This window comes from Xenopus laevis, chromosome 1L, assembly GCF_017654675.1.
Source record: "Xenopus laevis strain J_2021 chromosome 1L, Xenopus_laevis_v10.1, whole genome shotgun sequence".
In the NCBI taxonomy this organism is placed as follows: Eukaryota; Metazoa; Chordata; class Amphibia; order Anura; family Pipidae; genus Xenopus; species Xenopus laevis.
Window position 1 is genome coordinate 2376445 of NC_054371.1, and position 72089 is coordinate 2448533.

Below are 72089 nucleotides of genomic sequence, written 5' to 3' on the forward strand. Positions count from 1 at the left end.
CACATATCTCTGGCGTATTTTTAATGTGGCAAATTGTGAAGGATGAAGTCTCAGAAAAGCTTTCCATGTGCTGTCAAGTGGCATATGCCTTTTCTGGCTACTCCTAGCAGAGGTTGGAAGTGGAGAAAACAGAATGGGATGGGTCAATCATCAGAACAAGTGCTACAATTTCAGCAGCTATGGAAAAGTTTCCATTGCCAATGAGAGGGCAGCAAAGGCTCATTCTTCAAAAATGTAGAACTCTAGCAGGGGTCAAAAAGATGGGTGGTTATGTTGACCACAAAACTGCCTGCACATGTTGGTCTTTTTTTTTTTATAACTTGTTTTTATTAAAGATTTGTACATAATATTTATACGTTCAAGACTAGACAGTAAGATTCTGCATTTTTGCATTTTAGTTAACAATACTGTCAGGTCCCAGCAGGTCAGGTTCGGGTTGAACCGACGTCTCTTCTGGCTGACGTCCCCACGCCAGCGCCTGTTGCTAGCACAGGCGCATGTTCTAATGTGCGCGTCCAGACGCAGGCGCGCGTTCTGACGCAGGCGCGCGTTCTGATGCAGGCGTGTGTTCTGACGCAAACCTGCATCCTGGGGTTAAAAGGTCACTCAGGCCTAGGCTCAATGCGAGGTGATTGTCTCTACTGACACTAAGCGTATTTACTACTGATGATTATTCTGATTACGACTACGGCTTGTTCCTGACTATTCTTCTGATTATCCCTGGATTCCTGTGTTTGTTACTCCTGATCTCGACCTTGGCTTCCCTGACTACTCTACTGGATTTTCCTCAATTGGCACCTGCTTCCTGATCGTTCTCTGTGTATGACCCGGCCTGTCCCTGACTTTGTCTCTTCGACTGCAGATAAGTGCTGAGTCCTTATTATGAACTGTTATTCTGCGGGCTTACCTGGCACTCCTGCTATTCCTTATCTGGGACCGTCCTGTACCAATTTTCAGGGCGCAGCTCAGTGGGAAGCTTGGGGGAGGCTCATACCTTCAGACTCGCCTTGATACCTGACAGTATCACCTCGCCATGGAGTCTGAGGAACCAACCCCTTCCCCTTTGAAAATCGTTGCTCAGCAATTGGCTGGCCTCACTCGGCTGTTCGAGATTTACAGGGAGGCTATCAACAATTGCAGGCTCAGATGCAAGATATGACTGTTGCTGCTACTCTTCCTCCTGGGCCCTCAGTTTCGTCAGCTTTTCCTGTTTCAGCATCTACTTCTACACATCCGATGCCTGAGCCCAAGATGCCACTTCCTGAACGCTTTTCAGGTGATCGAGCAAAATTGAGAGCTTTCGAAAATGACTGTCGGCTTATGTTTTCCCTGAAAAGTCAATCCTATGCTACGGAAAAAATCAGGGTGGGAGTGTATTTCTCATTCCGTTATGCCCAGAACCACTTCTAAAGCATTTGCCTTGTGTTCACCCCAAGATCCTCGTTTTCAGGCTATTCCAACTTTTCTTCATGATTATATGGATGTCTTAGATCAAAAGTGAGCTGACACATTACCTCCTCAAATTAATTTATGATTGTCCCGTAGATTTACTTCCTGGGGCTCCTATTCCTTTCGGATGCATCTACCCTCTGTCTGAGCCTGAACTGTTGGTCCTGAAAGAATATATCAATGAGAATTTGAAGAAGGGGTTTATTCGTCCTTCCACTTCACCTGCAGGGGCGGGTATTTTCTTTGTGGAAAAGAAAGATCACTCCTTACGTCCCTGCATTGATTACAGACACTTAAATCAGATTACTGTGAAAAATCATTATCCTTTACCTCTTATTCCTGAATTATTCCAGAACCTTCGTGGAGCTAAAATTTTTTCTAAATTAGACTTGCGGGGGGCATACAATTTGGTAAGGATTCGTCAAGGAGATGAGTGGAAAACAGCTTTCCGAACACGTTTTGGACATTATGAGTACCTCGTTATGCCATTCGGCTTATGCAACACTCCCGCTACTTTTCAGAATTTTGTTAATGATATTTTCAGAGATTTTTTGGATCAATTTTTGATTGTTTATCTAGACGATATCCTAATTTTTTCTTCTTCAGAACAGGACCATGAGCTTCAATTAAGAAAGGTTTTTAACCATCTGCGTACTCATCGTTTGTATGCTAAGTTGGAGAAATGTGAATTTTGCAAGTCTTCAGTGGAGTTCTTGGGGTTTGTAATTTCATCTGATGGAGTCTGCATGGACAAGAAGAAGGTGTCCACTATTCTTGATTGGCCTGTTCCTTCTTCCCGGAAAGCAGTGCAAAGTTTCGTCGGCTTTGCTAATTTCTATAGAAAATGTATTAAGGACTTTTCTAAAATTATCGCTCCTATCACAGATTTAACTAGTTCCGCTAAACGTTTTCAGTGGACTACGCAAGCACAGGAGGCTTTCGATCAATTGAAACATCTTTTCACATCTGCTGTCGTCTTAAAACATCCTAATCCTGTACTGCTCTACATTTTGGAAGTTGATGCTTCAGAAACTGCGATTGGAGCCATTTTATCTCAGAGGACCGGCAATAACAACGCTCTTCATCCCGTGGCTTTCTTTTCTAAGAAACTCTCCATTTCGGAAAAGAATTATGACGTTTCTGACAGAGAACTCTTGGCCATTAAGTCAGCGTTTGAAGAATAGCGTCATTTGTTGGAAGGAGCTTTGCATCCGATCATTATTTTTTCAGACCATAAAAATTTGGAATATTTACGGACCGCCAAATGTCTTAAGCCAAGACAAGCCAGATGTGCATTATTTTTTTCCCGTTTTAATTTCCATTTAACGTATAGGCCTGGCTCTAAGAACAAGAAAGCTGATGTCCTTTCACGGTTACACGGCCAAGAAGAGGATCCTTTGCCTCCGGATACGATATTACTTCCTCAAAATTTCTTTCTTTTGCAGAGTGAACTTTTGTCAAAGATCAAGGAGGCGTCCTCTTCTTTATCTCCACACGGGGATTTACAAATTTGTGACGGATTATATTTTTTGAAAGATAAAGTCTTCATTCCGGAAGCTCTTTGTTTGGAGACTCTAAAGTTACTTCACGATCACCCGTTGGCGGTCATATGGTATATGTCAAGACTCTGGATCTTCTTCAGAGGTTTTTCTTCTGGCCTCATATGGCTAAGAACTGCAAAGATTACGTATCCTCTTGTGAGATATGTGCTCGGTTTAAGGATTCACTTGTTAAGCCTCTGGGTTTGCTACGTCCTTTCCCTACTCGATTGTGGGAGTTCATCTCTGTTGATTATATTGTAGAGCTTCCTCCCTCACAATGTTACAATACAATTTTTGTAATTGTGGATCAACTCTCCAAGATGGCACATTTTGTTCCCCTCTCCGGAGTGCCTTCTGCATCTTCTACGGCTGAGGTGTTTATTAGAGAAATTGTCAGGCTCCATGGAGTACCAGACGAGATTGTGTCGGTTCGGGGAGTGCAGTTTACTTCCAAATTTTGGAGAGCATTGTGCAAGGCTCTAAAGATCAAGTTGGCCTTTTCCACGGCTTTTCATCCACAATCCAATGGGCAGACAGAGAGGACTAACCAGATGTTGGAACAATACCTCCGTTGTTTCTTGTCCTTCTTTCAGGACAATTGGAGTGAACTTTTACCATTGGCAGAGTTCTCCTACAATAATGCTCTTCATTCCTCTACCAAGCAAACTCCTTTCTTTGCTAACTATGGTTTCCATCCTCACATGCTTCCTAACCTTCCTAAGGGAATAGAGGTGCCAGCAGTACAGGAGAGACTTTCCTTTCTACTCAGAGAATTCAACAAGCGATGTCTCAAGCACAGAATGATTTTAAAGTCTTTGCTGATCGCAAGAGGAGGAAGGGTCCTGAGTTTCAAGTTGGAGACCTGGTGTGGTTGTCTACTCGGCACATCAAACTTCCGTGTCCTCAAATTATCGGCCACTTACAGAATTCATCCTGTTTTCCATGCAGCTTTGCTAAAACTGGTGGTGAAGTACACTTTTTCAGGGCGAAATCACAATCCTCCAGCTCCGGCGTCTATTGAAGGTGTAGAGGAATTTGAAGTGGAGGCTGTTTTGGACTCTAGATTCTGGCGAGGTCGGCTTCAATATTTGATCCAGTGGAAAGTTTTTCCTCCTGAGGAAAATTCCTGGGAACCCATGAATAATTTACATGCTCCTCAACTTATTGAGTTGTTTCATAAGTCTCATCCTGAAAGGCCAGCTCCCACATGCACCCGGAGGTTGCATATTGAGGGGGGGGCAATGTCAGGACCCAGCAGGTCAGGTTCGGGTTGAACCAACATCTTCTCGCACTCTGGCTGACGTCCCCACGCCAGCGCCTGTTGTTAGCGCAGGCGCATGTTCTGATGCGCACGCGCGCGTTCTGACGCAGGCGCGTGTTCTGACGCAAATGGGCGTTCTGGGGTTGCTCAGGCCTAGGCTCAATGCGAGGTGATCGTCTCTACTGACACTAAGCATATTTAACTACTGATGATTATTCTGATTACGGCTTGTTCCTGACTATTCACTGATTATCCCTGGATTCCTGTGTTTGTTACTCCTGATCTCGATCTTGGCTTCCCTGACTACTCTGCTGGATTTTCCTCAATTGGCACCTGCTTCCTGATCGTTCTCTGTGTATGACCCGGCCTGTCCCTGACTTTGTCTCTTCGATTGCAGATAAGTGCTGAATCCTTATTTACAAACTGTTATTCTGCGGGCTCACCTGGCACTCCTGCTATTCCTTATCTGGGACCGTCCTGTACCAACTTTCAGGGAGCAGCTCAGTGGGAAGCATGGGGGAGCTCATACCTTCAGACTCGCCTTGATACCTGACACCGCTGCTATGAAGGAATATATCCAAGAAAATCTCCAGTGGGGGTTTATTCGCCCTTCTACTTCCCCTGCAGGGGCTGTCTTCTTCTTCTTGGAGAAGAAGGATGGAGGCCTACGTCCTTGTATTGACTACCGGGGTCTTAATAAAATCACCGTTAAGAACCGGTATCTTTTGCCTCTGATTGCATAACTTTTTGATCAACTGAAGGGGGCAAAAAATTGGATCTCCGTGGGGCGTATAACCTCATCCGCGTCCGTGAAGGTGACGAATAGAAGACAGCATTCAACACTCGTGATGGGCACTATGAATACCTCGTGATGCCCTTTGGTCTCTGCAATGCCCCCGCTGTCTTCCAAGAATTTGTGAACGACATTTTCCTGGTTCTCTTGGGAAAGTTTGTGGTTGTGTACCTTGATGACATCCTGATTTTCTCCAAGGACCTAGCAAGCCATCGCTCCCAGGTGAAGGAAGTACTCTCTCATTTGAGGAAGAACTCCCTCTTTGGCAAGCTGGATAAATGCGTGTTTGAAGTGTCCAAGATTCCTTTTCTGGGCTATATCATCTCCCCAGAGGGTTTCGAGATGGATCCTGTGAAAGTGTCTGCAATCCAAGAGTGGCCCCTAGCGCTGAGCACCAATTCAATCCAGAGATTCATTGGTTTTGCCACTTACTACCGGCAATTCATTAAGGGGTTCTCTTCTCATATTGCTCTTATCCTGGCCCTCATCCGAAAAGGGGGTAAACCCAACTCATGGCCCCCGCCTGCTATTGAAGCTTTTCAATCCTTGAATGATGCCTTTACTTCTGCTTCTGTTCTCCGCCATCCTGATCCGGAGTTACCTTTCTTCATCGAGGTGGATGCTTCTGAAGTTGGAACTGGAGCTATCCTGTCCCAAAGACATCCCTCTGATGGAAAGTTCCACCCATGTGCGTATTTCTCTAAGAAGTTCTCTCCTGCCGAACAAATTTATGATGTAGGAAATCGAGAACTCCTGGCTGTCAAGCTTGCCTTAGAAGAGTGGTGTCACCTCCTTGAAGGTTCCTCGATCCCAGTCACGATCTATACAGATCATAAGAATCTTGGGTTCATTCAATCTCTCAAGAGGCTGAATCCCAGACAAGCAAGGTGGGCTCTCTTCTTCGCTCGATTTAACTTTGTCTTGACTTATCGCCCTGGCTCCAAGAATCGGAAAGCCAATGCTCTGTCTCGAAGTTTCACTCCGGTGGATCGTACTCCTGAAAGACAAGAGCCAATTATTCCTCCTGTCAAGATCATCGCTTCTTTGTACCCTCAATTTGCTGATCAAATTCTGGCTGGTCAATCTTCTGCCCCTCCTGATACTCCCATTGGAATGGCATTCGTACCTCCTGAACTTCATCTGCCTATCATACAACAGACTCATAGTTCCAAGCAAGCGGGACATACTGGTCCTGCTAAGACTCTAGAACTTTTACAGCGTCTAGTCTGGTGGCCGACTATTTGTAAAGATCTCAAAGGCTTTGTTGCTGCTTCTACTGTTTGTGCAACTTCCAAGCCTAGCCATTCTCACCCTAGCGGGTTACTACAGCCATTGCCTGTCCCCTCTCGTCCTTGGACGCATTTGGCAATGGACTTCATAGTCGAACTTCCTCCCTCCAGTGGGAACACTGTGATCTGGGTCGTCATAGATCGATTTAGCAAGATGACCCACTTCATCCCTTTACGGAAGCTTCCATCTGCAGTGGAGTTGTCGTAGTTGTTTATTCAATTCATTTTCCGCCTGCATGGCTTCCCGGAGGAGATTGTCTCTGACAGAGGTTCCCAGTTCACGACAAAGTTTTGCCATTCCTTATGCAAGGTCTTGGGTATTTCTCTCCAGTTCTCCTCTGCCTATCATCCCCAAACGAATGGGGCAGCGGAGCGAGTGAATCAAGCCTTAGAACAATTTCTGAGAAATCATGTCTACCTCTGCCAAGATGATTGGTCTGATCTTCTCCCGTGGGCGGAATTTGCCCATAACAATGCCTGTCATTCATCCACTGGAAGATCTCCATTCATGTCTGTGTATGGCCAACATCCCCAAGCCTTTCCGCAAGACTTTGTTTTATCTGATGTCCCAGCCGCTCATGACCATGCTGCCCATATGTCCGCTATTTGGGCTGCAACCAAGTCTAATTTGGAGAAGAGTGCTCTTGTGCACAAGACCTTCACTGATCGGAGACGTAGGTCCTCTCCTCTCTTCAAGGTTGGTGATAAAGTTTGGCTTTCTTCCCGAAACATTCGTCTGAAGGTGCCATCTCCCAAGTTGGGTCCGAAGTTTGTGGGTCCATTTCCCATCTTGGAGATTATCAATCCTGTGGCTGTCAGACTTCAGCTTCCCCCTGAGATGCAATTCCCCGTGTTTCATGTCTCCTTGGTGAAACCCACTACCTCCAACAAGAATATGAGGTGGACAAGATCCTTGACTCCAGAATCTCCAGGGGTTCTCTTCAGTACCTAATCAAGTAGAAGGACTTTGGCCCTGAAGAATGCTCCTGGGAAGGACACTCTGATGTTCATGCTCCTCATCTTGTGAGGGATTTCCACGCTAAGTTTCCCCAAAAGCCTTGTCCTGGTGGTCCAGTGGCCCCCCGTGGGTGGAGGGGGTACTGTCAGGACTGCCAGAAGAACCCGACGGCGCTGTTTACATTCTCGGCGGTCAGTGAAGATCCAAGATGGCGGCGCCCATGCTGAACACATGGCTGCAGCGTCGCTGCATGATGATTTCATCACTGGTGCCGGGATCTCGTCATAAAAGGGTGCCCAAAACACTGTGACGGCAACCCAAGAATAGGATTCAAATCACTACTGATCCTGGGTTCCTGTACTGCCTGTTTTCCAGCCTTGATCCCTGCTCCAGCCCTGATTCCTGCTCCCAGCCCTGATTCCTGCTTCCAGCCTTGATTCCTGCTCCCTGTCCGTGATTCCTGTTACCTGCCTGTGTTATTGAACTTTGCCTGGACTTTGGACTTTTGCATCTGTTCTGCCTGCCCTCGTTAACTCCTGCCTGTGACCACTACTACTGATTCTGCTTAACCCTTTGGATACCGTGACCTTGCTCCCACTAGAGGGCTTCCTCCTTGATCCAGACTACCTCCCTGGAGGGAGCTCCCGGCTCCCTGACAGTCATCATGCTTGGTGATAAATTTCAAATATTTAAAGGCACCATGTCCCTATTCACATTGCGCAACATAAGTCCATGTTTAATAGTTCCTGGGTATGCTTTGTGTCTGATCTCCTGTTCCTGACCCTTGCCTGTCTTTTGACCGTTCCTGTTTTTCTGCCTGTACTGACTTCGGCCTGTTTATTGACCATTCTTTTGGATGCTGTTTCTGTACTGCGCTACCGTTGGTTTTGGCCCTGGCTTGTGATCTTGACTACATCTTGACTCCTGAATTAGTACTGCTCTATCCTTACATATCCTAATGACATCTTATGTATGTGTTGTCTGTCTCTATGTGTGTTGTTCTAGCTATGTAACCTTTATCTCTTTAATACACTCTGTTGACCCTTCAAACTCATTAATACCAAATTAATTTCTACTGTACATCACTACTAAGAACAATTTATGACCCCAGGGGGCACTAGTGAAAAAGCATTAAGGGGTTCATGACCAGATCCCTTAGTGCTCTCCAACAACCAATTGTACCCCCCACCTGAACCTGTGCTCTAAAGAGGTCAGTGTCAGGAGATGTAGGGTACGGCACTGCCTCAAAATGATGCATAAGCTTCAGGGCAGGGTCAGGAGAGGGAACCTACCTGCTCCCACCCATCTGCTTCTCTTGAACTAAGTTCAGAAAGCTTAATTTAGGGCACATTCAGCTGGTCTCAGTGCACCATATTTGCACAATGCCTCCCACAGTGAGAAAAGTGCAAAAAAAGGTCAATTGTGGCATATTTTGCACTTTGCACAGTGACCCTCATGACTCCTCATGGTACATTTTACTTCATTTATTAAATAATTAATGTTAATGAAAGAATAAAGGGTTTCTATATATTCCTGGATCTCTTCTCTGTTCATTTAAGAGCCACCATCTTTTTACACCACCAACATCTACTGCTGTCTCAAGTGATAACCAACAACAATTTTTTGGGAAAAGAAATAAAAGCAGATATTTGAGGGTAAGAACATGTATAAATTGCATTGCAAAGGGAATTTTACACCCACTGTATGTTGAGCTACACAAGTTTCCTGATGGGTTTTCCAGTGATACCAGGATTTATGTAACTATTTGTGTATAGCAGAAAACAGGCACTGGTTTCAAATATGTTCCAGGGCCGGAAGTAGGTGCCCGCCTAGGGTAATTTTTTTAAATTTCTTTATATTTTAAACTCCTTGTTCCCCAATGCGGCTGCCCCAGGCCCCCAGCAGAGTTCTGTTCTGCTTTCCACCCTCCCCGAGACCCAGCCAGTCTCTTACTTGCCCTGCTGGCTGGATCCGTCCGTGGCAAGAGAGGTGCGCCGGCGTGTGCGGTGATGTCAGGAGGCAGCTGTGCGCCTGTGTGGTGACCAGGTGACCTGGCCTGGCGCGTCGTGTGGGTGCGGCGTTCTTTGCTCTCTCCTCTGAGGCTCTGACTCCTCCTGACTGAAACTGTGGGGGGCTGCCTGGTGACTGATCTGCTGCTGCTGCTGGTATTGGAGTTGGAGCTGTTTGCCACACAACAGGTACAGACTTGGGGGGGGGGGCAAAGCATTTTTTGGCACAACAGTTACAGACTTCGGGGGGGGGGCAATATTTTGGGTGCTGCTGGCTGGCACAGGTAGAGATTTTGTGTGCTGTTGGCACAGGTAGAGATTTTGGGGCCGATATGGCAGCTGCTTGCATGGGTAGACAGATAATTGATGTCTTTTTAGCAGAGATATAGATTGAGGAAATAATATGATGGATATTTTGGATGCTACTGGCACAGGTACATGGGACTAAAATGATGGCTGCTGGCACTGGTAAATGGGGGAAAATCAAGAAGGGGTTAATTTCATGTGGCTGGCACATTTATTAATTCTATCTGACTATCTGGACCTCATGTGGGGTGACATGTGTGACTGGGGGGTGGGACTGTTTTACTACTGGAGCTGATTAGGATTATGTGGGCTGTTATTTGGGGGTGGGGGCTGCTGTTTAATGTGCCCTGTGATTATTTGGTTGTAAGTTTGGGCTGATGTCCTGCCTGTAACTTTGAGTGATGTATTATAGAAATATAATACTTTAAAATGCAGAAAAATGCTAGATTTGCCTAGATTTAATGATAAGCGTTTTAATGTTTATAATGTATAGAGCTACAATAAGAATTCACTGTGCCTTAACTGTAAGTCATCAGACTGTCCTCCATTTGTCCTCAGACTGGGCCTCAAACGTCACTCCTTGTTGCTTATCAATATAATAAATGTGCCTTATATATATGTTGCTACATTGTGGTCCCTGAATATCAAAATGTTATGCCTGCCCTGCCTTATGTGTTATAATATGTCTACCATTCAGATCTTTTTATTGTGATGCATTAAAGTAGGGTGACCGGATCACTTGAAAATTCAGGGACATGTCTAGAAAATACAAAGAGCAGAACTGCAACCAGTGCTTCCCTACAACTTGTATTTATCAGACGTGTCCCTGAAGTGTTCACTTCACCCGACGTTACAGTGATACTCTACATTAAATGAAGTTAGTATGAAATAGATTTTGTAATATTCTGAGACAATTTGTAGTTGATCGTCATTTTCTTTGTGGTTTTTCCAGTTATTTCAATTTTTGTTTAGCATCTCTCCAAACATTCCAGCAGATATATGGTTGATAGGGATCAATTTTACCTAGCAACCTGGTATTTTTTTGAGTGAGAGACTGAAGATGAATGTAGGAAAAAAAAGTAACAATAACATTTTAGACTCACTGGGTTCCATTGCCTTCTGACCCCTTTATGTGTGTGCGATGATAGGCAGGTTATCTTGTTGTGCATATGTTAAAATGTGGGGTTTTTTTGTTTGCTTTTTTAGAGAAAATTGCCTTTCTCTATGTTCACCAGCAGAGAAAACTTGAATGATATAGGTGGTAGGTGATTGTGTGTTATACATGATCTAAATGGCCTGACCTAAATTTTAACTTTGTTTTCTTCTGGTGCAGAATTCAGAAAAAGAAGAAAGATAAGGGAAGATGAAGAAAGTAAACTATCACAGCAGTTTTACAAATGGATCAAACCAAGCAAAAGTACAGAAGCAGAAACACCTTCAACTCCAGAAGAATGCGCCAGTGGCATTGGTTTAAGTGGTCAGGATACAGGCATCATAGAAACAGCTCCAGAAATCTGTTTTGAATCTGACAGAGATTTAGAACTAATGCCAGAAAAAGCAAAAAGTAAAAGCTGTGCAGAATCAGACAGTGAGGAAAGTGTCTCTGGAATCCATGGCATCTGCTCACATTTTGCCAGAGAAAGTTTGACACAGGATGACACAATATCAGAAGATACTCAGACTGAAGACAGTCCTAACATAGAGATACATCTAAATGATCCAACCTCATGGCCAGAAATAACCGATACATTCAGAAGGTACCTTATACATCAGGGCCCTGATCAAGGGAAAGATGGGGATTTTGGAAAGTCTCAGTCACATGAGGAGCACTCATTTAACCCTAAGTGGTTCACCAAACAAATACCCAGTGGTAGAAAGATTGAAAGGACATGGTTAATATACTCCAAAACATCAAATGCATTGTTGTATTTTTTTTTTGTTTGGCAAACACATTTTTTCACTGATAAACCCAAAAAAGGGTTTTGAACCCTCGCATTCCAGCTCATGAAAATTCTGCAGATCATCGTGAAAACCATTCACAGTGGAAACTCATGGAAAAAAGGATGAAGGGAGGAAAGTTCATTGATAGTGAAGTAGAAAAAATTATTGTGACTGAAAAGCAGAAGTGGCGAAATGTTTTAAAGTGCATTTTAGATGCCATCTTATTCTGTGCAAGCAACAACTTGGCATTAAGAGGCTCAACGGATGTTATTGGTAGCCCACATGCTGCCATATTTCTAGATATTATAGAAGAAATAGGCCACCATAACATAGCACTAAAAGAAAAGATTGAAATTCACCAAAAAGGTTCCACCAATTACTTCTCTCATAAGATTCAAATTGAGTTTATCACCATCCTAGGGAAGAGAGTCTGATCTGAGATTATTGGTAAAATAAAAGAAGCTAAATACTACTCATTGCTCTCTGACTGTACACCAGATGTATCCCATCAAGAGCAAATGAGTGAAGTCCTACGTTATGTCAGTGTGGTTGAGGGGAAGGTGACAATTGAAGAAAGTTTTATAAACTTCATCCACACCAAAGAGAAAATGGGAAGTGGCTGGGCTTCAGAGATTTTAAACAAGTTACTTACAGATGACATTGATATCAAGGATGCAAGAGGCCAAGGCTATGATAATGCAGCAAATATGGCCGGGAAGTATAACGGAGTCTAGGCAAGAATTTTGCAAGAAAATTAGTATGCAAAATATGTTCCTTGTGCAGCACATAGGGGCATTTTCGTTACTTTGCAAATTCACTAACGGACGCTGGCGTAGATTCGCTAGTGTTATTCGCACCCTTACGCCTGACAAATTTTCGCTACGGATGTAACTATGCAAATTCACTAACTTGCGCACTGTACTGAACGCTACCTTTTACGCTAGACTTCCTTCGCCACCTCAGACCAGGCGAAGCGCAATAGAGTAGATAGGGATTGCTTCAAAAAAAGTCAAAATTTTTCCTAAGTCCCAAAAAACGCTGGCGTGTTTTCTACATTATGGGTGATAGGCTGAAAAAGATCGAAATTTTTTTTAGGGCTCCCCTCCTTCCCCCCTACATTTCCTGACTCATGGCAACTTACCTAGACAGTGGGCACATGTGTAGGGCAAAATACATTTTTTTTTTTAAGTTTTGAAGGTTTTCTAGGCATTTGTAGTGCTGATACATATTCCTCCATTGAAATTTGAATTTGGCGCCGTATGCAAATGAACCATCGCTAGCGAAACTTCGCTTTGCTTGGCGAATCAACACTAGTGCAACTTCACAAACTTACGCTACCCCTGAGCGCAACTTCAGATTTTAGTGAATTTGCGGAGCGCTGGCGAAACTACGATTCTTAGTGAATTTGCCCCATAGTCTCAACCTGGCAGGTGTGCATGCAGCCTCTGTAAATGCTGAAATTAAAATCTTTTTTGGAACAGTTCAACGACTATTCACATTTTTTTCCTCATCTACCAGTCGCTGGGAAATACTAAAAAATACACTGAAAACAACTCTCAAAGGGAACACAGACACCCGATGGGCATCAAGGGCAAGTGCTGTGAAAGCACTGTTTGCTGAGATCATTAATATGTGCGAGGCTTTGTCAGATATCAGAGAAAATTCTTCAAACTCTGATTCTGTGTCTACGGCACAATCTCTTCTTTTGCAAGTTGACTATCATTTTCTCTGCACTTTATTTGTATGGAATAAAATTGTAGGCAAATCGTTGCAAGCCAAAGGCATATCCATCCTTGATGCTTCAAAAATGATCGATGGCCTAAGAAGAACATTCCAAGAAATGCGAGGCATCAGTGCTGATGAAATATACCTTTACGCCAGGGATGTCTGTCAAAAACTTGAAATTCCAGCAACATTTCCTCAAAAGAGGAAAAGAAAAGTGAAAGCCAGAGGAGCATCCTATGAATCAGCCGATGAAGGAGTAGCCTTTCTGCTGGAGATAACTTTAGAATCAGCCTTAATCAAATTTTTGATATTCTGATCTCTGATTTAACATGTAAATAAAAAACACTAATGGATACCTTAGTGGATTTTGAATTTCTTTCTTGCGATGCCCTTGTCACATTTGACTTGCCACAGTTACAGAAAGCTGCATCTGACCTTGCTTTAAAATCAGTGCCGGGCCACACTGGGCAGGCGCCCTAGGCAGGCCCGGCAGCCGCGGCACCTGTTTAGTGTGCGCCTGTGCGAATTTGCGCCTGCATGAAAAACGCATAGAGTCGGCAACAGAAGGGAACCAGACTTGGGGTAGATGGCAGAGGAGGTACGTGCCTGGCGCCCTCCTAGCTTTGCGCCCTAGGCACGTGCCTACTCTGCCTACCCCTAGTTCCGGCCCTGTTTAAAATACAACAAGGATTTGGATGCTCCCGAATTATGCTCAGAAATTGAAAGCTTTAAACATCAAGTGGAAGCCATATTGCCAGATGCAAAGTCTGCAACACCTGTAGACCTATGTCAGATGATACAGGACTATTCAAATTGGGGATGTTCATGATGCAGAAGAGGCACTTAAGGGGTAATATGATAACTATGTATAAATATATAAGGGGATCATATAATAATCTCTCTAATGATTTATTTACCAGTAGGTCTTTCCAGCTGACACAAGGTCACCCATTCCGATTAGAAGAAAAGAGGTTCCAGCTAAATATTGGGAAGGGGTTTGTTACAGGGAGAGCTGTGAAGATGTGGAATTGTCTCCCTGAATCAGTTGTACAGGCTGATACATTAGATAGGTACAAGGAAGGGTCGGATGCTTTATTCACCAGTAGCTCCTCCCAGCAGAAAGGAGGGAGCCAATGAGATTAGAGGAGGGAAAGGGGTGTTACAGAGAGAGCTGGGAAGTGAATCAGGGGTACAGGCTGATACATTAGATAGGTACAAGGAAGGGTCGGATGCTTTATTCACCAGTAGCTCCTCCCAGCAGACAGGAGGGAGCCAATGAGATTAGAGGAGGGAAAAGGGTGTTACAGGGAGAGCTGGGAAGTGAATCAGTGGTACAGGCTGATACATTAGATAGGTACAAGGAAGGGTCGGATGCTTTATTCACCAGTAGCTCCTCCCAGCAGACAGGAGGGAGCCAATGAGATTAGAGGAGGGAAAAGGGTGTTACAGGGAGAGCTGGGAAGTGAATCAGGGGTACAGGCTGATACATTAGATAGGTATAAGAAGGGGTTGGATGGCTTTTTAGCAAGTAAGGGAATACAGGGTTATGGGAAATAGCTCATAGTCCAAGTTGATCCAGGGACTGGTCCGATTGCCATTTTGGAGTCAGGAAGGAATTTTTCCCCCTCTGAGGCAAATTGGAGAGACTTCAGATGGGTTTTTTGCCTTCCTCTGGATCAACTGGCAGATAGGTAGTTAATAAAAAAAAAAAAAAAGGTTGAACTCGATGGACATGTGTCTTTTTTCAACCTAACTTACTATGTTACTATGTTACTATGTTACTATGTATTCACTTGCAGACTGCTATCTAAACATCGATATGGCACTTTGCATATTTCTGACTTTACCTGTAACTATAGCATCATGCGAAAGAAGTTTTAGCAAGCTGAAACTTATTAAAAATGATTTACGTTCAACTATGGGACAAGAGAGGCTTTCAAACCTAAGCATCCTTTCAATGGAGCACGAGATTGCAAAGAAAATAGACTTTGATGATGTTGTAGATAATTTTGCTGCCATAAAAGCAAGAAAAATTGCACTTTAATTTACTTCTCAATATTTGACTGTATTTATTATCTTTTTTACTTGTGTGAAGGATGTGTTTACAACTGTATGTTAAATATTTTTGCCACAGCACCATGAGCACTTTTCATGTTTGTACAGTTCAATGTATAAATAGCGGCAGAAGGATTGGATGAAATTTCTGCAGCAACATATAAAGCCACCTCAAAAATGGGCATGTTGGCAGTGGAAGGGTTACTTCATCGCTGAGCAGGTTTCAGCTTAGACCAATATTGCACTTTTCTCTTAGTAGTTGTGTTACAAGTAAAATGTTGTGGATATTCTAGTATTTGCACTTTGTTTTACAGGATAAAATTATCCTACTGTTTTGGTTTTTATGATATTTATTTAGTGTACTTTATTTTTGTTTGTTAACATTACATATTACATATTTATATAAAAGAAAAGCTTAATTCATTAATGTGTTGTAAGGTTTCTTTATTAAAAAAAACTGCAAGTAATTAGGTGGTAAATGGTCCTAAAGAACAGGGGGGCGCTGATTGAAGTCCTTGCCTAGGGTACCAAACTACCTTGGTCCGGCTGGAAAGTCAGTGAAATTGTGCAGTTTGCACAATCCAAATGTGGAATTTACAGAATGAAAGATATGAATGAAATCATAAGTTAACATAAAAGTAAGTGAAAACAACAGGCAACTTAAGCAACCCAGTCAGCCAGCCCACTACCTACTGTGTGAGCAACCGAATGCTTGCAAGACTGCGCACATGAGCAGTAACAGATCAGCGGGGAGGGAGGGGAGGGAAGGGGAAGGAGGAGGAGTGAAGGAGGGGGGAGGAGTGTGGGGAGGAGTGAGGGGAGGAGGCAAAGAGGGGAGTAAAGGAGAGGGGAGTGGTGGGGAGAGGGGAGTGGTGGAGGGAGGGGAGAGAGGAGGAGGGAGGGGAGTGAAGTGAAGGACAGGGGGAGGGGGAAGGGGGAGGAGGGAGGGGAGTGAAGTGAAGGACAGCGGGAGGGGGAGGGGGAAGGGGGAGGAGGGAGGGAGGGGAGAGGTAGAGAGGGCAGTGAATACAGACTAGGGGTAGGCAGAAGACACTAAATAGGTACCTGTCAAGCAACCCCTTATTGTTGTGCCCTAGGCAGGTGGGTCTTCTGCCTACCCCGATTTCTGGCCCTGACAACAGTATTAGAGCTAACCACTTAAATACAAGGACCCTCACACAGTATTAACGATGGGCAGATCGAGCGAGAGGAACATAGTTCATTCATATCTTTACATATACTGTATTAAGTTTTTGTATTTTACATTATTTAAACTACTCAGGCCTGTTAGTTCCAATATACTATCAGAAGGGACATTACACTACTCAACCCCCCTAGACTTCCACCACCCTCCCTCCACACTCCCCAGTCTCTCCTGTGCTCCTTCACCCCTGTCACTGATGAGGAATCTCAAAGCTTTTGGCCTCTTCTCACCTTACCACCTGCCCGCTTGATCCAATTCCCTCAAAACTTCTCCGCAATACCAATCCTTGTCTAATCAAAGCCTAAACTCAACTAAAACATGCTCTTGTCACCCCCATTCTGAAAAAACCCTCTCTTGATCCCTCCAATCTTTTTTTTTTTTTTAACTTTCTCTTTATTGATTTTTCAAATTATCATGTACAATAAAGCTTTGAAGTTACAAATTTTCTGTTACAGAAAGCATTGGTTTTTCACATTGCCGTTTACCATATAATCAACAGTATACAACCAATAAACCTGTGTCATTTCACACAATTGGTACAATCGTAAGGCACATAGCTTAACCAGGATCACGCCCCAGAATAGGAAGCGACCTCAGAGCATCAGAGCATAAGTAGGAAAAACGTAAACCAACAGATGATAACACAAATAAACAAAAAAAAGGAAAAAAAAGGAAAATCTCCTCCTTGGGCAAGTCCTTAGCAAGGGTATGACTGTGGAATTTGGACTGAAAGATTGGTGGCTATGGTGGCTGTGGCTCCCCCCTTCATCGACCCTTCCCATCCAGGATCCTGTCCCATTTGAGCAGGGAAGTAGCAAGAACAGAGAAAAAAAAAAAAAAAAAAAAACCCAAGTGATTATACCCGGCTAGGCCAATTCCGGTAAGCCCCTATACATGCTGAGTACAGTCCCAGGCCGACCAGATCCTGTCGAAGCTGTCCACTGTATTATTACGAAGTGCCGTTAGATATTCCATCAGGCTGATGTAATCTGTTTCAGATGGGGGATGGGTACATTTCCACTTCCCCGCAATTGCACATCTAGCCCCAGTAAACAAAGCATTCACCAATTTCTGCATGGGATTTTTGAGACTAGGCACTCTCTTCCCTAGTATATAAACCAAAGGGTCAGGTGGTATGTCAAGAAGTAGCACTCTTTGCAGCCAAAGTCTCACCATTGTCCAGTAAGTTTGGATGCCTGGACAGGACCAGAACACATGTAGTAATGTCCCCTCCATGTTACAGCCCCTCCAGCAATTGGGGGAGGTTGTCAGTGGAAACATCTTATATAGCAGGGAGGGAGTATGATACCAGCCCATCATGATCTTATATATGTTCTCTTTCAGAGTAATACAAAGTGGAGTTTTAGTCGCATTGTCCCAGATATTATGCCAGGTTCCTAACTCCACAGGGTGACCCGAGGATTCTTCCCACTTGTTCATATATGTATGGGGGGCTATAGTGAAATCTTTTTCATTAAACAATGAGTACCATTGCGAGATCAATTTTCTCTGGGAGTAGCCCCCCCTACATATACGCACCACCGAGTTGTTCCCCGGTGTCAAACCATCTGGGCATAGGGATAGGGCCAAATGTCGCAACTGTAAATATTGCAGACTCGTGAGGTGGTCCAGGCCAGGTTCTCCAAGCAATTCTTGGTATTGTTTAAGTTTCCCAGTGAGGGGATGAAACAGTCTACCCAAGTGAAAGAGATCTCCTCTAGTAGCTAATGCATGAAATGCTCTAGTAAAGCCTGGAGGGAACTCTGGGTTCCTAACCAGTGGGGTTAACTGCGAGGGAGTAGCCATCGCCTTACGCCATACAGATATAGTGTGGGCAGTAGATTGAAGCATTCCCCCCTTGTCCTTGGACGTGAATGGCCTATCGGTCCATACATAAGCTGCTAAATGGGGAGAGTGGACATAGTCCAATTCTATCATGCCTCATTTCGTGGAGGGGAGGCGATTCACTCAGTCCCCAACCTGTTTAATCTGGGCGGCCAAATAGTAGTTTAAAATATTTGGTACTGCTAGACCTCCCATAGATTTTGAACAGTACAACGTATGTTATTATGTGCCCAAATTAAATTTAAAACCGCCGATTGCATGCTCATGAGTTCCACCTTGGGGACAGGGACCGGAAGAGTGTCAAAGAGATATAAGAGCCTAGGTAGGAGGTTCATCTTTACTGAGGCAATTCTGCCCATCCATGATATTGCATATCCATGCCAACGTTTCAACTCTTGCTTCAGCTGGGTCATGAGTGGGGGGTAATTTTGTTGATAGAGAGAATCATAATTTGGCATTAAACGTGTCCCTAGATATTTGAGAGATGAGGTTACCCATCGATACGAAAAATTTAATTGAAGTAACTTAAGTTGTGATTGTGGGAGAAGGATAGGTAAAGCTTCAGATTTGTCATTATTTACTTTGTACCCCGAGATCTGGCCATATTTTGACAGTATGTTATGAAGGTTAGGGAGAGAGGTCAAAGGATGTGTCACGGTAAGTAAAATATCATCCGCGTAAAGGCCTAATTTGTACGTTTTGTCCCTGAGTTCAATGCCTTTGATGTCCGGACATTGACGAATTGCTTGTGCTAGGGGTTCAATACTGATGGCAAAAAGTAACGGGGACAATGGGCAGCCCTGTCTGGTCCCGTTCCGTACTTGAAGAGGCCCAGAGAGGATGCCCGGTAGTTTAATCTGAGTGTGTGGGGAGGAGTAAAGGGAATGAAGAGCAGTTAGAAAATGCCCTTGAAAGCCCATAGTTTGCAATGTTAAAAACAGATAGTCCCATCTAAGACGATCGAAGGCCTTTTCGGCATCTAAACTAAGAACTAACAGAGGGGTTTTTCTCCTATTTGCTACATCTATGAGATTGGCAGCCCTTCTGATGTTGTCACCCGCCCTTCTGCCTAGCACAAACCCCACCTGGTCCGAATTGATCAAACTAGGTAACAATATGTTTAATCTATTTGCAAGTATCTTTGAAAATATCTTCAGGTCCAAATTTAATAGCGAAATTGGGCGGTAGTTAGCACACTTTGTGTGATCCTTACCGTCTTTGGGGAGCAGAGTTATGAATGAGCTCAATATAGTCATAGGGATATGCTCCCCTTCCATCCAATTATTAAATAGTTTCAACATGTGTTTACTTAATTGTCCTTTAAAGGTCTTATAATACCCATACGGCAACCCATCTGGGCCAGGCGATTTGTTGGAGGGCAACTGTTTTAGAGTCATTGTAAGTTCCTCCTCCGATATGGGGGCATTAAGGTCCTCCCTCCCCTGTACAGTTAATTTGGGCAAATTTAAGTGGTCTAAAAAAGTTTGGGCTCGCCTGGCCCATCCATCTGTGCTATTAGTAGGGAATAGATTGTATAAGTCTGTATAGTATGCACGAAAGGCCTCTGCAATCGCTTCCGGAGTACAGACATTGCCATGAGCTGTGTGAATAATCTGGGGGGTTTGCAGGGCCTGTTGAGCTCTTAGTTTTTTCGCTAATAATGTATGTGGTCTATTGGCCTTTTCATAATACAGCTGTCTGTACCTGTTCATCAGTTTATCAGCATCCACCATTTTAAGATCTTTCAGGGCATTTCGTAAAGTAACTACTTCAGCCAGAGTGTGAACCGTAGGGGCCTGTAGATGTCTTTTCCAAAGTAGTTTAAGGTCAGACTCTAGCTGCTGGCTTTTAAGTAACCTGTTTTTTTTGTACGCTGAGGCTTGTGCTATACATTCCCCCCTAACCACCGCTTTGTGAGCCTCCCACAAAGTATTTAACGAGTCCACTGAGAATTCATTTATAAGAAAGTATTCTTCTATGCCAGATTGTATCCTATCCCTAGAAGAGGACCATTTCAAAATATTTTCATTAAGCCTCCAAGGCCCCCTATAGGCTGTGGGGGAGCCCAGTGACAACATTACCTCTATAGGTGCATGGTCTGTCCAAGTGATCTGGTGCACTGTGGACTTCTGCAAAATGGAACATAAAGGCGAGGAGAGGAAAAAGTAATCTATACGAGTGTGTACTTTGTGAGGGTGAGAATAGAATGTGAACTGTCTCTAGGGTGCTGTATTCTCCACACATCTTGTAAATAATATGACCTCAGCAATGCCCGGAATTGTTGACACGTTTGTTCAACGGATCGAAAGGAGACCAAAGGTGTAGATCCCAATCGATCCATTGAAGGAGTATGCATCAAATTGAAATCACCACCCACTATCAGATTTCTAGTAACATCAGTGTTGATTTTAGCTAAAATAGATTTCAACTTATGAAGCGGTCTTTGATTAGGGAGATACACATTGATAAGGGTCACATGAGTCTCAACAAGTAGCCCATGTATAACAATATAGTGGCCCTGCGGGTCCGCAACCGTATGCTGCACGGTGAACTGCACCTGTCTGTGGATAAGAACCGCCACACCCGCCTTTTTCTGTGGCCCAGAGGCTCTCAGGATTAATGGAAAATCTTTGGACTGAATTCTCCAGGGATCAGTTTTGCGGTGATGTGTTTCCTGAAGGAAGATAATACTGGGACCCGAGGATTTAAGGTCCCTATACAGGAGATTACGTTTCAGTGGGGAATTCAACCCATTAACATTTAATGATATTAATTTAGCCATTTTGGGTGTCTAAATTGCAGCATATCAGGGTGCGAACCCGTCCGGGTGACAAAATTTTGCAATAACACATATCCCCCACCATTAGCATATACCCAAAGAAAGGGGAGCCACACATAAAGCCAGAAGCACCTTGCATACCAGAAGAGTGCCCAAAAAGAGAAAAAAAAAAAAAAAAGAGAAAAAAAAAGATAAACAACCATCAAACATCCAACTTATTGTTGGTCCGATCGGTCTCTCTATCCAATCAAGCCAGCCGAGAGAAGGGCCTAGAATAGATAATTCGCAGGCCTGGCCCGTAACGGGGTATAGAAGAAGGAAGATCAGGGAAAAGGTCGCATCAACTCGTGCTCCATTTACTCCCAGAAATCAGTGTTGGCAACATAACTATTTTCACTTATAAAGGCAAAAAGAACTGTGAAAAAACGTGGCCCAATAGATGATATGGGCGCAGGATAACTCCGGCAAACCAGCCTCATGGATCCCCCAACTGGTGGAAGAAGCAGCTCTGTAGTGGATCCGATGAAATTCAGGTGGGCTCCATCTGTGGGGTAAAAGGTACCGGAGAGGTGCGTGGAGAGCCTTGTTGTCGTCTGGATCCCGGTGATACCGTGCTCCATGATGGAGATAGTCGGCTCTGTTGTTGTTGCGGGGAATGCAGGCCCGAGGGAACATCATCTTTATCTAGCCCCAGCTGCTGTAGGAATTGGGAGGCTCTGTCAGGATCCTGGATGACAAACTGGGAGCCCTCGCGGTTGACTATCAAACGAAAAGAGAAGCCCCATCTGTATGGGATCCGGTTCTCCCTCAGTTTCTGTGTGACTGGTCTCATCGCTCTCCGTTTAGAGAGTGTAAGCAGGGATAAGTCATTAAAAATTTGGATCTTAGCTCCCTGGTGTGTATAATGGGATTGATTGCGCAGTTTTAATGTAATAGATTCCTTACTTTCAAAGTAATGCATTCTCACCACAATATCTTTCGGTAGGTTGGAATTTGCTGGGGGGTTCCCCAGGGCTCTATGAGCTCTGTCCATCCTCCAAGCTTCTGGTGGAAGATCAGGGTTAATCGCTGAGAACAGGCCCCTCAAATAGGCCCTAAGGTCTTGGTTTGTGACGGAGTTAGGGACCCCCCTAATTCTCAGGTTTTGGCGCCTCTCCCTATTTTCCAGGTCCTCTTGAATCAATTTTACACGATGTATCTCTTCTCTCAAAGAGGTATTTTCATCCTCTAAATATGCCATCCTATGTATAATCTCGTCTGAGGTGTTCTCCAGCTTATCTGTGCGCTCACCCAGGGATGAGATATCCCGCGTGAGCTCAGCCACCGCTGATTTCAGAGAAGCTGTGATACTATGTGACAGTTTATCATGTAAGGATTCGAGCTGCGCAGACAGAATGTCCGTGGTAATAGCTGTTTGAGGAATAGGGAGAGGGCTCACTTGTATACCTGGAGAGGCGTCCGCCATGTCCACTTGCTCCGTCTGCCTCAGCGTTGCTGTTTCAGAAGTGTGACTCGGGGAACTTGATGCACTAGAAGACGGGTCAGCGCCATCTTGGATTTCCGTCCCAGCGCGGTGAGAGGCTTTGCGGTTCAGGAACGGCAATAAAGTGCCCTTCAAAGTTTTTGTGCGCCTTTTGCCCATGCCACTCAGGTACCTTGTAGCCTCTAATTGTGCCCGGTGCAATTGGAGGCTCAGCTGTTAGCTTTTAGCAGGCTTTAATAGGAAATAAGCACGGAGCTCAACCTAATGTGCGACCATCTCCAGTCCCACCAAGCTCCGCCCCCCGATCCCTCCAATCGTGACAACCTCCGACCTATCTCTCTGCTACCTTTCATCTCCATACTACTTGAGCGCCTAGTCTACAACCGACTAACCTCATTCCTCTCTGACAATAACCTGCTGGACCCCCTACAATCTGGTTTTAAGCCACAACACTCCACGGAAACTGCCCTGACTCGACTAACTAATGACCTTTTAACCGCTAAAGCCAACAATCATTTCTCACTACTAATACTGCTTGATCTCTCAGCCGCATTTGACACTGTAGATCACCCTCTCCTCCTCCAGTCCCTCCATTCGCTTGGCCTTCGTGACACAGCCCTGTCCTGGTTCTCTATTTACATCACCAATCATTCCTTCAGTGTCTCCTACAATGGAGTATCATCTTCTCCCCTACCTCTTTCTGTTGGAGTTCCGCAAGGCTCTATCCTGGGACCATTACTATTCTCCCTCTATACTTCCTCCCTCGGCAAATTAATCAACTCATATTTTTTCCACTACCACCTCTATGCTGACGATACTCAGATCTATCTCTCATCTCCTGATCTCAACCCAGAACTCCTAACTCGTGTCTCCTCCTGCCTGTCCGCTATCTCTACCTGGATGTCGCAACGCTACCTTAAATTAAACCTCTCTAAAACTGAAACGGTTCTCTTTCCTCCAACTAACACCAGTAACATCCCAGAAGTATATATCATAGTTAACAATTCCACTATCACCCCCTCTCCCCAGGTCCGGTGCCTTGGGGTTATCCTAGATTCTGCCCTGTCATTCACTCCTCATATCCAGTCACTTATTAAATCATGTCACTTCCACCTAAGGAACATATCCAAAATACAATCATTTATCACCCAAGATGCTGCCAAAATTCTTATTCACTCTCTCGTCATATCACGTCTAGACTATTGTAACTCTCTTTTAATTGTCCTCCCCCTCCAGAGACTGTCACCTCTCCAGTCCATAATGAACACTGCTGAGAGGCTCATACACCTCAGCAACCGCTCCTCCTCTGCCTCACCATTCTGTCAATCCCAGCACTGGCTTCCGTTACCTTTCAGAATCAAATTCAAATTAATGACACTGACATTCAAAGCACTTCACAACTCTGCCCCACCCTACATCTCTGAACTCATCTCTATATACTCACCCACTCGCTTACTACGCTCCTCTACTGACCTGCTACTCAACTCTTCTCTCATTACCTCCTCACATGCTCGCATTCAAGACTTTGCATGGGCTGCACTTCTTTCTAGAAGCCTACCGTCACTCTGCTTAACTACCAAACACAACACCACATACAGTACATTTCTCACCAACTTAATTCGATCTTGCCCACTCCCACACGTTGTGTATTACTGCCTTCCCTTTAGAGTGTATGCTCTTTTGCATAGGGCCTTCCTCACCTTTTGTACCGGTATTGATTGTGATGTTTGTATCTCCATATGTTCTATGTATAGAATTCATGTGATTTAGTTGTATAATCACATTTACTTTACAGTGCTACGCAATATGTTGGTGCTATATGAATACATGTTAATAATAATAATAATGATAATATACTGTTATATACACTGTATTCCAATGAAAACGCATAGCTGAAGGGGAGCAGAGCTTATTTATTCTGTTCCTTTCTCTTGCAAATATCCTGATCAAGTCTCTGCTAGTTTCTTAAAATTCATAAATTTCAGAGAGTCATGTGCCAGATGTGCCATCAATAATTAATGCATATAAGGATATTTTAGTGTCCAGTAATGATGTTTATATCTTTCAGCATGTACAGTAACTAATAATAGTGTAGTATTATTTGAGTAATTTGAGTATTATTTATATTTGTTTCCAAGCAAATTAGTTTTCATATTCATTTCTGGCTTAAGTAATATTGTATAACATTTGGGCAGAAATATGCAGCCTAAAAGTCCAGCACTTGAAGTCACTATAGCAAATATCTCCACACACACAGTGTTTTTGCCTTTGGTGCTCAGATAGGCCGGGATCATTGTGATCCAAACACTGCAGAAGAGCAACATGCTGAAAGTGATGTACTTGGCCTCATTAAAACTGTCCGGTAATGTCCGAGCTAAAAATGCTAAAACAAAACTAACAGCTGCCAGAAGCCCCATATACCCAATAACTGAGTAAAAGCCAATAGCTGAGCCCTCATTGCACTGAATGATGATGGTTCCAGGGTAAGTGTGAAGGTCCAGTTCCTGAAAGGGAGGAGAAATGGCCAACCAAGTCATGCAGATTATTATTTGAATGGATGAGCAGAACAAGACTACAGAATTGGACAGTTTGACTCCCACCCATTTTCTCCATGAGCTCCCTGGCTTGGTGGCTTTGAAAGCAACACAAACCATGATAGTCTTGGCCAGGAGAGAAGAGACAGCTATGGAGAAGGTGATTCCAAAAGTGATGATGCGCAGCATGCAGGTTATATCCACAGGGCGACCGAGGAACAGAAACACACTGAGGAAGCTCAGCTTGATGGAGACAAGGAGGAGGAAGCTCAGGCTCCTGTTGTTGGCTCTCACAATGGGGGTGTCTCGGTATTTAATAAAGACTTGTAATATCATTTGAGTTATAAGAAAAAAGAGAATACAGACGGCTGAAAAAAATATGGAAATAACATCATTACTGTATGATAAAAACACTTTCTCTCTTTGTATACATATATCCTTCATCTCATTAGGCCATTCCATGTCTGGGCATTGGGTGCAGCTCACACTGTCTATATAAATAGCAAAGAGAAGAAAAAAAATCAAGAAGGAGATTAATTTATGTAAAATGTTTTTTTTTTATCTCAAGTTAATAAAATTGTAATTAATGTAATCAGACTGAAAAGAGTAAACGGCAAGATACACACCAATAAGATAAGATAGAATATATTTTCATTTATATAGTGTTCAGTTAGGCCTTTCTAAGCTAAGCTAAGCATTATAGTTTTAAATTCGTGCCATCTGCTTGAGTAATAGGATCACTGCTCCCTGGAGGATCTGAAAGTTTGTTATTGCTTGAGTTCTGTAGCCCAGCTAAATGCTAAAGACACTCTGCCCTATTTTTGTCATTTTGCTATCAGTGTATTAGCCTGACCCACTCAGAAACAGACGTGCTGCATCTCCTTTGTAAGTTCCCATCAGATTGTTCTAGTTCCACCCACTTAAATACAAATTAGAACATTGTAGTTCAGCCCACTGCTTGAGTTACTGCATTCCTGCACACCCCCTATTAACTGCAATCAGAATGTTCTAGCAAAGCCTATTGCTTGAGTTACAAACTTCTTGTTCTATTCCCTGTCTAGCCCTCATGTTGAGTTAAACATTAGCTCTTGCTCCAAAGCTCTAAGAACATCAGTCATCAGAACAGTTTAGAACATATTATTGTATTACTGTAACAAAACAGGAAATTAATGCAGGTTATGCACTTTGGCAAAAATAATATAAATGCAAGTTCTACACTAAATGGCAGTGTGTTGGGAGTTTCCTTAAATGAGAAGGAAAGGCTAAAAGTAAGTAAGCTTTATTAGAAAGGTCTATATAATTACACCAGTAAACTCTCAAAGTAATGCTGCTTTAAGTCCTCTTTCAAAAGAAACAGCACATTTCTTTCCTTCTATTGTGTACTCATGGGCTTCTGTATCAGACTTCCTGTTTTCAGCTTAAACCTCCAGTGCTAGGGCTTGAGCATGCTCAGTTTGCTTTTCTCCCCCTCCGTCCTCCCCTCCCTGCTGTAATGTGAGCCCAGTGCTATGAGGGAGCAGGGAGAGACTCAGACAGGAAGTGATGTCACACCAAACCAATATGGCAGTTGCTATCCTAAACACCTCAAGAGCTGTTTACACAGGTATGGTAAAACATTCTGCAGAAAAAATATAGTGTTATAGTTTGCACTATTGTGACTAATCTATTGGAAATAAACTGCTTCAGTAGCTTTCCTTCTCCTTTATATAAGAAGGATCTAGGGTTTTTTGTAGATAACAAGTTGTCTAATAGCAGGGGACCTTTTTACCCATAAAATGGATCACCATACCAGAGCCCACCCCTTTAGACTAAAAGAAAAGAAATTTCATTTGAAGCAACGTAGGGGGTTCATCACAGTGAGGACAGTGAGGTTGGGGAATGCACTGCCGGGTGATGATTCAGTTAATGACTATAAGAGGGACTTGGATGATTTCTTGGACAGACATAATACAAAGGCTATTGTGATACTAAACTCTATAGTTAGTATAGATATGGGTATATATCATTTATGTGACAGTAGGGAGGGGTGTGTGTATGGGGCTGGGTTTTCATTTGGAGGGGTTGAACTTGATGGACTTTGTCTTTTTTCAACCCAATTTAACTATGTAACTATGTAACTATACATTACCAACAAACTGCTGCATCCACCTTTAAGATGTCCTCTTACAGGAACGACAATACTTAAGGATGTGTAGCAGAGCAGAGCTCACCCTTATGTAGTGTAGGATCTCCCTGTCAGCCGCTGCTCTCTGCTCCCACTGGCAGTGGGTGTGTAGTTGAACTAAGGTGTTTTGTTCCAACAATATCTGCACTTCCTCAGAGTCTTGACTCTGAGGGACTGCCGGTATTGTTTTTTTTACTCTATAATTACTCTTTCTAAGGTAATGATGGGTTCTCCTGAAATTCTATACCTTCAAGCATCATCTTGAGATTATAAATAATACATTCACAGTATTTATTAATTAAACTGGAAGTATTTTCACTATACCAGTTATATTAGAGATCTCTCCCATGGAACATGCAACACAATCATAACAACAGGATTGGGCTTGAGGAATTGGCATCTTCCTGTATCCTGGAAGACAATTGTCTGAACATTGAGATCTTGGGATCTAGAAACATGAGAAGTACATTTCAAAAGAACATATCTGGTATATTTTACATTTGTTGTCATTCATTTTAGCATATTTACCTTAAATATTTCTAAATCGATATATCGTCATTTTATGTGTGACAATATACTTGGAATATGTAGAAATATAATGAGAAAATGCACAGAAAAATGTTCATGTATGGAGACAGTTGTAGAGATGTGGTCAGGTTGTTGCACATAATTATAAAGTTAATGCCCTTAAAGAGTAAATCCTCAAGAATGATTTAAAAAAAACTGATATAAAGTTGAGGGTGAGGAATTTCAAGGTAATTTTCTCAGAGATATAACCTGAGCCATTAGCAATGTTAGACAGGGGGAGCTTAAAGAAATTAATGCGTGGCTGAAAGATTGGTGCATGGAGACGGGCTCTGGGTTTTTGGAGAACTGTGCTGATTTCTCAATCAACTACATGTTCTTTGCTAGGAATGGTGAACTACACTTCAATGATAATGGTGCAGCTGCTTTGGGGGAGAAGTTGGCTAGGTATGGGAGAGAGGGTGTAGTAAAGGATTGCATGAAAGACAGATTAGATGAGGTAGTGGGCAAAGGGAGGGAAAGTTGGCTGGGGTACTATTAAGGATAGGAAGGAACACGTCATATATGCAATATGGTACCAGTATTAAATGTATGTTTGCAGGGGGCGTGGTTACATGGCACACTGAGCAGTCGCAGGGACAAGACTCTCCCGACCCAAGCCATCTGAAACACAGATTTAAGTGAGACCCATAGACAGCAGAGTGCTCAAAACACCATGTCTCCGTACCTGGGAAAGAAAGTGGTGTGCCGCATGGAAGCCCGTGAATCCAAGATGGCGGGCGCAGAGGCCCGCAGCCCAAGCCCAGCAGGCTCTACTGCCTCCAGCTACAGCACTACGTCGGCACCATCTGACATCCGTGCCATACTAGCTGCTTTGCTAGCCAAAACAGATCTCACGGCGATGGCAAAAACCCTGCAAGAATCTCACAAGGCAGACATAGCCGAGATGAAGGTGGAACTACGCAGCATATCTAATTCACAGAGCAAAATGGACACAAGGATGGGCAAAGCTGAAGTGGCACATAACCAGCTTACCCACCGGGCTAATGACCACCACAGATTTATTTGCCTCCTTCGCAAACATATGGAAGACTTGGACAATAGGGGGTGATGCAATAACCTCAGAATTAGAGGCATACCTGACGCGGTCCCTCCAACTGAACTGCGCAATACGGTGAGTGCCATTTCCAATACCATTCTGGGGAAAGATCCCACCACCCCTCTGGAGTTAGATCGGGTTCACCGCACCCTAGGGACTCCCAGAATTAGAACCGAACACCCTAAAGCTGTAATTCACAAATTCACAATAAAGGAGGACATAAGCCATGCGCTGCGCAACACAGACTATGAAATATCCATTTTTCAAGACCTAGCTTGGTTAACTATACAGCAACGTTGTGCCCTTAGACCTTTCACCACGGTCCTCAGGGCTAAAAACATTGCCTACAGATGGGGCTTCCCCTTCTCCCTCACTATCACAAAAGATGGGAAACAACACAGCCTCAGAGAACCAGATGGCATAGAGGAGTTTTGTCATCACCTAGCCCTGCCTGTACCTGATCTCAAGGATTGGAGGGAATTGGCGTATAATGGTGATCTACTAGATGTCGAACATTGGCAATGTAAAAGTAGAGCCTAGAGGTCTTCATGTCAGGCTACCCCAGAGCCCACAAACTAACACCTAGAGCAGGACAAAAGTCCTATGAGGACTCTGGATTATGCTTCACATATCTCAGCTTCTAGAGTGACTGGCTCTTTGAGTCACTCACCTCTTCAACGCCGGAGGGTCATTACAGGAAAATACTCATTTGATTCACCAAAACTCCTGTACTCTGACTCTGATCATTTTTGGAAGGACCATAAAATGCCGGACCCTTTCACTCTTGCAGATCGGCAGACATTGGACACCTACCTTATTTGTTTAAGCCCATGGGAACTCAGTTGCGAGGCTTCCATAGTCACACAGAGGATCTTCTTGCTAAAAGTATCCTAAGTATAACTGGTTGTTATTCACTTTCTACTATGTTTGGAAAAGTTTCTACAGTCCACATCCAGGTTTCAGATACTGGCTTAAATACGTCATTGTGGTTGTTAGAGAAGTTTACTGTTTACAAGGTTTAATATTTTGATTCGCCAATTTTAGTATTTTGTACATATACCCACTGGGTGCAAACTGTATAGTTCAGAAATGTTATGTCATTAATTACTTTACCTAGGCAACTCTGCTTCTACTTATAGACTAATATGGATGGTCTAACGCTGGTCATAGGCTTCAGCTCTACAGGTGTTCATCCCCAGATCAGGGAGGGGGAGAGTGGTTTGTGGAGGTGGATAAACAAAAAAACTATAGAATAAAAATAGGGAGAAAAAAAAAACAATAACAATAATAGTGACAAGGCTGACAAAATTACGCAACTACTTTAAGGAAAATAATTCGGAACACACAAACCCATGGACAGTTTGGCTAGCACACAAGTGTGTGATAAGAGGGGAACTAATCCAATTAGGGGCCAGAAAACAAAAAGAACATAATGCCAAACTACAACAATTGATAGCCAAAATCTATACGCTAGAAGCACAACACAAACACTCTAAATTCGCACCTATATTAGAAGCCCTAACACAAGCAAGGAAAGAACTACAAGACACATACTCTGCCTTTATGATAATTGAAATACACAAGAAACTATATTTTGAGCATGGCAATAAATGTGGCCGTTTGCTAGCAGCTGCACTAAAAAAGAAACAACTAAGAAATCACATTACCAAGATATGGACTCCAGAAGGCAAAATGGTACATACTACCACAGAAATAGCTGAAGTATTCTGCCAATACTTTACTAAGCTATATCAGCTCCCATCCCAAGTTAGAAGACACAACAAATTGCTGCATAGAGAACAATTAGTATGGATTACATCCAAAACTCTAAGGGTAAGGACACACTGGACGATTTGTCGCCAACGTTTTTAAAAAGCAAATCGCAGCGACATATCGCTCGTTTTGTCTCTGAACAAAACCAAATGAAAGACGCCAGTTCCTGTGCCCACATCGCGTTTGTGAATCGCCTGTAGCTCCAAAACGCACTGAAACCCTTTTCCGAGCGATTTATCAGAAATAGCATGTACTTAGAAAAGCACTGAAATCTCCTAGACACGCACACACATACAGATAAGTAGCAGCAATTGTATTCAAATTACAATGCGAACGCAATGACGCAAGAACGCAAGCACGTAAAGACGCCAGGTTACAGCGGGAAGCACAAAACGTTTTCGGTTTGGGTGGAGCACGTACCGCACAGAGTAATGGGATACAAATCACTCTGTGCCAATAGTCGCTGTGAATCGTCTGTTCAAAAAAGACGATCGTCTTGTCGCCGCGATTTACTTTTATAAAACGTTGGCGACAAATCGTCCAGTGTGTCCTTACCCTTAGATCCCAAAACTCTCAGACGAAGTGACAAAAGTTCTAGATACACCTTTTACAAAGGAAGAATTTCTGTTGGCCATCAAGACGACTAAAACAGGTAAAGCCCCCGGGCCTGATGGGTTCACCATAGCTTACTTTAAGGAGCTGAGCGACCACATCGTTCCTTATCTAGTGGAGGCTACAAACTCCATCTCAGCATCCACAGAAATCCCTAAAGAAGCCTTTGAAGCCCACATTACGCTAATACACAAGAAAGGAAAGGACACTACAGACCTGGGAAACTTCAGGCCAATTTCCCTATTAAATACAGATACCAAATTATACACTAAAGTACTAGCCACCAGACTTAATCCGGTACTATATTCCCTTATTCATCCTGAACAGGTAGGCTTCGTCCCACACAGGGAAGCCTGGGACAACACAAACAAGCTATTTAGCTTTCTTCAATATTGCAAGACAAAGTCCATCCCTGTCATGCTATTATCCACAGACTCTGAGAAGGCATTTGACAGGGTGGACTGGTCTTTCTTAAGAAATACACTAACAAGCATTAACTTAGGCCCCAGAATGCAATCCTGGCTCTCAACCCTCTACACTTCCCCTACAGCGAAATTGCGCATTAATGGTGAATACTCACAACCCTTTCACATAACAAATGGGACAGGCCAGGGCTGTCCGCTCTCTCCCCATCTATTAATTTTGTCAATTAAAAGGCTTCCTTAACAAAATCAGACACAACCTGGATATCAATGGCATCTAAGTTGGTTCGAAGGAACACAAAACAGCAGCATACGTTGATGACTTAATCTTTTTTCTCAGGAACCCTAGAATTTCCCTCCCAAATTTATTGAAAGAACTAGATGACTTTAATTTAGTAAGTCATTTTAAAATTAACTTAGCAAAATCAGTAGCCTTGAACATTTCAATCCTCCAGGAGGAGTTCTCAGCAGTAACACATTCATTTCCGATCTCAATTTCAAGCACCTATCTTACCTATCTAGGCCTAAAAATATTTCCGAATGTACAACAGACCATAAGTAGAAATTACGCGGATTTCTTATAATCCGTTAAAGCTGATCTAGGAAACTGGTCCAGCAAAACGCTGTCCTGGTTAGGACAAATTAACACTCTGAAAATGAACATTCTGCCCCACTTCTTATACATCACACAGACTATCCCCTACCCCCTTCCCAAAGGAACATTTCAGTCCTTGTACACGCTTACAAGAAGATATATCTGGGCAGATAAAAACCCCAGAATAGTGAAAGTTACACTAAGTGCAGCAAAGTCTAATGGAGGTCTTGGCCTCCCTGACTGGAAGAGTTATCATCAGGCCACAATAATATGTAGATGCCTAGACTGTTTCTTCCACAGAAAAGCACAACTCTGGATGTGTATAGAGCAGGAATCCCTAGCGACTCCATTATGGGCAGCCCCATGGTTAAAGCCGATCGACAGAACCGTCAGGGAAGAAACAGACTCCAAATTGAGATACACCTTAGACACTTGGGATACCCTTTCCAAATCAAGTAAATGGATTAACTCTCCAACTCCCCTCCTTCCAGTTATAGGCAACCCAGCATTCATCCCAGGCTTAGATCTTGGAAATTACAAAGGTTGGAATATTTTACTGCACTCTGGAGCTAATTATTTTTATAATCAGAGTAAGATGAAAGACATTGAGGAGATTCTGGGAGACACATTCCGTCTGACCTCAACAGATTCAAGTTACGACAAATCAGACATAGAACAAACATGGTCGGAGAAAGAACCCCCTAAAAATGGCAAAAAGATCTAAGCTCTAACATAACAGACAAACAGTGGGGCAAAATTACACACCTCACATGCCAATCTTCCCAATGCGCTAAAATCCAGGAGATTAACTACAAACTACTCACTAAATGGTATAGATACCCCACGAAGCTGAATAAAATATATAGTGCGGTTTCACCCAATTGCTGGCGATGTAGGAAGCATCTGGGTACCCTAACCCACATATTCTGGGACTGTCCCATACTATTTACATATTGGGGCACTATATGCCAAATTATCAAACAGTTACTGACATTGAGATTGCTAATGACCCATTAGCTGTACTCTTACACGACTCTCCTCTTTCAATCCGGGCATACAAAAAGTCATTAGCCCCCGTTATGCTGGACATGGCAAAATCACTTATCCCGATTAAATGGAATCAGACTGCCAGCCCCATTGTGAATGATTGGCTACAAAAAATGAAGGCGATCCAGAGATTTGAGGAATTGAGAACGGATTTATCAACTGGTTTTCAGTCTTTTACAAAAAAATGGTTCTTTGGATACAATTTCTGAGTTCAGATCTAGACCCATGTAGGATTGGTCCAAATTCATTATTTCTATAACTTTTAAAATTATCCCTCTTCTCGTATGATTGCTGAGTCTGCTGTTGCCGCATGGAGACTCCAACCCAGATAAGAACAGTGATAAAAGGTCAGCTAACACAATCCCGAACTAACCCATGGATTCTTGGGAAAAACATATTAAAAATTTGAAAGAGTTTTCCCAGTCAGGTATGTACAACCTCACTCCCCACACCTGCCAAGGTTAATTTCTCTATCCCTTCACGTCTTTCTCTTCCCCTTCCCCTATCCAATCCCTCCTCCCTTCTCACCACACCTTCTTTCCTTCCTTCTCTCTTTCTTTTTCCATGTTTCTTTTTGTTTTAAATACTCATTCAGCAGATGCTTTGCAGCACTGACACATGGTTCATATTACATCAGAGAAAATTTGCCAGAATTGGAGAACCTCACAGAGATGAGCCTTATTTTGGGACTACCAGCAATCGGATTCTCAGTTTTAGCTTTCTACGCTTTTCACTGTATTCATAGATTTCTCAAGCTACCTAGACCAACCATGTCATATATATTGTTTTATATATTTCTTGTGCCGCAATGTGTAATTCTACTGTGAGTTTTCAAAACCAAAAAATACATTATTTTTTTTAAAAAAAATGTATGTTTGCAAATGCAAGGAGTCTGCTGGTAAAATGGGAGAGCTGGAGCTGCTGGAGGGAAAATATGATGTGACTGGTGTGGCCAAAACATGCCTGAATAAGTCACATGATTGGGCAGTAAATATCAGTGGCTATACTTTGTTTTGGAGGAACATGGGAAATAAAAAGGAAGTAGGGGTATGTCTGTTTGTTAGGCAGGATTTAAAAGCTCATATATAAAGGAGGAGGTGATGTCAGAAAATGAGGGGGCAGAAGTCTTATGGGTGGAGTTCTTCACCGAATGTAAAGAGTCCACCAAATTAATTGTAGGATGTAAGTGAGGAGGAGGAGGTTAAGCTCCTGATGCAAATAGAAAAGGCTGCTAGTTTGGTGAAAGTAATATTAATGGAGGATTATAATTATCCAGATACTGACTGGAGCAATAATACTGCCAGGTCAGTTAAATAGGACAAGCTTATAAACTGTTACACAATTTTTGGCACAAGTTTTTGAGGAGCCAACCAGAAAAATGCTATACTAGATCTAGTGATCTCTAATGACCCAGAACCTATAACAAATGTGTGAGTAATTGAACCCCTGGGCAATAATATAATGCAATAGTGCAAAAAACAAATATACACTGGGGCAACAAAAACAATGCATTTCAGAAAAGCTAATTTTAGCCCCTTAAGGGCTGCCCTTCAGAGCTTAGATTGGTGCATTATGTTTTCTGTTAAAAACAGAGAACAGAAATGGCGGTCATTAAAAATATTAAATTGTTACTGTTTTCAATTTATTCCCTTAAGTAGAAGCACTAATAATCACCCTTAAATGTAGAAGCCCTAAGAATCACCCTATGTGGCTTAATACGGAGGTAAAGAAGTTAATAGGAATAATGAGAAATGCTTTTAAAAACTAAAAGTCTGTGGGGACAGATTCTGCATTTAATGAATATAAATGCCATAATAAATGTTGTAAAAAAGCAATCCGAAAGGCAAAGACAAGACATAAAGAGTGCATTGCGACAGAGGCTAAGACTAACCCTAAAAGTTTTTTTAAGTATATTAATAGTAAAAAGATGTGGGTTGAGAGTGTTGCTTCATTAAATAATGGTACCAGTATGGTTGTAACAGATACAGAAAAGGCAAATGTGTTAAATCAGTTATTTTCTTCTGTGTATACAATAGAGGAGCCAGAGTTCCCAAGCTTATTTCATATATGATATGGTTCAGGATATGGTTCATAATGCTTTAATAAAAAATAATGTAAACAAGGTGCCAGGGCCATATGGTATACACTGAGTTCTAAGAGAGCCTGATTTAGTTTTAGAATAGCTTTTATTTCTGATTTTCTCAGATTCAATTTCATCTGGTATGGTACCTATGGATTGGAGGAAAGCTGATGTTATTCCTATATTTAAAAATGGCTTATGATCTCAGCCTGGCAGTTATAGGCCAGTACGTTTGACATCTGTGATGGGCAAATTGTTTGAAGGCTTGTTAAAGGATAACATTCAAAATGCTGTCCTAGCGAATGGCATTATGAGCAGCTATCAGCATGGCTTTATGAAGGAGAAGTTGTACAAATTTTATTGTTTTTTATGATGAGATAAGTAAGATGCTGGACAGTGGGGGAGCAGTAGATGTAATACAGTATATTTGCATTTTGTCAACGTTTTTCATACCGTGCCCCACAATCGACTGCTTTCTAAACATAGATCTGATGTCATTTGCACATGGATAGGTAACTGGCTACAGGATCAGGTACAGAGGGTGGTTGTTATTGGTACATTCTACTACTTGGAGTAAGGTTCTGAGTGGGGTCCCTCGGAGCTTGGTATTGGGTCCACTTTTATCTAACTTGCTGTAAGTAATGTATCAGTGTTTGCAGATGACACAAAACTATCAGCCCAATTAATTCCATCCAGGATGTGGCACTTGCAACAGGATCTTGACTAACTGGCAATCTGGGCAGCTAAATGGCAAATGAGATTCAATGTTGATAAATGTAAAGTCCTGCACCTGGGATGTAACAATATCCACTTATACCCTTAATGGGACTGCACTAGGCAAATCCATAATGGAGACGGAGCTTGGAGCCTTGTAGATAATAAACTTGTCTGTAGCAAGTTATGCCAGTCAGCAGCATCAAAGGCAAATAAGGTATTGAGCTGTATTAAAAGGGGCATAGATTTGAGGGAGGATAAGCTCATTCTTCCATTGTATAGAGCACTGGTAAGGCCCCATCTAGAATATGCCATACAGTTTTGGTCTCCAGTTCTCAAACAGGACATTATTGAATTAGAGAGGGTACAGAGAAGGGAAACTAAGCTGGTAAAAGGTATTGAAAATCTTAGCTATGAGGAAAGACTGGCCAAGTTCTATTCAACTTATGAGACTCACTAGAGTTGTGTTTGGCTTGTGACCACCAGTTAAATTATATATAAGATCTTGCTGTGAATGTATCCTCACTTTCCACTGCCACTGGTGCATGTTTAACAACAAAATAGATATCAATATACACAATGTTTAACATATAGAATAGAAAGTTAAAGAGAATCTTACTTTATCGTCTGTTGTCTTCCATGGAATTGCCATTGAGGTTATATTTAGCTGCTGATCTGGTGGTGCCCATGGAGAGAACTCACCAAGAATGTTTTTGAACCAACGGTCCAGAGTAGCAAAGTGACTGTAGATCTGGAATCTGGTGGTAAACTCTCCATTTTCATCAAATGAGAAGATTTCACCATGTTTGGACTTAAGCTGAACTTTCTTTAAATAATGGTGCAACTTTATAAAAAAATTGAAAACGTTTGAATTTATGTGGATCACTTTTTAAAAGGTGATTTCAGTCAAACAATAAGAAAGAAAACATAATAATAGGTCAAATTAAAAAAAAATTCTTCTTAACAGCCCATTTATTAACATTTGCATTTTTGTGGTTTCAGTTGTTTTCAAAACTATGAAAAAACTCACTTCTAAAAAACATATGTCAAATAATTTATGAAAAGTAACTATGTAAAAAGCGTCAACTAAAACCAAAGCGAAAAGTAATGAGAAAAAAATTAAATATAATCCAAAAAGCTCTACTTTCCATGGAAAATGAAGTGATTGTATGAAAATGAACAAATAAATCTCCAAGAACAACTAAAACCACAAATGAAAGAGTTGGCTTTGCCAAAAAAATAGTACAACTTCCATTGACCTCTATATGGCTATGACAGATTTTAAATGGCGTAGTTTTGTATTTGCACTGTTCCTATTTTATTTCATCTGATGACTTATGTATGTTTCATGGTTCAGAGAAATTAGTAAAATCCATGACTTTTAGTACTATAAATATGATTCTTTTAAAAAAAAATATGAATGTTTAAAAATAATCTTATTAGTAAAAGGAGAGAATTATATTACAGCAGTAAACTATTATAGCACCATATGGTGTAGTATTATCAGTAATTCTTATAAAGCCTATGGTGGAAAAACAAAAATGTGCTCAATTAAATTTGGTGTTCTCTGAATCCTTCACCAAATTTTAGTAAAATTGCTTACTTACAAGATAAAAACTCCCTGACACCTGAATTGCTAAAAATGCTCCACATCTTGTGTTAGAAATGACAAAACACAGGAAAGGCACAGGAGCAATGACAATTGATGTCAAACAATGAACTAGGTGCAGAGAGGCAACATCATGACACATTCATGACAATACAGTGCTAAGCAACTCAACCCTGATACCTATATCCAAAAAGTTAGGAAACTTCTATCTCTCATATCTATCAATCAATTATTTGTAGAAGACCAAAAGAAAAAAAATCCAAAATAATATAAAAAATATATAATGTTTATTGTAGATTCATTAAAAGAATACTGATACTGATCTCTATTGGTTTATCCACTCTCTAAGGTGAGGGTCTGTTGCACCTGGACCACCTGTTCTATGTGGTGAGAGACTCATATATTGTGTCCTGTGCCCTTATCTTTGTTTTTATCAATTAGCAAAGATACAACAGACTGTTTATTCTTTGTCATCGAATATTTTGGAATATTAAAATATTTGCTACATAGTTAAAAAAAGAAGGATTTAACTTAATTCATGAGTAAGTTCACACAGTATGGGTGTTATTTATCAAAGGTCTAAAGTTTAGAGTGTTTTTGACCTTAAAAGAACTCACAACTCGATTGGTTTCTAATTTAAGAAAAAACTTGAATGAAAAAAAAAAACTTGAATCAGAATTGATCGAGTTTTCGGAGGAAAAAAAAATTGAATCCCTTGATTTGACGTTTTTGAGGAAACTCTCCTCAAACATCATGAAGGCTATTAACATCTTCCAATGGTTAAAGGGACCTCTGCTATTGACAGGTTTTAGATGGTCTAATTTTGAATTCAAGCTATTCCCAGGGTCAGGGTATAATACATATTGAAAAGGTATTTTTTTTACCAGAAAAATCAATTTTGACTTGAAAATAACCTTGAAAACTCAATTTTTTAAATCTGCCCCATAGTGTATATATTTTGTGTTCACCTGTGTATGCAATATGCGAAAATATTTTACCCTGGGTGCAGTTAATGTTACCTGCCAATTGGTTGCTACAGACATTTCCCCCCCTGTATTTATAATACTGTCTTCAGTGGCATCACTAGCTGTGGCAAGGCCTTGGTACAGGTCCCCCGCCTCCTCTTCCAGACTCTGGATACCTAGATATCAGGTAAGTGGAAACAATCACTGGGGGGGTGCCTAACTTTTGTACAAAAAATAAAAAATTGAAAAATATATATATTTTGCTAGTGTGAGTTCCACTTTAGAGAGATCTCTTCTTTCCATCCCAAAATGTGCTCAATTAAATTTGGTGTTCTCTGGATCCTTCACCAAATTTTAGTAAAATTGCTTACTTACAAGATAATAGTAGCTATATCACATGTAGTTTAATTCCCAGTGTCCTCCTCTCCTCCGCCAGCCACTGTTAGGCTCCAAGGTAAGGATACAAAATTTACATTGTGTAATGCCATTTTATTAAAAAAGTTAAGAATGTAGCGTTATAGTAAATTGAGTGCACCTTACTCTACTATAAGCTTCACTCCTAGTACATATGCTCCGGATGAGACCTTAAAACCTTAGGGAGTGAGCCTTTGCAGCGAGGTGGAAGCAGGGTGTAGTGCAACTGTAACTGTATTCAGGGTGCAAAGAATTGGGTGCCAGTTATTCTTATAACTTAACCAAATAACAGATTTATTGAGCACAGTATACACTCCTCAGTGTAGTGTACATAGATCAGAACATTGCAGGTTCATACAGTACATTGAATAGGCAGTACTCACAACCCTTTTGGTCAGTATGATTCTCTTCAGAGATAGGAACAATACATGCAGCTTTGAGGAGGTACACCTAGCTTTCAGCCTTTTCCCTAAGTGGAACCTGAGGGGAATCTATCTACTATAGGTCTGTACACTTAGTCCCTGCTTCTGGGCAATGAGTACCCTGGGATCTTAATCCCACTACAATCCTCGTAGGAGCCTCAAGCTGCTCAGCTAAATAACCTGACTAACTATCACTCCTAGAGTGATCTATAAGGGTGAGTAGCCTATTCTGACTAGACCTGACCTGTCTAGGTTCCACTCAAGCTCTGCCTCCTGCACAGGCTAGAGCCTGCACAAGATGGACCCTGAAAGCATGGCTTCAGAGCCTTTTATACTCTAGCACTGTGCCATCTGCTGGTCACTGTGAGAAGTAGCAAGAGTCAACAGTACCCCTCCCAACTGTATTTTAGGACCCAATTAGGTGTCCATAACATGGAGGGACTGCCTGACAATAATACTAGGGGTGGCTATTTTACACATCCCTACAAGAACATTAAACATTTTCCACTCACATTTGTTTGCATAGTTTTGGTTAGAGTTCAAACTGGTGACACCTCTAAAGACTTACCTATATGTGACCAAAACTATGCATCATCTATGGTCATTCTTTAGCAGTTGGATTTCTTTAGGGTAAGATAAGAGTAAGTTTTGGTATAACCTGCAGATGACCTTGGCTTAGCAGGGGGTGTAGAGGATTTCTTCAATAATAAGGAAGTTTTGGGTATAGTTAGAGAATGCTGAATAAAAGTTGTGCTTGAGTTTTGGATATTTAATGTTCAGAAGTCTAGGTAGTTAGCATCTTTGTTGTAGTTGGAAAAAGGTAGGGAAGGCAGAATTTTCTATAAGGCCACCTTATCATTTTATTTTTTTCATCAGCTGAAATCTTGCTGTAGGTAGAAGTTGGCCCATATAGGAAGGTATGGGGGGAATAGTGGTGGAGTGTGCCCAACAGAGTTTAAAGGGGATGTAAACCCAGCCATAATGCCGTCCCTCACCATCCCCTAGTTTTCTATAGAAGATGTTAAACACCACAATTATAGATGCAATAAAATTCACCAGTGAAAATTCTACTGATTAAAAAGTTTATTATAAATGCAAAAGAACTGACAAATACGAATGTTGAATCCCAGCACTATATCAGGCATATTTCTTTTATCTTACATATAGAGATAATTATGTTATATAACATAGTAAGTTAGGTTGAACAAAGACACACATTCATCAAGTTCAACCTTTTAACTCTTTTTTTAACCTGCCTAACTGCCAGTTGATCCAGAGAAAGGCAAAAAACCCCAACCGAAGCCTCTCCAATTTGCCTTAGAGGGGAAAAATTCCTTCCTAACTCCAAAATGCAATGGGACTAGTCCCTGGATCAACTTGTACTATGAGCTATCTTCCCTATCCCTGTATTCCCTCACTTGCTATACACCATCCAACTCCTTAAAAAGTAAAGTTTACAAGGAAAAGACAGGACAGCAGGATTAACTGCTCAACTTCAGTTCTTATTGCCACGCAACCATTTTATTATGTGTCGATAAACACTGAAGTTGAGCAGTTAATCCTGCTGTCCTGCTTTTCCTTGTAAACTTTACTTCTTTGGATTACTATTGCAATCACAGCAAATGGGGTAAAAAGGTCCCCTGCTATTTGTCTATAATGTCCTCTAATGTACTTGTAAAGTCTAATCATGTCCCCTCACAAGCGCCTTTTTTCCCCCAGAGAAAACAACCCCAACCTTGTCAGTCTCCCCTCATAATTTAACTCTTCCCTCCCTCTAACCAGTTTAGTTGCACTTAGTCTCTGCACTCTCTCCAGCTCATTTATATCCCTCTTAAGGACTGGAGTCCAAAACTGCCCCCATACTCCAGATGAGGCCTCACCAGGGACCTATAAAGAGACAGAATTATGTTTTCATCCCTTGAGTTAATAGACTGACAAGGTTGGAGTTGTTTTCTCTGAAAAAAGGCGCTTGTGAGGAGACATGATTAGACTTTACAAGTACATTAGAGGACATTATAGACAAATAGCAGGGGACCTTTTTACCCATAAAGAGAATCACGTACCAGAGGCCTCCCCTTCAGACTAGAGGAAAAGAAGTTTCATTTAAAGGAACAGAGTAGGGGGTTCATCACAGTGAGGACAGTGAGGTTGGGGAATGCACTGCCGGGTGATGATTCAGTTAATGACTATAAGAGGGACTTTAGATATAGATATGGGTACATATAATTTATGTGAGAGTATGGAGGGGGTGTGTGTATGGATGCTGGGTTTTTATGGAAGGGTTGAACATGATGGACTTTGTCTTTTTCCAACCAGATTTAACTATGTAACTATGAATATTTCATCATATTGATAACCTTTTCCATTTAATTACCTCAGACTTAAAGTCTCTATTCCTTAGAGATTTATCTTCCGGCTTTATGTTCATATTATGAAGAGCACGAGACATCATATCAACTGCCAGATGCACTCGGGGAGAGATGTAATGTCCTCTGAAACTGTAAAGATCTGTAATACGCTCCTGCCCAGTGCAGTTATGGAGAGGTATCTTGTGACGGTAAATATATCCATAAAACTTATTCTTATTTGGGTCTTTAGACAAACAACGAACATAAATTGTCCATATATCTTCAAGTAACTTGTCTTCTGGGTACTTAGAAGGATGGAGATTCTGTAAAAAGTTGCTCATTTCAGGAGTATTGAGATCATAATGGTATCCTGGCACAAGGAACAGACTGCAATTAAATATTTCTGGACTAAAACCAGCAATCATTTCATTGGCTGCCCAATTTGATGTAATGATGAATGTTTTTTCATTATAATATTTACTTAATTGTAATAAATAGCTAAACAATGATATTCTTACAGTTCCACAAATTATAATGATGTTGGTAGAGGAACTGCTGATAATTTCCCTGAATTCATGAATTATACTGGTTTCTTTTGGTAGTCTTAAAGTGAACTCAATGCAGATGCCAGCACTTGAGAGATACTTGGCCAGGAGCTTATGTTCTTCCTCTCCACTAATATCATTAGATGTAATTACTCCAACCCAGGTCCAGGCAAAATGTCTCAGTAATTTCCCTAAAACATTAAACTCACTTTGAATACTCTGTACTGTGCGGAAAAAGTATGGGAAGGTGGATCTGTCACTGAGCAATGGGTCTGTAGCTCCATAACTGATCTGTAGGGATGAAGAAAGGGAGGAGCACTGAGTGGAATCCTACAGATTTGCCAGTAACACAATAATGTAAAAGTGATGTAAGTGATACTGTGAGACATTTGAATTACATAGTCTATATGGGATATGATGAGGACATGGATGAGGAGTACAACATGAGTGTATGTAGAGAGGGGTAAAATAGTAAGTAATGTTGAAAAAAGACATGTCCATCAAGTTCAACCTTTGAACTTTATTTTAACCTTTATAACTGGTTAGACTAGTCCCTGGATCAACTTGTAGCTATCTTCCATATCACTGTATTCCCTCACTTGCTAAAAAGGCATCCTACCCCTTTTTAAAGCTATCTAATGTATCAGCCTGTACCACTGATTCAGGGAGACAATTCCACATCTTCACAGCTCTCACTGTAATAAACCCCTTCCCAATATTTAGGCGGAACCTCTTTTCTTCTAATCAGAATGGTTGACCTTGTGTCAGCTGGAAAGACCTACTGGTAAATAAATCGTTAGAGAGATTATTATATGATCCCCTTATATATTTATACATAGTTATCATATCACCCCTTAAGCGCCTCTTCTCCAGCGTGAACATCCCCAATTTGGCCAGTCTTTCCTCATAGCTAAGATTTCCAATGCCTTTTACCAGCTTAGTTGCCATTCTCTGTACCCTCTCAAATTCAATAATGTCCAGTTTGAGCACTGTGCTCTAAAAATTGGAAGTATGACCCCCTCCTTCAATGAATCTATGCTCCTTTTAATACATCTCAAGACCTTATTTGCTACAGCCAAGTTTATTATCTACATGGACTCCAAGGTCCTTTTGCATAATGGATTTGCCTTGTGCAGTCCCATTAGGGGTAAAAGTGACTTTACATTTATCAACATTGAATCTCATTTGCCACTTAGCTGCCCAGATTGCCAGTTTGTCAAGATCTTGTTGCAAGTGCCACATCCTGGATGGAAATAATTGGGCTGGATAGTTTTGTGTCATCCACAGACACTTATACATTACTTACAACACCCTCCTCTACTAAGTCATTAATGAACAAGTTAAATTAAAGTTGATGAAATACTGAGCCCTGAGGGACCCCTTATTCCAAGTAGAGAATGTCCCATTAACAACCACCCTCTGTACCCGATCCTGTAGCCAGTTTCCTATCCATGTGCAAACAACTTCATTAAGCCCAACAAACCTTAGTTTAGAAAGCAGTTGTTTGTGGGGCACAGTATCAAACGCTTTGGCAAAATCCAAATAGATCTACTGCCACCCCACTGTCCAGCATCTTACTTACCTCATCATAAAAAGCAATCAGATTTGTCTGACATGACCTATCCTTCATAAAGCCATGCTGATTGTTGCTCATAGTGTCATTCACTAGGACAACATTTTAAATGTGATCCCTTAGCAAGCCATCAAATAATTTGCCCACCATAGTTGTCAGACTTACTGGCCTATAATTGCCAGGCTGAGATCGTAATCCCTTTTTAAATATTGGAATGACATTAGCTTTTCTCCAATCCATAGGCACCATACCAGATGAAAGCGAATCTGAAAAAATCAGAAATAGGGGCTGGTCTAAAACTGAACTAAGCTCTCTTAGAACCCGGGGGTGTATGCCATCAGGCCCTGGAGCCTTGTTTACATTAATTTTTATTAAAGGTTTATGAATCATATCCTGAGTCAGTCACTGACTAGATTGAGCTGAGCCATCAGTGCAGCTATGAAGTGAGCCTGGGAATTCAGACTACTCTATTGTATATACTGAAGAAAAGAACTGATTTAACACATTTGCCTTTTCTGTATCTGTTTCAACCATACTGGTACCATTATTTAATGGAGCAACAATCTCAACCTGCATCTTTTTACTATTAATGCACTTAAAAAACTTTTTGGGGTTAGTCTTAACCTCTGCCGCTATGCACTCTTCATTTCCTTTCTTTGCCTTCCGGATTGCTGATTTACAACATTTATTACAGTGTTTATATTCATTAAATGCAGCTTCTGTCCCTACAGATTTGTAGTTTTTAAATGCCTTTCTCTTCTTTCCCATTAACTTCTTTACCTCTGTATTAAGCCACACAGGATGATTCTTAGCACTTCTTCATTTACTCCTTAAGGGAATAAATTGAGAACAGTAATGATTTAATATAATTTTAAATGACAACCATTTCTGTTCTGTGTTTTTAGCTGAAAACTTAATGCCCCAATCAATACTCTGTAGGGCAGCCCTGAAGGCACTAAAATTAGCTTTTCCAAAATTCATAGTTTTTGTTGCCCCAGTGTATATTTGTTTTTGGATATTTATCAAGGGTCGAATTTTGAATTGAAAAAACTTCAAAATTCGAATTTAAAAAGACCAACCCAAATTAAGTTGAAATTTTTTTGGTTGAATAGGTCAGTTTTTGATCAAATAGGTCTGTATTTGGCTGAATTCGTATCTTACAAATTTAAGGAATAGCGCAATCGATCAAATTCGATTAGAAGTTTTTCCCAAAACAAAGTCCACCAATTGATTTCAAATAGGTTCTAGGAGGTCCCCCATAGGCTAAGACAACAATTTGGCAGGTTTTAGATGGCGAATGGTCGAAGTCAAATTTTTAAAGAGACAGTACATGATAAATTTCGATATTCATATTTTTGAATTTTTTTTCAAATTTGAAACTAATTTGGATTGTTCCCTTGTCAAAGTACACAAAAAATAGCTCAAAATTAGAATTTTTTGCTTTCATGTTACTTTATTGATGACCTTGTCTTGGTATTTAGATGTCAAGCATAACTCATAATGCCTTTTCTTGAAATAAAAACAGATTAAACAAAAAAGAAAAAAAATTCAAATTCTTTTATTCTTAAATTCACCTCGACCTTTGATAAATGTGCCCCTAAATGCTATAACATTATGGTCACTATTACCCAGGGGTTCAATGACTTGCATATTTGCTATAAGTTCTGGGTCATTAGAGATCACTAGATCCAGAATAGCATTTTTTCTGGTTGGCTCCTCAACAACCTATGCCATAAAATTGTCATGTAACAGTTTATAAACTTGTTCCCATTAACTCATCTGGCAGTACTGTTGCTCCGATATCTGGTTAATTTAAATCCTCCATTATCATTACTTCCCCCAAACTAGCAGCCTTTTTTATTTGCATCAGGAGCTTCGCCTCCTCCTCCTCACTTACATTAGGGGGTCTATAGCGACCCCTACAATTGATTTGCTGGACTCTTTACAATTGGTGAAGAACTCCACCCATAATACTTCTTCCCCCTTATTTTCTAACATAACCTACTCCTTTATATTAGATTTAAATCCTGCATACATACATACCCCTCCTCCTTTTCTATTTCCTCTGTCCCTCCAAAACAAAGTATAGCCACTGATATTAACTGCCCAGTCATGTGACTCATTCAGCCATGTTTCAGCCACACCAATCACATCATATTTTCCCTCCTTCACCAAAAATTTGTGACACAGTGAAAATTGCATTGAAGTCCATGGGTGACAATTTTTTTTTTTTTTTTTTTTTTGATGAGCGACAAATTGCACAATTTTTTTTTTTGATGCAAGACAAATTTTTTTACCTATTACAGTTGCACTCATCACTAATTGAGATGCTTGTAGGAATGTGACCCTTCAATATAAATTGGGATATTTGTCACTCAACGAATGTCAAAATATCTGTCTGTATGACATGTAGTGCCAAGTCATATTTTTTTTCACCATTTAGAGTATATGAGGGTCAGATCTTTACTGCTAATGGGCTGTGGTTGCTTGGGATTTGTATAGAAGCCAAAACATAATGAATAACATTTACAGCTCCACAAAAGTCTAAAAAAAATATGGCTAGAAATGTTTGGCCAAGTGATTTGGGCATTTTTACCAGCCCAAAGCTACCAAAGCTCTGTAGCAATAAAAATCCATGCCTCTGAAGATTCTCCATCTTTTTCCTTGGCAAACTACTGTACATGTATCAACGCTATAAAAACTGGTTATGATTTAATATAACATAGTTTTCAATTGAGTCCAAACATGACTAGGTTTTGCCCTTGGTTTGTCAGATTGGAATATCTGGGATGGGGCAGGTTACACATTATTGATATTTTGTATCTAAAAATTCAGCAGAAGGAACTGTAACCAATGAATGTGATATCACTTCTCCACGATGTTCCTGTTAGGAGTTATAGTTATTATATTCTTGGTCCAGTCCCTACTGACAGGAGGTCATAGACAACTAAAGCTGTGTCCTGCTAGACCACATGCCTTGCATTTCTGAGGGAGTGGGAGTTACCTGATGCCCCTGAAATCAATAATTGTCAGCTCTTCTAGCTAACTTTGGATTTATTTAGGATGACCCATTTCCATGGAGGTTTATCCTGTTTTTCCCTTGCCTCCAGGACCTTCAATATTTGGAGCTAAGTATAAATTGTCCATGTTTTTCCCTTTTATTTTATAAACTATTGTGGTAGCGTGCCAAAGAAAAAGTTAAAAAAGGTGTGTTTTACCTTTGATTTCTCCCCAATAGGATATAAAAGCTGCAGGGGAGATGTTAATAATCAAAGCATAGTCTCCCTGTTTAATGGATATTGCCATCTGGCCTGGATGCTTTAGTGTTCTGGAAGGAACAGGCAGTCCATTCCAGTGGTCCAGTTCGCATTTTGGAGCTCACCTTCCACAGGAAGACTATAATATGGAAAGGGTATTTAAACTTAATTGGAAGATTAGAGAATGTCTCTCAGCAGGTACAGCAGGTAGGAGACGTGGCTGTGTGAGGAAGTCCCAGAGGAGCTGGAGGTGCCACCTGATACTGCATGAAGCAGAGGGAGCCTGTGAGTCTGACAAAGTTGTACCAGGAGGCTGAACACTACCAGGAAGGAGTCCTGTGAGTACAGGGGTGAGCCACAACATTGTTTTGTTTGCTGGTCGTCCACAAGGGGCCCAGTCTAGTCAGGGACTGCTTCAAAGTGTGAAGTTAGTGCCCAGTGGGCAAGGTTTTATTTTATGATTTATGTTTGTTTGCTACAATGTTCACCCCTGTGCATAATTGACTGTGTTTGTTTAAAAGTGGGAAAATAAACTGCTGTTTTCCTTGAAGAAGCCTGTGTGTCCCTGTCTTTCTGCTCCTTTGTCCTTTGCTGCCTTCTCACCATTGAGTAATCCCCCCAAAAGTTACGTGTTCAAGCTGCCAGTTTGCCACACTATATAAATGTATGACTTTTTGGTTCAGTTCTGGGAAACTGTGCTTCAAGTTTCCACGTCTAATTGCAGGAACAAAGAACATGAAGACAGATATATACAGATCAGATGGAATTCTCATTGAAGGATTATTATGTCTGTAGAAATGAGTCAAATCCACTGGACTCGCTGTATTTTTTCCTCACCAGTCATCCAACTTTCTCAATTGAAAATAACTTGTACATTGATATATTGCTTCGCTATATATCCTCCGGAATGTTGCTCCAATCAGCATAATCTGTTTATCATAATCCTCAATGATGTCATTAAATTAGGTGATGATTGTATTAGCAAGATTGGAGCTTTGATGTGTTAATAAACCTTCCAGGGACAGATGCCAAACAACATTGTATGTGGCAGAAAATAGATGTTGCACTTATTACTTATGACTTCTTTAACACCTCTTTTGAACCAGTCACTCTCGGGTCTAGAATCTGGATTTGTCTTCAAACGTGTGTCCATTTTCTTTTAGATGTAGGTACACGGCCGAGTCCTGACCAGAGGAGCTGACCCTCCTGTGCTGCGCCATACACATGATTTCCCCCACATACAAATCAGTACACGCCTTACTGCACTGCATACACAATGTTACTCTTCTTGTGCTTTGGGTCTTTTGGGTGAACTAGTTGCTGCTTCAGTGTGTTGCTGGTTTAAAGCAGATAGGGATGTGGTTTATTAAAACCCTTCTAAGTTTTTCCGACACCCCAGCTACATACGGGAAGACCAAGTTCTTTTGTCCTGTTTTCCACCTTCACCGGTAGTCCCTGGTTTTATTGCTTCTTTTTCCACCAGTTTTCACAAGAGCCCAATCAGGATACCCACATGTCTTCAGGGCCCCTCTGAGATGTTTCATCTCTTTCAACTTAGCCTCTGTGCTGGAGGGGATCTTGTCTGCTCTGTGATGCAGAGTTTTTGACCCACAGTTTGTGATCTAGTGGATGGTGGGAGTCAAGCATCAGGTACTGGTCTGTGTGGGTAGGTTTAATGTAGACTCTATTTCCAGCTTTCCACCATCTCTGACTCTTACCGAACAGTCCAAAAAAGCGAGTGTGTTATCTTTCACATCTTCTTGTGTAAAACTGATGTTGTGATCCACTATATTGATGTGTTCAGTGAAAGTCTGTTCCTCCTGTGTGTGTATTTTAACCCATGTGTCATCCACATATTGGAACCAATGACTGGGCGTGATTCCTTTTAAGCTATCCAGGGCTTTTCTATCCAGGGCACTTCCTCCATGTACAGGTTTGTCACAATGGGCATAACTGGTGATCCCATGGCACAGCCATGCTTCTGCCTGTAGAACTTATCCTTGTACTTGAAATAGGTGGTACTTAGGCATAGGTCCAGTAAGGAACATACCTTCACTGGGTTAAGCTTCATTCTGTTGTCAAGGGTGTCTTTTAGCAACTATTTTCATACTGTTTTAACTGCCTCTGTGATGGGAATGCCCATAAAAAAAGAAGAAACATCATAAGATAACATTGTTTCTTCTATGCCCAGTACTAGCCCTTGGATTTTGTTAGTAAAATCCTGAGATCTGTATGTGATGCTCTGTAATTCCAACCAAAGGGTTTAGGATGTTGGCTAGGTATTTTGCCATGTTGTAGGTCACAGAGTTAATCCTGCTGACAAAAGGTCTGAGAAGGGGAGTCCATATATACATGGAGGGGTTTCCCCATTGTGGAGGCAATGATATGTGGCCCAATCATTAACTTTGTCTTTCTTCAGCTGGTCTATTACATTTTCCTGTAACTGTTGGTTGGATCCCTTTTTAGGGCTTCATACATGTTGTTGTTGCTTAGAAGTGTGGTCACTTTTGCATGGTAGTATGATGTATAAAGTACAACTGTGCATCTTTCTTATCCGTGGGCAGGATGGCGATACTCAAGTTCTTTTTGAGGGATGTCAGTGCTTCTCTTTCCTCTGATGTCACGTTTGATGGAGTTGGTTTAACACTGGCTAGGGCTGCAGACACTTTGAGGTGAAGTTGTTCAGCCTCGTTTTGTGGTACTTTGTTGTTTTTGATTGAGGCTTCAGTGGCTGCAATAATATTTACCACGGGGATGGTTTTTGGAGCAATTGCAAAGTTTAACCCTTTGGCTAGGACCTCTATCTCTGGCTGGGTAAGAGCCATGTCAGACAGATTATTTACCCACTTTTCCTTGTTTTCCTGTGTCCCAGTTCCTTCTTTTCTCCTCCAGGTTAATTTCTCCTCTTTTTGGTTGTTCCCAGAATGGGATACCAATTTGTAAAACTTTCCTTGCTCGTATTGTCTGCCACATACAATGCTGGTTTGGCACCTCTCCTTGAAAGGTTTAATAACACATCAAATCATCCAATCTTGCTAATAAAATCAACACCTAATTTAATGACATCATTGTGGATTATGATAAACAGATTATGCTGATTGGAGCAACATTCCAGAGGATATCTACCAAAGAAAGATTCTATGTACAAGTTATTCTGAATTGAGAAAGCCAGTTGGATGACTAGTAAAACATCTTCAAGGAAAAAACACAGCGAGTCTAGCTGATTTGATTTATTTCTACAGATATACCATGACCTGAATGAATGAGAATCTTCACAGTGGAAGGAAACAGTGGAAAGAAGTGCAGTCTGCATATTCTGATTCTGATTATTAAGCCTGGCTTCTTTGGCAGATGTTTAGCACTTGTTTGCAGCAGCCCAGAGCACAATGAGCATGTGCATGATCTAACAAGGCACATTTTGAAAGCATAAATTGTTACTTTAATTAAACTTTCTCAACCTCTGGGCTGGCACATTAAATTGAGAATGTGTATGTTTATAATCACTATACAAAACTAAGCATTTCTAGAAATATTCTATTTTAGACTTTAGCTCCCCTTTACGTTTAAAACATAATACCACTATGAAAGTACTGAGGAAAAATTCTTCACACTGTTTCTTGACACGTTCAGTCATTGTAGTACATTTCTAAACAAGCAATTTAGCAAGTCCAGTACATTTAGAAACTATGTGAGATATAAGTTCACATTCTTAGTAGATCACAAAGATATTGGCCACTTATCTCTCTAAAAAAAGGGAATATGTTAGTTCCTCACTAAAAAGGAAACCCTTTCTCCAGTGAGATGTGGCCTTTTTCTTGCTGTTAATTGTTTTTAAATAGTGTTCTAATGAAGTCTGCTTCTCTCACCTGGGGGTATCCATACAGAGTCAGTATCTGGGCTATGGGTACAGTTGTCTCTGAGGTGAGATCCCCAATAAATCCAGCAATGTGTCTCTTTCCCACACAGGAGTAATTGGGAACCGGCTCCCTGGTACCAGATAATATCTGTAATACACTCCTCACAGCCTTCAGTGCACTCCCACAGGAATCGTATATATGGTACCCCAGAGTCACATTGGGCAACCGCTCTGGATCCTTGTTAGTTTGCTCCACAGCAAATCGCAAGTCCACCAAGTACTTTATATTCTGTTGGCTGGAACTGAATAATGTAGATTTGGTTATATCCAAAGCACCATGGAATCTTCATATCATACTAATTATATAGAACTGCAATCTTGCATGAAATAAATGTGCCCAATTAAAAGATTCCACTTTGGATGCAAAGTCATTTTGTTTTGTGTCTCTAATAAGATTATGCTTCTACTTTTTACTCACCTAATGTTTGGTCAAGGGGAGAATGAAGAAATGTCCTCTCCATGGTAAACACCCTTATTCATTTATTGTGATGATCTGGGTAAATAGTTATATGTAACCCCAGAAATTCAATATTCCACCTTAATATATTTACCAACTGTAACCAATGCCTGTACTGTATGTGGCTGGGAGTAAGTTATATGATTTCTCACCATCAAACCAGGGTACAGTGGATTCATTCATGAAACTAACCCTAATTCATTGGAGCTGTAGTCTTGGGGCACATAAACGATGGCTGCAGAGACACATTTTTTAGCAACTTTTGCTCTGATACTTGTGGGCAGATTGATCAAAGGTCAAATTTTTGTGAATTATTTTTTTTACTCTAATAAATTGAAATATACTCACTACTCGAATGGGAGGTTATTTAAGAAAAAATGTCTAATATTCCAATGAATCGAATTGGAATCAAATTTTCTCTTCGAAAAAACTTGAATGTCCGGAAGGCAATTAACATATTTAAATGATTCAATAGACCTCTGCCTTTGACTTGTAAATTGACTCGGTAGGTTTTATGTGGCAAATATTCGAATTAGATATGGTTTCCAGGAACGAGGGATGATAAATCTCACATTTGTATTGGGGGAATACAATTAGAATGTGTGAATTTTTACACCAAAAGCAATTGAAAATTCTAATTCAGATTTACTATTCAACCATTAATTAAGCCTTAATATTTTGACGGAAACATTTTCATGGTTGCCTAAACTTTAATTTAGTAAAAAAAAAAAAACAACAACTTTTTACTCCTGACAAAACACTAAACAGAGAACAAAAAAAGCAATCCTTTAATGTATGTTAATTTTGTATCTTTTCACTGGATGTCCAGTTTAACAGCTCCTGTGCAAAAATACACAAAGATTATCCAACCTACATAAACAATATTTTTTACTTTAATATAAAATTCATATTAGAAACTTGGCTCACATATAGATCAGCCATATAGAATTGTCGGCACATTTAAATGAATATTATATATTATATCTGCATAAAGCTGCTTAACAACCTACCGAGCTACACAAGTACATTACGAAAGTGCCTCAGTGTTTATAATATAATAGTAAGTTTATACTTACCAGTGCTCTATACAGTGGGACCCCCTCCTCCCGTGACTCTCTGCCCCATTTAATACAAGTCAAGACCTTATTTGCCCTTGATGCTGCTGACTGGCATTGCTTGCTACAGACAAGTTTATTATCTACAAGGACTCCAAGCTCCGTCTCCATTATGGATTTGCCTAGTGCAGTCCCATTAAGGGTATAAGTGGATATTGTTACATCCCAGGTGCAGGACTTTACATTTATCAACATTGAATCTCATTTGCCACTTAGCTGCCCAGATTGCCAGTTTGTCAAGATCCTGTTGCAAGTGCCACATCCTGGATGGAATTAATTGGGCTGATAGTTTTGTGTCATCTGCAAACACTGATACATTACTTACAACACCCTCCCCTAAGTCATTAATGAACAAGTTAAATAAAAGTGGACCCAATACTGAGCCCTGGGGGACCCCACTAAGAACCTTACTCCAAGTAGAGAATGTCCCATTAACAACCACCCTCTGTACCCGATCCTGTAGCCAATTTCATCTGGATCTGGTGGCTTGTTCACATTCATTTTGACTTGTTTATGAACCATATCCAAATGTACCAGCCACTGACTAGAATAAGCTGAGCCAACAGTGAATCTATGAGGTGGGTCTGGAAATGACTCAATTATTTTACACCCGAAATATGAACATCAGAGGTCTACTGAACAGTTTGATGCCCAATATGCATAAATATACCAAAATATGGATGGAACCCAAATGAAAATAGTGCATATGAATGTTCTCAGATTTTCTCAGCTTCTCTAGACAGAGGCCCTGATGGCATATTATGTTTCATAGGACTCCCTAACTAGTGATGAGCGAATTTCTCCCATTTCGATTAGCCAAAAAACAGTAAAAAATTCTTAAAAAATTTGTGAAATCTAAAAGTTCACGAAAAAATAGTGAAATTCGAACATGTTCACTAAAAAATGGAAAAGTTTCAATGTTTTCACAAAAAAATCTAGCAATTCGAATGTTTTCACGAAACAATCAGAAATTGCCGAAGACAAATTTTCACCAGTAAATTTTCGTTAGAGATTCGCAAAGTTATTCGCCGGGTGAGAAACGCGGAATTTCGAAAAAAAATTGTGCCAGGTGAATTTATTCGCCCATCACTGCCTCTAATTGTACAAAGACCATAGAAATGTGTGTACACAGTGTGTAAGTATTTATGTGTATAAGTGTGCAAGATAAGAAAACAAAAAATGCAGTCTTTATTAAAATGTGTGTGGAAGTGTATAAATAAAAGCAACATGTCATTTCTGGAGCAGGAGGGGGGCTGGTTTCATGGAGGGGTCTTGGAGCTCCTCTTCTGCCGAGACCCTGGGCAGCAGGAAGTGAGTGGGTGGAGTTTGGGAATAAGAATCAGACAAAGGAGCAGTCACATGGTGTGATTGTGTCTGCTGCTTGGAGGACAGAGCTGCAATAATCACGTCACAGAACCGACACAACGGCCCCCGAGCCACATTGTCCAGAGGTGACAGAAACCACCAATGGAGAGAGAAACCTCTATTTGTGCAAGAACATTGCTACTCAATGCTGGGCAGTTAAAGGGTTAAATGTGGGAAAAGTAAGCACCCTTTTACATTTCACTGATTAGTATCTGGTGCACAAGATCAAGTGCAAATAATTAGATCCATGTGTAGAGGAAAAGTCTTGCAGGCCTTGCTTGGCCCCCTTAATGGAGTGAACAGTTTCTGGGTGCCCATGAGGCCCTTCTAGAAACTGTTCAAGGTTATGTGTAACATCTGTGAGAAGGTTCATATTACTGTTATGTTTTTGTTCTCAGTAACAAGGTGCAATATCTTTGAAGCTCGCACATAGTGGTACTCCCTTTATTTTCACATAACTAGCTAATCACACTGACTTGTACTCCTCATCACTTCCTATACTCCCTTCTGTACTCCTTTCATATACCATTCCCATGAAGTTCCCCACCAGAGGGTATATAATGTGTGGTCAATCTTTTGTTTCTCAGTTCTGACCTACTTGTGTATCAGAACCCACGGAGCTCGTGTATGTTTATTATATAAATAATAAACTTGGATTATTCCTTTTACCTCGGTGATCTCCGGTCTTTGGATTATTCCCTAACACATGTTAGAGAGAATCTTGGAAGAACCCGTGTTATTTAAACCTCAGATATTTCGTTTGTTGCTCTTTGTTGCTGAAGTGAGAGGCATCACTATTCCTGTTTTGATTGAGTTCTATGAGGCCAACAAACAAGGTTATAGATGCCGGCGAATCTGGGAAAGGATTTGATGGACTCCTGCTAACAGGAAGGTCCTTGTTGGCCCTTTTAGCTCAAAAAATATCAAAGAAAAGGAAAAGAAATATGTTTCGCTTAAGCTCTATTTATTCATGTTGAACAAGGGGGTAGACTGGCCCTAAAGTTATACTTTGTACAACTGCGTCTCTGCTGCAGGGCAGGTTGGGAAGCAGCAGTCTATGGGCAGGTTATTATTCTGAACTGAACCAGGCACAGAGTTTAGTAACATGATCCCAATGAAATATAGAGGGGGACCAGGAGCGCGTGTCCTACTAACAAACGCCAGGCAAAGTGAAACATCTAAAGTGGAACGCAGGACTTGAGAACCCCAATGCGAACTGTTTTTCATGCTTATTATAAGCACACACATATGTGAGTGCAATCTGTATTTTTATCTTTTTATTATATTAAAGAAGTTTTTACATGATTTTAGCATATGTTTTTAGAAGTCTGGAGTTTACCAATAGTGGGACAAAGGATTTTATTACATGCGGGTGACAAACCTAAACGTTTGTAAGTACCCACTACCCCACACAGGAGGTGGCCACTCTATCTATAAAAGGCACGGAAAAAGGGCTTTAAACCCCTTGGTGGAAGACCTCAAATCACACTGTATAGTAACTGCACAAAGGGTTACATATCTCATCTAATTTGAAAATACTACACTATATTGTATCTCTATCTCTTTTGGTGTCTATCCCTAAGCTTTTAGCGCTGGTATATCTTCGTATGAAGAAAAGTTTGTTTACATTGTGGTCGATCTGAGGGAGAACAGGTGTTTTACCGGCCAAGGGAGTGAACCGCAGAACCTTGGGATCTTGTCTTTTGTTTATACCCAATGAAACATAGGCAAGTGCAGCCATTGATCAGAATAAATGAGCCCACAAGTCTTTCATTTCAGAACAAAGTTTGTTTTAGGAAAGAGAATTTCCATTAGAATTTAATGAAATGACAATATTATATTTACTGGTAATAATCAGAATATCCCTGGAATATACCAACATGTTCCTATACCCAAATCCAAACAGATATATTTTCCCCTTATACCAGACAATTGACCATTTCTTTCCTTCCCCAGTGCCTGTAAAATGTAATACTTACTCAACACATAACAGTTTGGGTACAAAGGTGAAATTTTCCGGTAGTAAAATAATCTTTTTCATAGACAAATCTACAGTCATCACCCCTCCGATCATGACGTCTCCTTCCTGGATATATTCATATTCCTCAACTGCTTTAATGATCTGCAGGTGACAGGCAGGTTTCCTAGGCTCAGACAGGGTTAAAATATAGATCAGCACTTTCAGGGACTTTAATGCAGCAGTGGATCTCAGCATTGCACCCAAGTAAAGCTCAGGGCACCCTAATATAAGCAGTAAATCAGCACATTTTCGCATCAGCAGTAACAGTTACACAGAGAGACACAGGTGTAGAACAGATTAAGGGGCCCGGCTAATAGGGATGTAGCGAACCGCCGCCGATGTGTTCGCGAACGCCGTTCGCGAACACCGGCATAATTTGCGAACTGTTCGCGAACTGTTCGCGAACTTCGATCATCCGAAAATCGTTCGATTCGAACGATCGAAGGATTTTAATCGTTCGATCGAACGATTTTCGTTCGAATCGAACGAAAATCGTTCGATTTTAGCGATCGAATGGTCGAATGGGCGACCGATTTTGACGCGAACGCCTATTGGCGAACGTCGCGCGACGTTCGCGAACTTGCGGCGGACGCGAACAGTCGAAGTTCGCGCGAACTAGTTCGCCGGCGAACAGTTCGCTACATCCCTACCGGCTAATCCAACCCTCATTTTATAGAGAACAGAGAGAGGATTTGCACAGTAGAATGAATATAGACACAGGCACCTGGGGGAACTCTGCTCTATTCTGGAAATGGTACAATTAATGTTAGAATCTTTGCTCTGCCATAAAAATATCTTCTTTTTCTGTACACTTCAAATCCCTCCAGCAGCTCTGTGGCTTGTGTTCTGTATAATATCATAACCTGCCAAAATAATACGAGATCAGTCATTATTTATTAGTATTCATTTCCAAATTACATTTTACGTTTTCTCATATCTGTCAGGGGCCTATTGGCTCCTAGCAGAGAAGTCCGGACGAAGGAGGAGGCCTCAGGATAAAGTTCAAGTCTGTGGTAACAAGAAAGGGATCAGGAGTAAATGTAGTCAATTCCAGGCAATAGATCAGAGAAGGCAGGCAGAGAATGAGCAAAGTCAAAGTACAGGCAGGGTCAAGTAGTCCAGGAATCAGAATACAAGGAAAATAGGAACACACAGGAATGCAACAAACAAATCCTATGATCGGAAATGAACCCGTGACCTCAGCGTCTTCTTATTTAAATTTTTTGTGCCAAGAGCACCAAGAAGAGTGCCATTGGGTACTCCTGACAGTACCCCCTCCCCTAGAGGGGCCACTTGACAAACACATTGTGGTTTCTTTGGAAACTGTTTCTAGAATTCCCGTCAGGGAGCATGGACATCAGCATGTTTTTGCCAGGAACACTTCTCAGGACCAAAACCCTTGCATTGGATCAAAAATTGTAGAGACCCTCTAGAGTCCAAAATCCTCTCCATCTCAAATTTGGAGACCCTGTATGGGGACCAAAGAAAGAGTGGTTTGCTCAGAAGAGAAGCAATTAGCGATTGCCAGTTTCATCAGAGACACATGGAAAACATTAGGGATTCACATCTCAGGAGGAAGCTGGAGTCTGACAACCACAGGATTAATAATCTCCACAACGGGGAATGGACCAGCAAATTTTGGACCCAACTTGGTGGATGGAACTTTGAGATGAATGTTTCTCGTTGAAAGCCACACTTTGTCCCCAACTTTATATAAAGGAAAAGATTTCCTTCTTTGATCAGCATAATTCTTGTGGAACAGGGAACTCTTTTCCACATTAACTTTGGTAGTGTAGCTGACCAAATGGTGGACATGTGGCCTACATGATCATCAGCCACTGGAACATCAGACAAGAGGAAATCTTGTGGGAAGGCTGGCAGATGTTGTCCATACATGGTTAAGAAAGATGATCTTCCAGTGGAGGCGTGACAAGTGTTGTTATGAGAGAATTCTGCCTAGGGAAGTAGATTGACCCAATCGTCCTGACAAAGGGATACATGACTTCTCAGGAACTGTTCCAGCGATTGGTTTACTCTCTCTACTGAACCATTTGATTGAGGGTGATAGGCAGAGGAGAACTGGAGAGTGATACCCAGATATTTACACAGAGAGCACCAAAACCTGGACACAAATTGGGAAACTCTGTCTGAGACAATCTCTTCCAGAAAGCCAGAAAGTCAGAAGAAATATTGAATGAACAACTAAGGGAGTTCAATGGCAGAAGGGAGCTTTCAAAGAGGGATAAAGTGTGCCATCTTACTGAAGCATAACTGTTGAATACTGTAGAATACCTACCCCTATTACAGTGTTCCCATTAGAAGGTGGTAATTCAACAATAAAGCATATAGCTAAATGAGTCCAAGGACAGGAAGGAATGGGTAGAGGTTGCAATAGACCGCAAGGACAAGAATGACTAGACTTGGTAGCGTCATAAGTCTTTCACATCCTTCTGAAGAGTTGGCCACCACAGTAGTTGACTGACTCAAAGCTCAAAGGTCTTTTGGGTACCTGGATGTCCAGGTTGTTTGGAACAGTGGCATTGCTGAAGGATTGGAATGTGGAAATCGGGTTGCACATATACCATACCTATGGGGGTATCAGCAGGAGCATAGTACTGGATAGATAGGATCTGGCTGCCAAGTGGAGGGAACAAGGAAGCAATGATTTTTGCAAGAGGAACAATTGGCTCTTGGTCTTCACTGATGCGCCCCTCAGGAACCATGCTTCTGGATAGGGCATTTGTCTTCCAATTTCTGGAGCCAGGGTGATATGTAAGGACAAAATTGACGTGTGAAGAAAAGTGCCCACCGAGCCTGATGAGGATTCAGTCTCTTGAGAGTCTGGATAAATTCCAAGTTTCTGTGATTGGTATAAATGGTGATGGGGAAAGGTGCTCTTTCCAGGAAGTGGCACCAATCCTTGGAGCTCCCGACATCATAATTTTGTTTAGCAGGAGAGAATTCTTTTGAGAAGCAGCACAAGGATGTAATTTCTGATCTGCAATTTGTCTCTGAGAGAGGATATCTCCGGCCCTGACATCGGAAGCATCTACTTCAATGAAGAAGGGTTGCAGAAGGTCAGGATTTCAGAGGACAGAAGCATGAGGTGAATGAATCTTTGAGGGACTTAAATGCCTCCAGAGCATGAGGGGGCTAGGCATTAGGTTTTCCTCCCTTCTGGAAACCCCCTTGATACATTGTCTGTAATAAATAATGAAAATTACTAATCTTTGTATGGCCTTAGTGTGACAAGAGCTCTGATAATGCTGGAAGCTGCAGGCCTGAAGGGGTGGGGCAGGGAGGTCACATGGTGAGGAAGCTGTTTGCTCAGAGAGGTCAGGAGGAAATGGAAGGGCATGCTGGGAAAGGGCTTCCAGGAAAGACTTGCTGCAGTGTGGGCTGGTGGCTGCACAACAGAGTGGGATAAGCTGCGGCGTCCCCTCCATTTGGACTGTGATTCCTCAGAGCTGCACCCCATGTTATGTTACTGGACTGTTAATCTATAAGCCTGTTATACACAAGTGCAGCTGGAATACTCACACTCACTTTCCCTCTTGCTGGACTGCCTGAGACTGGAGGTGAATCTTACTTTATATGAGAATCTGAGACTGAAGGGACTAGGCCACAAATATACACTGACTTGTGCTCCTGTTCAGCAGTTGTTCCCTACCAGATACATAAAGGGATTGTTTGTTATTAAACTTTCCTTGTACTGTTACCTGCCTGTGTGCTTCTTATGTGCCCATAAACCAGTCTCGTGCTCTGGGACGTCACAAAGTGGTTGGCAGCCGTGGGATAACACACTGGGCACCATGCGCAGGCAGGAACTGGAAGAATTAACCCTTGCTACGCTAAGAAAGTGGTGTCGCAATCGGGGTATTGCCCCTGAAGGGAAGAAAAAGACAGAAATCATTGCTTTACTACTACCACTCCTACCTTCAGATGCAGAGACTGTTACATCTGAGAGTGCAGTTGCTGGGGGCCCCGAAATGGTCCAGGGGCCACCCACTAATCCTACCCAGGATCGGGTTGGAGAGGTGTTTAAACAAAGGCTGGAGTTATTCAGTGAGGAGTTTACCGTTGCGGAAAAGATGGAGCTGATGAGGATGGTACAGGAGGAGGTAGCCCGTGAAAGATCTGATTTAGAGGAGCACGGCAGGCTATCAGTGTCTTCAGTGGAGAGTCGGGCCCGAGACATTCTAAAGTTAGCCACGGCTTTCCCTACATTTCAAGAAGGGCAGGACAGCATTGATGCCTTTCTAGAGACGTTTGAGATTATGTGCAGGACCCACAACATCACAGAAGAGGATTGGCCCCGTATCCTGTCTGGCAAACTAACAGGAAGGGCCAGCGCAACATTCCGGGCCTTGTCCGATGAACAAAGACTGGACTATGAGGAGATTAAGCAAGCTTTACTGATCCGTTACGCTATCACCCCAGAGTTTTACCGGCAAACTTTCCGGTCACTGCTAAAGACCACCCAGGATACCTACCTGGAGTTTGGAAATAAGTTGTCAAGGGCCCTTGATCAGTGGATTAAAGGGACTGGGGCCGAAACCATGGAGGACTTAAGGCAATTATGCCTGAAAGAGCAATTTTTGGAGAGGTGCCCCCTAGGAGTGCGGGAGTGGATTATGGACCGTGAGCCACAGACAGTAGAAGAAGCTGCCCAACTGGCCGACAAGTATACAGAGACCAGGACCCCCACCAAAAGGGCAACCCAAGCACAAAGTACTACAGGTGCCAAGGCTAGAGAGTATCCAGGCTCTCAACAACGGTCCTCTATCACCACTTCCACACCCCGCCAACTGCTACCAGGGGCTGGGCCCAAAACCTGTTTTGGATGCGGGGCTCCAGGTCACTTTCAAGCTACTTGCCCTCTTAACCGAAGGGCTGCTTCTCCTTCAGGGCCCCCTAAACTGACTCCTGCTCGACCTGTTGCCACTATTCGTAAGGAGAGCACAGAGTGTGACCAGGCCAAAATCAACCTCAGTGAGACCCCTGAATTTGCAGTAATGCAGATTCATTGGGCAGATCAGTCAAAGCGAAGATGTCATGTGGTGCCAGTGGACGTAGATGGAAACCGTGTAGAAGGATTTCTGGATTCTGGTGCCTTTATAACTTTGGCAGAGCCTCATGTGATCACACTCAATCGCATTGTTCCAGGCAAAATGGCCCGGGTGATCCCGGCTGGAGGACAGAGGAGAGAGGTTCCAATCGCTCAAGTGACTCTGGACTGGGGGGAAGGGCCTGTGCTGCATGAGGTGGGAGTCATGGATCAACTGCCTGCGGATGTGCTGCTGGGTAATGATGTTGGAGACATCTGCTGCAGCATCACACGGAGACAGGCAGAGTTGGGCGAGCCACCGGCAGTTGTCCAGGAGGTAAGCGGGCAGACAGATGTGACAGGTGACCATTTTGACATAGGAAACTGGCAGGATTTTAGGGCTGAACAAGCCGCAGACCCTACACTGCAGACATTAAGAGATAGAACTGTCCCTGGACTGGAGGGCCCTGATGCAGGGGAACAAATAGTGCAAGAGAATGGGTTGTATTATAGAGTCCTCAAAAACTCTAGGGGGCGACAAAGGGAAGCATGCCGTCAGTTGTTGGTGCCTGCCAAATTTAGGACCCAGTTACTTCACTTTGTACATGAGGAACCCCTTGCAGGTCACCAAGGGATTTCCCGCACCCGCTATCGCCTGCTACAAAATTTCTATTTGCCAGGGGTGTCACAACAAGTGGCACAATTTTGCCGATCCTGTGACAGCTGTCAGAGGGTTGGGAAGAGTGGGGACCGGAACAAACATACATTACGACCCCTACCAGTGATTGGTGAACCATTTCAGAGAGTTGCTGTTGATTTAGTAGGACCCCTTAGCCGGCCCAGCAGGACAGGCAAGCAATATATACTTACAGTGGTGGACTATGCCACCCGTTACCCAGAAGCAGTGGCTTTGAAGAAAATTGATGCCCCAGCCGTTGCAGATGCACTAATTCAGATTTTTACACGGGTAGGATTCCCTAGTGAGATCTTATCTGACCAGGGACCACAGTTTATGTCACAGCTGCTTCAGTGTCTATGGCAGCGCTGTGGGGTCACCTCACTTCGCTCAACCCCGTATCACCCCCAAACTAATGGGCTATGTGAGCGTTTTAATGGAACTCTTAAGAACATGCTCCGAACTTTTGTGGAGGATGGAGAAGGGGACTGGGAGAAGTTTCTGCCCTGTCTTCTGTTTGCTTATAGGGAAGTTCCCCAAGAGTCTACTGGGTTTTCCCCTTTTGAGCTGTTGTACTGTAGGCGTGTTCGGGGCCCCCTAGACTTGCTAAGGGAGTACTGGGAGGGGGGAGCCCAATTCCCTGATTTCCCTGTAGTGCCCTATGTTCTACAATTCCGAAAACGTCTCGAGCAAATGACTGCTCTGGTTATGGAACATTTGTCAGCAGCTCAGACCAAACAGAAGGTCTGGTATGACAGGAATGCCAGAGATCGGCACTTTGTTCCAGGGGACAAGGTGTTACTGCTGATACCGATGCGGTCAGACAAGTTGAAAGCAGCTTGGGAAGGGCCCTATGTGGTAGTGCAGGCCATTCATGATACTACTTATGTGGTCTCCCCTATTGATAACCAAGACCAGTATAAGACAGTCCATGTCAATATGATACAGTACGTAGAAAGGGAAGCCACCGTGTCTGCCATTTGTAGTCTGCTAGAAGAAGGGCACAATGAAGAGGCTTTCCCTGACCTCTTACAAGAGGCAATGGGGGTTAAGACTTGGGAGGATGTTACTATTAGTGAGCAGTTAACCCCTGAGAAATATGAGCAGTTGTGTCAGCTGCTCCAAAAGTTTCAGTCTCAGTTTTCAGAGAGGCCAGGTTGCACCAACTGGGTTGTCCATCAGGTGAATACAGAGGGGCATGGCCCAATTCGCACACCAGCCTATCGGGTGGCAGAATCCGTACGGGCTGCCATGAAAAAGGAAATCGAGGAAATGTTGGCATTAGGGGTAATTGTTCCCTCTCAGAGTCCTTGGGCATCACCAGTTGTCTTGGTTCCCAAGAAGGATGGCAGCACTAGGTTTTGTGTAGACTATAGGAAGCTGAACCAAGTGACTGTGACAGATGCCTATCCAATGCCCCGGGTAGATGAACTTCTTGACCGTCTGGGGAATGCCAAATATCTCACCACTCTAGATTTAAGCCGGGGATACTGGCAGATTCCTCTAGCACCAGAGGACCAAGAGAAGTCAGCCTTTATCACTCCATATGGCTTGTTCCATTTTACTGTTATGCCATTTGGCATGAAAAATGCCCCAGCCACGTTTCAAAGGGTAGCAAATCAGTTGTTGGAGGGGTATCAAGAGTTTGCTCAAGCGTATCTGGATGACATAGCCGTATTTAGTAACACCTGGGAGGAACATGTGCAGCACCTACAGAGTGTTCTGGGAAGGATTATGCAGGCTGGGCTTACCCTAAAGCCAGGGAAGTGCCATTTTGGGATGGCCGAGGTCCAGTATTTGGGTCATCGGGTGGGAAGTGGGCGAGTAATGCCAGAACCCGCCAAAGTTGAAGCCATAGTAAACTGGCCCACTCCCACCACACAGAGACAGGTGTTGGCCTTCCTGGGGATAGCAGGGTATTACCGACGCGTTATCCATAACTACAGTGCAATTGCTAAACCCCTGACAGATCTGACAAGTAAAAGACGCCCACGTACTGTAACCTGGACACCCGAGTGTGCTGCTGCCATGTCTGCATTGAAATCTGCTTTAGTGAATGTCCCTGTACTGGCTGCTCCTGACTTCAATCGGAGATTCATCGTCCATACAGACGCCTCCACCTATGGGATTGGTGCTGTTTTGTCCCAGGTTGATGAGAAGGGCAATGAGCACCCCATTGTATTCCTGAGCCGGAAGCTGCTCCCCCGGGAAGTTGCTTATGCTACCATTGAGAAAGAGTGTCTGGCCATTGTGTGGGCCTTAAAGAAACTGCAGCCCTATCTGTTTGGCAGTGACTTCACTGTGGTCACTGATCATAACCCTCTGAGCTGGTTGCAAAGGGTTTCTGGGGACAATGGGAAATTGCTGAGGTGGAGCCTAGCTTTGCAGCAGTTCAACTTTACAATACAGCACCGCAAGGGGAGCCACCATGGGAATGCTGATGGACTCTCAAGAAGGGACGGTGAGGACTGTGCAGGGCAAAGGCGCCCTACGGTCTTCTCCCCGTCTGGGGGTTGCCCGGACGGCCGCCCATTGGGGGGGGGGAGAGATGTGACAAGAGCTCTGATAATGCTGGAAGCTGCAGGCCTGAAGGGGTGGGGCAGGGAGATCACATGGTGAGGAAGCTGTTGGCTCAGACAGGTCAGGAGGAAATGGAAGTGCATGCTGGGAAAGGGCTTCCAGGAAAGACTTGCTGCAGTGTGGGCTGGTGGCTGCACAACAGAGTGGGATAAGCTGCGGCGTCCCCTCCATTTGGACTGTGATTCGTCAGAGCTGCACCCCATGTTATGTTACTGGACTGTTAATTTATAAGCCTGTTATACACAAGTGCAGCTGGAATTCTCACACTCACTTTCCCTCTTGCTGGACTGTCTGAGACTGGAGGTGAATCTTACTTTATATGAGAATCTGAGACTGAAGGGACTAGGCCACAAATATACACTGACTTGTGCTCCTGTTCAGCAGTTCTTCCCTACCAGATACATAAAGGGATTGTTTGTTATTAAACTTTCCTTGTACTGTTACCTGCCTGTGTGCTTCTTATGTGCCCATAAACCAGTCTCGTGCTCTGGGACATCACACTTAGTACTTGTGGGGAGAGGGGATAGCCATGATGTCTCTCGTGTAGGAATCTGACCAGTGGGAGTTCTCCTGTTGTTTCAGAGATTATTTCAGATGTTAACGGTCAATCATAAATCGCCAAAACTAACAGGGCAATTGGGTGTAGACTCAATACCACCCAGGTAAAAGTGTTCAGGAGATTTCCCCAACTTCGAAGGACAGTTTTTGGCAAAATGGATTTTACCGCCACAGTACAGGCATAGCCCAGCCAGTCATCTCTGGAGTTTCTAAAGTCAATAGCATACTCACTGGCACTGCAATTTCCCTGCCGGATCTCTACAAGGTGGAATGAGGCATTAATGACATGACACAGTTCGGAAAGCCTGAAAAAAGCTTTGGCATTGAAGGTCAGCGGAGAATTCTTCACACAGAGAGGTGCTGCCCACTCTAGAGGTTTACCCTCCAATCTGGTTGAAACCCAAACTGGATCAGACACTGAGTAATGAAACCTCTGCAGGCTTGAGGATCCCCATTATAGTGAGGTGATGAAGGGATGCAGGGCTCACCAGCCAATGAAGTTGCTAAAGGAGGAGTAACTGCCACGGGAGGATTTCCATCGTCCGGAGACACAGGAGGAATACGGGAGAGAAGGGCCTCTAGTACTTGCCCTATACGATTTTGCTGAGCTTCATAAGATTCCATGCGATTTGCCAAACGCCAGAGAGATCTTTCCACATCCGGCAGAGCTTCCTCAGTGGGGTCCATGGCCCGATTATAATGTCAGGTAGAAGCTTCAGGACAAAGTTCAAGTTTGCTGTAACCAGAAAGGAATCAGGAATAATGCTAAGTGCATGACTTCATAGCACCAGTATCAAGGCACCAGAATCCATCTTGAATGTGACACTGACAGTATCCCCCTACTATTGCCCCTGAACTGCCATTATGAAAATGGCAGTTCATTGTTACTTATCAATAGTTTTTGTAAAATGTAACTGTTGCGGCTTTACAGTATGTGCCACATTATAGACTGCAACTGCATCAATGACATATTGACATATTGACTGTAGGGTGACCCATTGTGTTGAGTGGATTACATAAGAGAAATCAGTAATCAGACACAATCTGGTGCAAGTTATACACTAAATGGCAGTGTGTTGGGAGTTTCCTTAAATGAAAAGGATCTAGGGGTCTTTGTAGATAACACGTTGTCTAATTCTGGGCAGTGTCATTCTGTGGCTACTAAAGCAAATAAAGTTCTGTCTTGCATAAAAAAGGGCATTAACTCAAGGGATGAAAACATAATTATGCCTCTTTATAGGTCCTTGGTGAGGCCTCATCTGGAGTATGCAGTTCAGTTTTGGACTCCAGTCCTTAAGAGGGATATAAATGAGCTGGAGAGAGTGCAGAGACTAAGTGCAACTAAACTGGTTAGAGGGAGGGAAGAGTTAAATTATGAGGGGAGACTGACAAGGTTGGGGTTGTTTTCTCTGGGGGAAAAAAGGCGCTTGTGAGGGGACATGATTAGACTTTACAAGTACATTAGAGGACATTATAGACAAATAGCAGGGGACCTTTTTACCCATAAAGTGGATCACCGTACCAGAGGCCTCCCCTTCAGACTAGAAGAAAAGAAGTTTCATTTGAAGCAACGTAGAGGGTTCTTCACAGTCAGGACAGCGAGGTTGTGGAATGCACTGCCGGGTGATGTTGTGATGCTGATTCAGTTAATGCCTTTAAGAATGGCTTGGATGATTTTTTGGACAGACATAATATCCAAGGCTATTGTGATACTAAACTCTATAGTTAGTATAGGTATGGGTATATAGAATTTTAATTAAAAGTAGGGAGGGGTGTGTGTATGGATGATGGGTTTTCATTTGGAGGGGTTGAACTTGATGGACTTTGTCTTTTTTCAACCCAATTTAACTATGTAACTATGTAACTATGGTGTATTACATTTATCCAGTCATTTAAAGGGATACTGTCACGGGAAAACATGTTTTTTACAAAATGCAATTGAAATCTGTTTTTCAAAATAGCAAACAGATTTTTTTATATTTAATTTTGAAATTTGCTATGGGGCTAGACATTTTGACATTTACCCAGCAGCCCCCAGTCATGTGACTTGTGCTCTGATAAACTTCAGGCACACTTTACTGCTGCACTGCAAGTTGGAGTGATATCACCCCCTCCCTCCTACAAGCTGCTGTAATGTAAATAGAGCCTTGTCTGCTCAGCCTGTCAATTGTACAATAGGCAGGAATCAAGATAAGATCCCACTGACACCACTTCAGAAGGATTCTGCTGATTGGACTGAGAGGAGCTCTGTAGCTGCCTGCTGTTACCAGTGCTTTGCTTAAGACAAGGCTGCAGGCTGAGTTATACAGGGAACTCTGAGTATCACTCATGTATTATAAGGGATAATGTACCCCCTACTGTAAATGATAAGGATATTAGAAGTCACTGAGGGGTTGTTGTGTGACCATATAAAGGCACAAGGCTGCAGGCTGAGTTATACAGGGAACTCTGAGTATCACTCATGTATTATAAGGGATAATGTACCCCCTACTGTAAATGATAAGGATATTAGAAGTCACTGAGGGGTTGTTCTGTGACCATATAAAGGCACAAGGCTGCAGGCTGAGTTATACAGGGAACTCTGAGTATCACTCATGTATTATAAGGGATAATGTACCCCCTACTGTAAATGATAAGGATATTAGAAGTCACTGAGGGGTTGTTCTGTGACCATATAAAGACACAAGGCTGCAGGCTGAGTTATACAGGGAACTCTGAGTATCACTCATGTATTATAAGGGATAATGTACCCCCTACTGTAAATGATAAGGATATTAGAAGTCACTGAGGGGTTGTTCTGTGACCATATAAAGACACAAGGCTGCAGGCTGAGTTATACAGGGAACTCTGAGTATCACTCATGTATTATAAGGGATAATGTACCCCCTACTGTAAATGATAAGGATATTAGAAGTCACTGAGGGGTTGTTCTGTGACCATATAAAGACACAAGGCTGCAGGCTGAGTTATACAGGGAACTCTGAGTATCACTCATGTATTATAAGGGATAATGTACCCCCTACTGTAAATGATAAGGATATTAGAAGTCACTGAGGGGTTGTTCTGTGACCATATAAAGGCACAAGGCTGCAGGCTGAGTTATACAGGGAACTCTGAGTATCACTCATGTATTATAAGGGATAATGTACCCCCTACTGTAAATGATAAGGATATTAGAAGTCACTGAGGGGTTGTTCTGTGACCATATAAAGGCACAAGGCTGCAGGCTGAGTTATACAGGGAACTCTGAGTATCACTCATGTATTATAAGGGATAATGTACCCCCTACTGTAAATGATAAGGATATTAGAAGTCACTGAGGGGTTGTTCTGTGACCATATAAAGGCACAAGGCTGCAGGCTGAGTTATACAGAGAACTCTGAGTATCACTCATGTATTATAAGGGATAATGTACCCCCTACTGTAAATGATAAGGATATTAGAAGTCGCTGAGGGGTTGTTCTGTGACCATATAAAGACTGATGATAGGGAACAGAACAATGAAAAAATAAGGACATACTTGAGAAGCAGGGGGGAAAGGATAAAGTCTAGGAAGGGTTAAATAGTTCAGGGTTGCTTTGTATAGTTCATAAATGGAGAGAGAAGGCAGTAGGTAATTAATCAAAAAATAAACACTGCAGGCAGGAGTGAGGTCTGTGTGGGGGATGGGACAGCAGAGGGAACACTGTCACAGCTCTGTCACCTTATCTTGTAACCAGCCTGAAACAAACAAATGAAGGCAGCAATGAGTAGAATTTCCCCCTCCCAACTCTGCAAATATTACTTCAAGGAATGCAGAGAGTCAATTTACTGGAGGGCAGGAGCAGTTATAGCCATTTATGTGAGAAGAGCTGCTCGGGGACCCTGGAGAGCAGACAGGAAGTGGGAAAGTGAAAGCAGTAGCTGCTCTGCAGACCATGTGACCGCTCTCCTGGTGACATCACACACATGGGCAGAGAGGGGAGGGGGAGGACACAGAGGAATCCTCATGTCGTAGTGCGACTTGGCTTTGAACAGAGGCTGCCTCCAAGCACTCAGGTAATGCCGGGCCTGCTGTTACTGCAGCACTTGATCAATGTATAATGAGCAAATATGGAAGCCCCCATGACAAAATACAAACTGTAATAACTTGTGTATGAATTTGTGAATTAACATTTTAGTTGCCAGACAGTTTTTAGTGAGGTGTACTTTTTATAAAAAGACAAAAAAAAAAAAGTTTAAAATGATGACAGATTCCCTTTAAGTAAAGGGGACCCTAGGAAACGAGCCTGAAGGGTTTAGTGAGAGGGTCATGACTAGGGGACAAATAGGGCCAGTAAAGTCTATGGGCATCAAATATAAATTATTGCGCTGCAAAAAATTTTTGACGCTCATCCTTTTATTTTGACACACATCGACATACAAGTCTATGGGCGACATTTTTTCGGCAAAACAAGGTGAAAAAATTCACCCATCCCTATAGTTGATAGCTTGGGCAGGTAAAAGAGGAGCTACAAAAGTTATAATAAGGTGGGAATAGAAGAGTGGGGAAGACTCTTTACCTAGATGGTGGAGTCAACTTGCCCCCCCCCCCTCCGCCCATGGGTCATTGGGAACAGGGTGGAGCAGTGTGATTGTTTGTCGCAGCAATGGGTGGGGTGCGGTGGGCTGTCCTATGGGGCCGAAAAGGGAAGAAGAAAACAGAAGGGGGTAGTACAAGTGTGAGAGATAGGCCTGGGCGGCTAGGTTCCAATTGGGTGACATGGTATGTGGGTGGGTTGGGAAGGTTAAGTGGCTGAGGACTAGCCTCAAATTTGGAAATCGTGCCAGGTTGTTACTGTAAGGCCAAAGGCCTCAGGAGTAGTGAGGACCAAGGGAGGAGATAACAATGTCCAAGTTCGCAGTACGGATAAGGATGAGACGAGAGAATGGTCAAACAGGCAACAAGATCAGTCCAGGCAGAAGAGGTTCAAGGTCGAAGTTTTCAGGCAAAGGTCGGTACACAAATATCAAGCAGTTCGCAATGAATCACACCCAGGAGTAGTAAACTAAACCTATAATCGGGCATTGAGGGAATCCCGGAGTTGCTTTAAATAGGCCAGGTTTCGGCGCCAATTTTGGACGCACTGACGTCGTGACGCCGACGCTGACGCACTGACGCCAGCGTCCTGACGTTGACGCACGTTCTGACGCCGGCGTCTGTTCCGACGCCGGCGACCAATCCGGGGACGGAAAGACGCTGACGTCATCGTGCTGTGACCAGCAGGATCCAGGGAGCTGCCATCTTGGACGCCATCTTGGGGAGGACTTACGGTTTTCCTTACAGTTACATTATATGTGGTTATATGCAATCAGCAATGGTTTATGTACTTGTTTATGTATTTGTTCATGAATATTGTTATGGGTAGTTAATAATTTGTATGTGCCTGGGTTGTAGTATGTATAATAAACTAAACTGCCGCCTTTCCACCCAGGTATATTTGGTGTCAATGTCGGTTATTGGGGAAGAAGGGACCTACGTAGGTATTGAGGATCCACAAGTCAAGGTGAATCGGAGCTGTTGTGTTATAAAGTATACAGAAATGCCACCCACATTAGATGAACACAAACAAGACTTTCATCCATTAACCTGCCAAGCATGTAGGTATGCCAAGCATGTTGGATCCCAGTGGGCAGCCCTTATTTATTAAAATGGCAATTTTCTATTTAGCATTACAATTGCACCTGCTATTGAAAAAATATATTATTATGAAAATGGTTCATTTACATGAATCAGGGTTTCACATATGAGCTGTTTTATGCAATATATTTTTATAGAGACCTACATTGTTGGGGGGTATAGTTTTCCTTTAAATGGCCTTTGCTCACACATGTACACACATTTACACACAGATGCATAAATTAATACACACAATACACTTTGCTAAAGGTAGCTCTTTTGCATATAGTAACACACTCACTTATACACACACATTGACACAACTTTAAGAACTTTTTTTGCTCTTCATTTTAAGATTTTGTCATTTGTGTTTCCAATAAAAACTTGGTTTATTTCACAGTGTGAAACTCAGGGAAACAAACACATAGCATATTTATTCCAATAAATGTAAAAAAAGTGTTGATATTGAATTGATCAGTGGTTGGGATATTAATTGATATGTTTTATAATCATTTTAATTGATATAGTTTTAAGTATCATTTAATGAATTGTTCCTCTCTGTATGTTATGTTAAGGAAATATACGTTTTTTGTTTTTACATTATGGCAAAGACTTTTAGCCAGGAACAATGTGAAGCTGAATAGTGAGAGACAGGAGATAGTCGGCATGAAGATGTGCTCAAACCCTAGAGGAGGAAGAAAAGTAAAAAGAACAGACACAGTAACTTAGTAAGTTGGGTTGAAAAAAGACACACGTCCATCAAGTTCAATCTTAAGTCTATACTGTATATAACCTGTGTAACTGCCAGTTGATCCAGAGGAAGGATAAAAAAACATCTGAAGTCTCTCCAATTTGCCTCAGAGGGGGAAAAATTCCTTCCTGACTCCAAAATGGGACCAGTCCCTGGATCAACTTGTACTATGAGCTCTCTCCCATATCCCTGTATTCACTTACTTGCTAAACACCATCCAACCCCTGGCTACACACATCACCATGGTAACCAGGATCCCTTAAAGGATCAGTAACAATTTAAAAAAATAAATAAAAATAGTTTCTACTTAACGAGAAAAAAAAAAAAAAAACACCAAGACACATTTAACTTTAAATTTGCAGTCTTTATGAGAAATCGTGCATCGCTCGATTTCTCCTCCCTGCCTTCCTTCTATAGGAGATAGCCAGGGAGGAGAAATCGAGCACCGCACAATGGATCACCGCCCTGTCACTGTTTCTGAAGAGAAGAGCAAGCGGAGAATCGGTAAGTTATCGGTAAATTATTTCTTAATAACTTGCGAATTTAAAGTTAAAAGCGTCTTGGTGTTTTTTTGCATTAATGTAATAAAGGAGTAAACCTTTATCAATAATAATACTTGTATTAATTAAA

At 42.1% G+C, this 72089-nt stretch overlaps 1 protein-coding gene across 1 annotated transcript; it reads right to left on the minus strand.

Annotated features, from left to right (window-relative positions):
- Window positions 1-24755: 24755 nt before the first annotated feature.
- On the minus strand, window positions 24756-56404 carry LOC108705124 (vomeronasal type-2 receptor 26). Its single transcript, XM_041586270.1, has 6 exons — window positions 56169-56404; window positions 51203-51494; window positions 41988-42797; window positions 36823-37047; window positions 27661-27784; window positions 24756-25663 (listed from the first exon to the last, which is right to left on the minus strand). Exons 1-6 carry the CDS (start codon window positions 56402-56404, stop codon window positions 24756-24758), a joined length of 2595 nt encoding a protein of 864 aa, XP_041442204.1.
- Between the last annotated feature and the right edge of the window lie 15685 nt (window positions 56405-72089).

Excerpts from the sequence above, each read along its gene's own strand:
- LOC108705124 (XM_041586270.1), bottom strand. The coding sequence starts at position 56,404 with ATGCTGAGATCCACTGCTGCATTAAAGTCCCTGAAAGTGCTGATCTAT. Across the intron at positions 51,495-56,168 it reads CCCAAACTGTTATGTGTTGA|TTCCAGCCAACAGAATATAA; the intron begins GTAAGTATTACA and ends TACATTATTCAG. Across the intron at positions 27,785-36,822 it reads GGAAGACAACAGACGATAAA|ATCCCAAGATCTCAATGTTC; the intron begins GTAAGATTCTCT and ends TCATGTTTCTAG.